This window comes from Olea europaea, chromosome 10, assembly GCF_002742605.1.
Source record: "Olea europaea var. sylvestris chromosome 10, O_europaea_v1, whole genome shotgun sequence".
In the NCBI taxonomy this organism is placed as follows: Eukaryota; Viridiplantae; Streptophyta; class Magnoliopsida; order Lamiales; family Oleaceae; genus Olea; species Olea europaea.
This window is the reverse complement of record NC_036246.1, coordinates 24,792,212-24,853,983: the sequence shown is the minus strand read 5'-3', so window position 1 is coordinate 24,853,983 and position 61,772 is coordinate 24,792,212. Positions and strand designations below refer to the sequence as shown.

At 33.2% G+C, this 61,772-nt stretch overlaps 4 protein-coding genes and 1 non-coding gene across 5 annotated transcripts; 3 read left to right on the top strand and 2 right to left on the bottom strand.

Annotated features, from left to right (window-relative positions):
• Positions 1-387: 387 nt before the first annotated feature.
• On the bottom strand, positions 388-1,287 carry LOC111402691 (expansin-A15-like). Its single transcript, XM_023031049.1, has 2 exons — positions 875-1,287; positions 388-796 (listed from the first exon to the last, which is right to left on the bottom strand). The coding sequence occupies exons 1-2, from the start codon at positions 999-1,001 to the stop codon at positions 450-452; spliced, it is 474 nt and encodes a 157-aa protein (XP_022886817.1). The 5' UTR covers positions 1,002-1,287; the 3' UTR covers positions 388-449.
• A 12,046-nt stretch (positions 1,288-13,333) lies between these two features.
• On the bottom strand, positions 13,334-15,082 carry LOC111400435 (thioredoxin-like 1-2, chloroplastic). Its single transcript, XM_023027855.1, has 4 exons — positions 14,455-15,082; positions 14,141-14,326; positions 13,891-14,055; positions 13,334-13,806 (listed from the first exon to the last, which is right to left on the bottom strand). The coding sequence occupies exons 1-4, from the start codon at positions 14,671-14,673 to the stop codon at positions 13,561-13,563; spliced, it is 816 nt and encodes a 271-aa protein (XP_022883623.1). The 5' UTR covers positions 14,674-15,082; the 3' UTR covers positions 13,334-13,560.
• Positions 15,083-20,679: 5,597 nt separating this feature from the next.
• On the top strand, positions 20,680-20,753 carry TRNAI-AAU. Its single transcript has one exon. It is a non-coding gene; the product is annotated as a tRNA-Ile (tRNA).
• Positions 20,754-21,535: 782 nt separating this feature from the next.
• LOC111401604 (uncharacterized endoplasmic reticulum membrane protein C16E8.02-like) lies at positions 21,536-30,197 on the top strand. The gene is made up of 4 exons (XM_023029413.1): positions 21,536-22,014; positions 29,583-29,645; positions 29,727-29,798; positions 29,881-30,197. The coding sequence occupies exons 1-4, from the start codon at positions 21,676-21,678 to the stop codon at positions 29,983-29,985; spliced, it is 579 nt and encodes a 192-aa protein (XP_022885181.1). The 5' UTR covers positions 21,536-21,675; the 3' UTR covers positions 29,986-30,197.
• A 29,198-nt stretch (positions 30,198-59,395) lies between these two features.
• LOC111400434 (NAC domain-containing protein 100-like) lies at positions 59,396-60,874 on the top strand. The gene is made up of 3 exons (XM_023027854.1): positions 59,396-59,891; positions 59,991-60,268; positions 60,353-60,874. Exons 1-3 carry the CDS (start codon positions 59,705-59,707, stop codon positions 60,872-60,874), a joined length of 987 nt encoding a protein of 328 aa, XP_022883622.1. The 5' UTR covers positions 59,396-59,704.
• Positions 60,875-61,772: the final 898 nt, after the last annotated feature.

Genomic DNA, 61,772 nt, shown 5'->3' with positions numbered 1-61,772 from the left:
ACAAACAAGGATGTCATGGTCATACAAGAATGAAAAGAAATAAGAAAATACGTTAATCTTATAAATGATGGCTAATTATATAAGTGTGTAGTTGTTAAGAATCAAGTTGATTCCAACCTTTCAATAGACATAGTAATGAACCTAACAAAATGGCCAAAAAGTTCGAGTTGTTGAGTTCAAATCTCGATGGTAAGTTGAAATCCATTAGTTTAACCAGTTAATGTAACTATGAAAGAGGCGAATACAGAGGTTAAACGAGCATTCTACACCCAAAAATGCCCCCACATAGGTCTTTCCCGAAATCCCCCAGTAACTAAGGTAAACATCGTAGAAAAAGCACCCGCTTCTGTACGGGTTCCGGAAGAACGAAGAAAAAGGGAATAAGTGAAAAAGTAAAATAGAGTGAGCAAAACGAAACAGAAAAATTCGATAACTAAATAAACCTTGGATTAGTTGAGCAAACATATCTTGAAGTGTATATACCTTCTATAGCTAACAGGAACAATCCCAGCTTGGTATTGAGCAATATTTTGGAAGACAGGCTGAGAGAGATCAAAATGATGGTTAGGTGGGTTGCACCACCCGCCAGCATTATTTGAAAGTGCATAATTTGGAGGGCAAAAATTGGTGGCAGTGACTACAATTGAGCCTTGGAGGCACCACTTTTGGTCATTCACACATTTAATCTCAAAACAAGCCCCACAACTCCGCCCATTGTTGAACAGTACTGTGCTCAACGCCGCCGTGTCAGTCCCGTACCCTTGGCTGTATAAATTTCCATAGCCACAAGCCCCACCTGCAAGATTTCAAGTCGTTAAAAACTGTGAATCGAAGAGGGATTGTATAATAAAACGAGAAAGATAAAGGGTTGTACCCATTGTTCCAGAAGCATCACCACCTCCATAGAAAGTGGCATGAGCATCAATCCATCCCTCTTCATTGCCATAAGCAAGTGAGATTACCAAAGCAAGAATGAAAGACACCCTTATAATTAGTGACATTTTCTTCTGATTAGTAAGTAGTACAACTCAACCTTATAATGTCCAAAACCTAGGAAACTAACCAACCTTAATCTGTGTGTCTGCTAAGTAGGAGCTAGTTTTTTGATGGAAAAATGAGACGTGGTATATATAGATGGTGACACCCCACAACATTTACAGTCTTGGGTAGTGGAATTCAAATTTGACAAGTGCAAGTGACATTTGTGCTTGTGAAGGGAAGGGAGGAAACCACGTGTGCAGAAGAACCTCTCTGCATAGCATTGTGTTTCTGTGTGCTGTGCCGGACTGAAAATTTGAAAATGTAGGCAGTAATCTGGATTGTCTTCTTGCATTCACAAGCAACAGAAATAGGTTGGATTGGGGACCATACTATTAAGTTATAGTCATGCCACACAGTCAGAGTCAATGACAGAAAAGCATTTTCAGATTACACTTGATAGTTTTTCATTGGAGAATAGGAAAAAAGATCATTAACACGCTCAATCATGAAATGCCATATCAGTCTATATTTTTTCTAGTTTTTTCCCCTTTTTGTTCAGCATTATTCATTAAGTTCACTCTTCAAGGCAGATTTTTTGTTTATTTATTTGAATTTTGAAGATGTTACTATGATTATGGTCAATAAAAACAACAATCAAATTGTAAAATTGAACTGAAACCTTTGATTTAGGTCTATGTGATTAGTTGAAAATAATTTGAGTAATATAGGTGGAATATTTTATTCTAGGACACAGGAATATACCAGAAATGCTTTATGAGCCGAAATACGTGGACTTTCAAAATTTCGGTACAATAATAAATTTATATAATCTTCTTCAAGCAGCGAGTATAGAAGTAATCACGAATTAAAAAAGCAGTAAACGTAACGTAAGATAACGAGTAGTATGACTTGAAGCATGAAGTGTATTTCATTTGCTTTTACATTAGCGTACTCTTTGCATCCGGATTGAGTGAATTTATTTAATTTTTGATCTTTTAGTTGAAGGTTTGAGCCCTCCTCCTAAGTCTGCATTTATTTACTACCTAGAGTGATTTATTGAAAAATGTCTGTGTACTCGTCAAGGTAAATATATTGAAGGGTCGGGTAATTTTTTCTTTCTTTTTTTCTTTTTTTTTTTTCAGAGGTTGTCCGTCTAGTTAGTTTGTCACCAAAATTTAATTTGTTTCAATTTAATGAGTATTTTACATTGTTCAACACTCCTTTCATCTCATCTCTCCATTTGATAACTTTATAAATTACACACTCTCTAGATGTTAAGTTCTATTAATAAATAATAATGAACAAATATAGCACAAATTTGTAAAAGAGTAAAACTCGGGTTGGGAAAAACAACGTAAAAGTTAAAAATTACAATTATGAACACCTAGTAATCATTCTTTCCTCCTTCTAGTCATTGAACTATAGAACCTCATCTCAAGTGAATATACAAGAATTTGATGATTTGCACATGAAATACCGAGGCAATTAGGTAAATAAATCGAAAAATTTCTTTTAAATTAAATAGAAATCAATACCTCATAGTATAGTGCAAGAGTTTTAAATTGAAGTCATCAATGACGCTATTTAGCACAAATGGTCTTACACTATTTTACGTGTCAATATGTGCGGACATTCAAATAAGTATTTAAACATCTAGATTAGCGCTAAACACTATTATTGTTAAATAAAAATACTCTAAAATAGTTAAATCTTAAGATGGTTAAACATACTTTTATTAACAAATTTCGTAAAATTCACTACTCACCTATTATTCATGCGCTCTATAAAATCCACCGTTTGTAAGTATTTAGAAAGAACAATGCTGGTTGAGGGTCCGTACAAGCCACACACATTACAGGAGGAGGATAATATTTCTTTTTTTAAAATAATCCCCCACCCTCCACCCCCCTCACACAGCATGTGAGGGGCCTGTAATGAGGCATTTTTCATTTAGAAAATACTATCAAACAAGATAGAATAATGTTATCTATTATGAGTTAGACTTTATTGTCATGTAGACTAATGATTATTTTATTGATAATAGATAGCATTAGTCAAGCAATTTGGTTATTGGAATTTGTACCGACTCACCAAATTGTTAAGTGCGAATTCCAATGAAAATCTCTGTAATTCTCAGTCGAAATCAAGGATTTGAACAAATTTAATACTAAATTTGACCCATTTATTACGTTGGACAAATACAACTCTCGTCTTTAGCCTCCGTTTGGTACTCATTTTTTTTCAAAATGTATTTTTATCTTTTTTCTTTTCAATCACACATTCTTTATTAAAATAATATTACACGTAAATCGAAAATTTTTCCTTATTTTTCAATATACACTTCCCATCAAATTACTATTCTAAAATACATTTTTACATAAAAATCACTCTCAAATACTCCCTAACTTGATTGTCGATGAAAGTTTTCATATATTTAACATTTTATGTCATGCAATGAAAACTCTCACGAGTTAATAATTTTTAATGAAACAAAATATCCAATTTTCCTAGAGGACCTTATGTATCAAAAAACTATTGGATTCACTATTTTACTAAAAACTTGTGAACCTTAACTGTTTAAATACATACTCGTCGCAAACTGATCGACAAATTGAAACTCATTATATTGAATAGTTTGCTATGGGTATACGACTACACAAATGGGAAGATGCTAGCAGTACAATATGGTGTATAATTGCCCCTTCAATAAGGGGCCGCCACTTGGTCATTTTGTCAACCATGCTGTATATGATTTTGTACAAATAGAATAATCCACACAAATGTCATGTACGTCATCTTGATTAACGTGAAATAAATTTATTAAAAGTTATTTTTCTGATATAAGAATTACAAAAACTCTGGTGACATTTACTATGTTGGTTAAATGTTATCTTGAATAATATCTGAGTTTACAATTCCGAAAAGGCTGAAACCTCAAGTTCCAGGACAGGGCATGTAAGAAGTAAGAACTTAAATAATAATCCAGAAGAGGGTATCCATGACTGGTCATATATCCAACTACACTAGTGGCCATTCCTCCAATTGATTTCTCAATTTATTTATTTTTTAAGCTTTTATTGCGAACATCTTTAATTAATTTATTTTTATTTTTATTTTTATTTTTAAGAAAAAAGAACTTGTATAGACAAGAAAAACTATTTATGTCTGAAAATTGCATGATGTTTGCATTGACTTGTGTACGTTTCACGATTTTTAGCTATTACTAGTGCTCCATCCCAAACAAAGTTCACTTCTAATCGCCCCTCATGAACCTAACAAAAATTAATGTTATAAAAATATATTAAGTGGAATCAAACTTTTTTCAACGCCAGGGCATACTTTTTGCTGCAAAAATAATTTTTTTAAAACAACATAGCCGCGGGGAAAAGGTTAGATTTTAGTAGAACTGGCTAAGCCCTAGATATAGGAGTGGATATGGAAATTACTTGTAATTGATAATTTGTGGTGTGAATTTGCACACGGATTTGAATAAAGCCACTTAATCAGGCTTAAAAATAGGAAGTGAAGAGATAGATTAATGTATCAGAAAATAATTGAGTATTTTTGTTTTAATTTTTTAAGCTGTCCAATTATATATCGAGAAGTGTCCTATTTGTAATTGAGTTTGGATGTGTAACATGATTGCACGGATTTTTGCATAGAAAAGGAAAGATTCATGAGCTTCACCTTTGACCAGATTGTTTGATGCCTGATTTGTATGCAAATTATTTGTGTGTTTCTGTGCATAGTTTATAAGATTCAGTGCTTTTATGCTTTAAATTTTGGTTTTTGCAGCCCTTTCAAGATTAATTTTTAACCATTAGATTTGCATCAAATCTCAATTCTGATAATGTGGCTATTTATGGTTTATCGCTCTGAACTTTCTGCCGCTAATATGGTAATATTACCAATTCAGTGACTGCTGGGTTTGAATCAAAATAGCTAAATAAATTAGGAATTAAAGTAGTATTTTAATATTGTTTTAATTGCAATGAGTTTTGAATGAAATGGACTTTACATAAGAAGGACTCACAATGCAATTACGACAAGAAAACTCGCGATATAGTTGAGGGGCTTTTCCTTTAAAATACCATCGCCAATCTTTGATCAATTGTAAAGTGGGCAGTCAAAACGTTAATGTGGAGAGAAGGTGACAGAAACTGGGAAAGGAAAGGTTACCAGGTTTGGAGTTAATTTAATCAATGTTGACTGAATTTTGTTATAGTTACTAATTGTGTTATCCTTGGCTACATCAAACTCAAACCAATTGAGAAGTTTGAAAATTAAACGATTATAATTTTCTCATTTGAGGGAGGGAAAAAGTAGGGATAAAAATGTAAAAGGAAAAGGATTATTCTAATTATACTAAATCATGTACAAAATGGGTTACAAAATCAACAAGTGACGGTAGCCGATTGGAGGGACGGACATTTTGTAACCCATTTTGTACTCATAGCATGGTCCGAAAAGACATCCATTTAACAAATTGACATCTTTTTGAATTATATTATTTAAAAGCGGACGATCTTTATGAACTACTACTTCTAAAAGATCGACCAGAGATAATACTCATGTTACCAAATTTGAACCCGAGGAAAATTAGATGAAGAAAGGATAACACTTGGCCCAATAAGGTTTGGTACCAACAGGTCCAGTCAATTTGAGATAGCTAGTTTTCGATGAAGTGTGGGCTTATTGGTCTATGATTTTTTTATGAGACGGCCCATGTTTGATTTGTATAATGGGCTGCACACTTGTTCTTTTCTAGTGGGCTAATAGCTCAATTTTTAATTGAATCATTGTACTTCAATTTATATCAATCAAGTTATTATGGTCCTGTTTGGGCCTTTTTTTTAAAAAATTCAAAAAATTAAAAAAATTAAAAAAAATTGAACAGTAATTTGACATTATTTCAGCGATACATTCTTTAATAAAATAATATTACATGCAAATTCAAAAAATTTTCTTATTTTTTAACCACACATTTTGTATCAATACGCTATTCAAAAATATATTTTTATAAAAATAATGTGGCTCAAAAAATGACTACTGTTAAATTTTATGAATCGAATCATTATAATTTAATTTTCTCAATCCAGGCCAATTATATTCAATTCTGTCACATTGTCAACAGAAAAAAATTCAAAAAATTAAAAAAATTAAAAAAAATTGAACAGTAATTTGACATTATTTCAGCGATACATTCTTTAATAAAATAATATTACATGCAAATTCAAAAAAATTTCTTATTTTTTAACCACACATTTTGTATCAATACGCTATTCAAAAATATATTTTTATAAAAATAATGTGGCTCAAAAAATGACTATTGTTAAATTTTATGAATCGAATCATTATAATTTAATTTTCTCAATCCAGGCCAATTATATTCAATTCTGTCACATTGTCAACAGATACTGATGTGGCTATCCAACAAATCATCCTTCATGATCGTTAAACGAATAGGTTGAAAGAAGTGATACATATGTAAAACTTACGATTTAATTATTTTCAGTTTGAAATTGTGATGCATTAAATGAATTTTTCTATTATAATAAAATTAAACATTTTCTATTTTATGAAAGTGCCTAGGTTTTCTCTAGCACACTTCATTCGAGCATTTCTCATTTTTTCAAATCAAAGTGAATAATTAATTTTAATAACATATTTTATGGGAATCACAATTTTGCAACCTTACATTTTATCAATTATTATCAAAATCTACTAAAAAATTATTTTTCATCTGAATCGGAGCTAATAATTCATTTGGCAAACTTTTTAAATAATTTATAAATGGTCCAACTTTATTTGCAACCACATATTCTAAGTAATTCACAAATATTATTCATTTATTTACCACTTATTTTTATTTATTTATAAATTATAGTAATGTTGAACAGTGTCTATAATTATTCTACAAGGGCGTTTCCGCAATTTTTTTCGTCTCTATTCTTAAGAGTTATTCCCCATATACAGGGAAAAACTCACAAATTTCTTACACGATGTTGCAGCAGCCTGTCCATCTGTCTTTTATATTTTTTTTCCATCCTTGAATGACGCTTCGACACTATGAACCTGTACTAAATCTTGTACCTCTAGCAAAACTGTTTTTCTCAAACCCAGCAGGCAGCGGCCCAACTACTTAACCTTGAATATTCCAGAAAAAATTTACACACAACATATATATAGGTCCCATTAGAACATCATATTTTTGAAAAAATATATATATTTTTCAATAATGATTTAACATTATTTCAATCACATTTTTCAATAAAATAATATTACACGCAAATTCAAAATTTTTCCTCATTTTATAATTACACATTCTTCATCAATCTACTTTTTCAAAATACGTCATTTCAAAATAATGTGGGTCAAACACGCATAGTTGTACATCCACAAAGTCGCAGCAGCCTTAAAAACTATAATTTTGCATTCTGTACGGACTGCACAGCATTTTTCTCCTCACTGGCTACATGGTAATCTCCTTTAGAGTGGGATGTTTACAATTAACTGTTTGACACGATTACACTTTTCTATATTAATCTTTATTCTTATATTTTTGATATAAAGATTGAACTCCAATCTTGAGAACATCCATGATCCCATCCCTAAAATTTTGTGAGAAAGGTAAATTTCGAGATGTGCTCCAACAGATCAGAGAACAAGAGCTGCTTGTACAATGCACCTAGAAGGAGTTCAATTCCATGTCTCAGGAATCGAACCCCCACACTGTAGTTGCCAATAAGGCGTGAGATAACCTCACTCCTGTCTTTTGAGCTATGCAAATGATTATTTTCAAATTTGTCATACTCCTTTTGGGGGAATGGTCATTCATTAATCAATAGGAAATCAGAATCTATGGTGCATTAGTATTTTGGTGTCTTAATTCAATTTTGTTGGAAAATTGCTCTGCCCGTGATGGTGATAAATATACTGAGTGCTTCACTATGAAAAGAATATAATCTGAGGCTTCAAGGCATCAATATAGCTTTAAGCTTTAATCTTTATATTTATTTTCATTTATTTTTATTTTTTTTAAGACATTGCAGTGATTGAAATATCAAATATAAATGAAAGAAAGCTGGTGATGAGAAAATAGAGAGGGACATCTGAACTCCGTTTGGACTAAGTCTAATGGGCATCTCTCTGGTGATGTAGTTGATTTGAACTTGCATTTGTTTTTATCGTTCCTAAATCTTAGATTACTGCCAAAGGTTGTTAAGATATAAGGTTTTGAATTAGATTGTTTGTTGTTAAACTAGAGAACATAGGCACAAATTGTGTTAAATTTTATGGATTCTAAGGTTTTGTTTGCTGCTGTAATATTTCTTAACATTTATTTTTTGTTTTAAATTCGGTGTGACTCAATTGCATTAAGCAAGAGAAATTTAGTAAAATCTTGTTTAGTCGTACTATCGAGTTTTCTTCTAGAGCGCATAACATACATGATCAACAGGTACTACGTTATGTTATGACGTAAAATCCTTTTTCAAGTAAAAACGGAATTATATTTACAGAAACTTACTTAAAAAGACATTTTTAATCATGTTGGAAAATAGATTTAGATCTTGTTCGGTAGTGATTTAGAAAATTGATTTTTTGATCGTTAGAGAGAAAAGTGAGTCCCACCAATAAAAGAATAAGTAAAAAATGATGGCTTATTTAAAGAAGTAACAATCGAAAGATTAATTTTTTTGAGTGAAAAATCAAAATCAAATATACACTTAAATTGTGATTTAGATTTTTAAAATGTTCGGAATCGTCTTCAATGGGAGATGTAAAAGAAATGTAAATTACATTTCCGGCGAGAGTTGGAAAAAAAAAAAAAAAAAAAAGGGCTTTTATATCCTTTTTCACATCTACCTGTGGAACCCACTTCATCCTTAAAGGGCCCGTTTGGTAGGGATTTTTTGATCGTTATTTTACTATTCAAGCCGTAATTTTTGACTTCTTCTCTCACATGTGGACCCCACTTTTCTTCTAACGATCAAAAAATCAATTCTCAAAATCCCTACCAAACGGGCCCAAAGTTTTTCTGCAAACACACTTCAATGACTTCATCCAACTTCCGCCGACGGTATTCAAAAATAATGTGGGCCTCACTCAAATTCTATCCAATGCCCAGCTTCACCACAATCTGAATATTTTTTATAATTGCTAGGACGGATCTGAGGGTCCATATTTCTTCAACAAAAAACACACGGATTTTTAATAAAGAGCCGTTACATAACGGTTCTTTTATATTGGCAAATATATACATTTCATTTTGAGCATCTCCAATTCAGTCTGCCCTCAAATTTCACAAGAAAATCTTGTTCCATTTATTTCATTGCTCTTTCTGTAAGCATTTGATTATTTAAAATGACAGACGGGGAAGGATCTAAGAAATTCAAATTGCCAAATTCCAACATCGACGAAGATATAGCTTTATGTGAAGCCTATATTTCGAATAGTGAAAATCCAATTTTTCTGTAACTCGCAACATCAAAATTCCTTTTGGGAAAGGGTTGTGTAGCTACGCAAAGTGCAAGAGCGAACGAAATGCTAATAGCGTCAAATGCTGATTTAATCCCATTAGTCCAAGAACAGATTTTGAATACATTTTGTTCAAAGCGTGAAATTGAATTAACGAAGATGACGATGTCCATCAACTAAGAGAATCTTTAGTAAGGCGGTCGCACCCTCGGGGTGTGTGGGCCACCTATCTCCACACAATGTGTGGTGGGCCACCCGCTACCCCACTGAAGATTCTTCCCTATCAACTTGGTTTTCGTCTCGAATCTCATGATGAATGAGTTTGAGGTCATGGTTTTTATTTGAAATTTTGCCCTTGTTTGAGCCCAATTTTTGTTATAATATACATTTTGAATAATATATTGATGTGAAATGTATGGTAAAAAAATTACGAAAAGTTTTGAATTTGCGTCTGATATTATTTTATTGAACAATGTGTGATTGAAACGATGTCATAATACTATTTAAAAATGCATTTTTTTTTCTCAAAGAATGAGGCTCAAACAAGAGCTTTATGAACTTCACACTCGTCTCCACAAGAATTCAAATCAAACCCACTTCAAGAAAAAGAAATTTTGTCCGATTACTTTTTTTTTTTTTTTTTTTTTATTATTCAAGTATCCCAACTTATACCAGACTAAATCCTGAACTTCGAAGACCCATGCCCCTAGAACCTTGGAGGGGGTAAATCGCGGGTTATGCCTCAACTGGATCACAGGTTCCCCCCATTGACTGTACACTTCTGCGCACAAGAGACCCTCCTCCACAGTGATTGCTCCATACCAAATTTTTGGCCGCAAGTTCCCACTAGGAATCGAACTCTTCACCCTACCGCTGGAAGCGAGCCAATGTTGATTGATCCACGAGTTGAGCTGTGCCCCGGGAGGCTTGTCCAATTACTTTATATACACTAGAGGTTGTCGTAGTTGCATAATCATACGTATATGTAATACATTAACGTTTATGCACAACATGTCCTTATCATATATGACATATCTTATATGCATGAGCGTACTGTATATATACACACCAATCTTACCTTATATGCAACACTCACTTTTTAAATCAACACACACATTCCTACCATATATGTCGCTACATTCTTTGCATCATACCTAAAACTTACAATTTTACATACAATAATAATTCACTGATTCCCTTCTATCTTCCACAAGTGACGTGATATCTTCACGAAAACCGTGATGCGAAACCGAGTCTTTTATATTCCTGCAACATTTTAGATACGATTCAAGTGGTTGCGCATTAATGGGTTCAATTCAATGTGACCCTCATCTTCGTAATAAGATTGAATTGCTATATTGAAAAGGCACATCTGATGTGTTTTTTTTTTAAATACTTTGCAACCACTGTGGCATGTTTTGGTTTACTAAGGGGTGTTCTTAATTGAGATTATGATGGATTTTAAAAGTTATTCTAAATTTAGGTGCTTTCAATTGAAATTTTATTGGATTTTAATGAAATCCTTTAAAATTTAGGTATTCTCAATAACTAATGGATTTATAAAGGATTTCATTAATAGAAAGATTTTAAAAGATTCAAATGGATTTCAAGCTTAAAAAATATATCTAAGCAAATTTTTTGAAATTTCATCATTAGATTCTTATGAAATTTATAAAAATCTATTCAAATTCACAAAATTCATTAGAATTTATAATCCTTTAAAATTCATTAAATTCTTAGTTGGAACACCCTCGTAAGAGAAAGATTACATAGGATGTCAGGTTTAAGAGAGATTGAGTTATCTTTGACTACACAAACTCAATGACTAAATGGATGGTTATGGTAAGAACTTGAGAAATAATTATAATAGGCTTTTTTGTGACAATTATAGTAGGCTTATTGATGTCGATTGTCGGTTAATATATTATCAGCATTCCATCTAACCACAAATCTAGATAAAATCAATCTATTAATACAAAATGCTACAATAATTTTTATCATTGGCTTGACCTATTCAACTAAAGTAAAGTAAAATCTTAAAATATATATCCTTTTTGTTTCAAAGAGAAGGTCTTTCAAATAGAATTTACCTTAAAATTACATCACGTGTGAATTCGACTTCTTATTTAGTCAAAATTAGTAAAAACTGAACACAAATTGTTAAAACAAGGCAAGAATCCATCGAAATATCTTAATATGTTGCTTCTATATTTAATCTAAAATATTTCATTATCACTAGTTTGAACTCGATTCAATATTAGTTCTAACCTGGCATATAATATCGAAGATATCAAGGTTTTTTCATTCGATCTTCTTTAACCATACTTATATACATAATTAGTTAAGTATTCCCGTCCTCCGGAACATAGTCCAGTGGTGTAAAGGATAGAAGTGAGGTTATCTCACGCCTTGCTGACAATCGTAGTGCGGGAGTTCGATTCATGAGAAATGAAATTGGACTCCTTATAGGCATAGTGTATAGACAGCTCTTGTTCCCTGACCTATTGGGATATATCCCGCAATTTATCTCCCTCACAAATCTCTATGGACGGGACGATGGGGGCCCTCAAGATTGAAGTTGAATCCTTTTTTTTTTTTTTTTTTTTAGGATCAATTAAAGGATTTGGTAGGTCCTTGTACCACAGGACTTTCTATTTGTCGCGACCTATGGTTGATGGATAATTTGGATATCCTCGTCAGCTCCACGGTAGCTGACGAATTAGAACGCGTTTTCTGTGGGTAAAGTGGGACTGGGAACTGGGACCCTCTATATTTTGAATATCCTGTTGTCAAATTTAACTAGGTGACGTGCTCTTTGGTCGGCCCCTGTTTTGCCAGGGCCAAACAGGTTTTTCCTTTAACTGGAAATGTATCCATATTATGCGCATTCTACCCGTGAGATTCCAGGGAGAAAAACAAGCCATTTTTGTTTTTTATTCCTCCATTTGTTTCATTATTTGGTACAAGTTTTAGCTGATTTGATTGGATAAAAATTGGATTTAGTAAATTTTAATAAGAATTGGTGAAATATGTGATTGAAAAATTTATAAAAATTATGAATTCAATAAAACGTGGGATTAAAAATGAGTTTTAAGAAATGAGGATCAATTTAATATTCAATGTCTTCATGTGCACCCGGGGGCGGACCCAAACAGTTCGAACTATGGGGTCAAAAAGAAGAAATTTTTTTCGAACAACGTATCATGAACAAAAAGGAGAAATCGATTGTTTGCTGTTCATGTTCGGTGTTTGCACTTTGGGAAGAAATCGGTGGATTGCATGATATATCTATGGACTAAATAATGGATATGGATATAGATTTAGTATTTGGACTTTTTGGGGCAAAAAATTAAGTTTTCAGAAAAAAAAAAAAAAAAATTCCAAAAAAACTGTGAGGTCATTTGACCCCATGTGGGTCCGCCCCTGACCGACCACAAAAATTGATTGTGTTTTCATTCATCAATGTCATTTAACTCCTTTTAGTCCCTATTTGATTCCCCAAAAATAAAAATTTTGAATATCTTTTTAGGAGAATGTATGTGGTGAAAAAGTAGAGAAAAATTTTGGGTTCACGTATAAAATATTTTATTGTGTGAATGTGTAATAAAAAATCGTATTATTACTCTTGTTGTTCAAGAAGTATGCCATAATTCAACGATTAAGACTCTGACCAGTAATCGAAAAGTATTACCACAGCAATCTTTGAGCAATTCATACCAAAGAAATATTCAACTCCAGTTATTTTACTAATCCTTGATTATCTGATGACATTTTAGACCGCCCCTGCATCAATTCAAAATTCGAAGCTTCATAGTTCATATTATGGATAATAAAATTATACGATGTTCTATAAACAAATGACAGGAAAAAGATATTACCAAATAGAAATATATTCAGAAAAGGATAATTTTTTCCATTGAATTTCAAACTACAGAACCAAAGACAGATTAACCAAATCTGCAGGCCTTATCCAAAAAATTCAAAGCCCTGCTTTTGGAAATCCCATAAATCAAATATTTACATCTAATCACAAAAAAGAAAAATAAATAAAATTGGAGCTATTTTACTCCATAAAAATAATATTTCAATTTTCCTCTAGGTTTAGGCCATCAATACTGCATTTCCTTCCTTAAATCCCATTTTAGTCTCCTTGCTTGAAAGAATAATCTCTTTCAGCACCGATTCTTCCTTTTCATTATCTCCCTTGGTGAAATTTGGCTGTAACTTTCTTGAAATCTGACCAGTTGAAGCTAAAGCCATTAATTCTGAATCCTCAAGACCTTTGGCAGGACCAAGACAACACCTTTCTGTCCCATATTTTGCTAATGCATCCTTGAATTTCTTGATCTGCATACAAAAATTAAATCTTAAAAAATGATTCCAGAATACAAATCTCAAAAAATTAAATAGAATGTGAATATAATTACTTACAGTTGCATTAGTACAGCTGAAACTACATAATTTGCCCTCTGCACCTCTATAGAACCTAAAGAAGGGAAGGACATGAATGTGCAGACTATGGCACATGGTCTTAAGTTCTTCATAATTAACCTTGAGAAAAATTGCATCCGGGTTTGATTCAGCCAGTTGACAGATCTGTTGAAATTAATTTATCAAACTCGAGTAAATCAAAGGCAAAAAAAAATCAATTATAAGAGTATAAAAAGATAAATATTTGTACCTTAGGATGCAATGCTTTGCAGCCTCCACAACCAGGGGAGTAAAAGTCAATTATAACCAATCTATCACCAGCATTTAACAAAGAACCAACAAGTTCTTGTGCAGAATGGATCTCTATCATGTTGGGCATAAGGGTCTTTTCCCACCATCTTAGGCCTCTGCTAATGCATATTGAAGCCTGTGCATAAAATCACAATAAATAAATAAAGCTTAATTTTTGAAACCTTAACAAAATAATAATAATAATAAAATAAAAATGAAAAAAGAAAAGAATTCTCGTCAGGAAGAAAAAAGAAGCACAAAATAAAAACTTACATGGGTAGGGATATGTCTTGAAGCTTTAGCATTCCGATTGCTAAAGAATTTCTGATCTGAAAATTGTATGGGCTTTCCCATAAACTCTCTTGATTTTGAATGTGCAAACTGAAGGTTCACAATTGAAGGACAAACCCCAAAATACCCTATGGGTCTGTTCTTGATAATCGTCTCATCGGACACAGAAACAGGAAATCCAGCCTTCAAAGAACAAGACATTTCTTCAAGATTCTTCAAATTTTCAACCCTATAGCATCAAATTAAAGAACCCACAAAATTTCTCCTTTTTCTGGAGATCAAGAACCCTAATTCAAAGGACCTCAAAACTGAAATCCAAGAAAGACCGACAAAACAAAATTTCAGGAAATGTGAAATTCAACCTTATAACATCAAACCAAAACAAAACCCACGGATTCCTCCTCTTTGTAGATCAAGAACCCTATTTCTTGCGCTTATTCAAGAAAAACCAAAAGGACAAAGGACCCAGAAACTTAAATCCAAGCAAGACCCACAAAACTTTATTTTCAAGAAAAAAGTGAGAAAATATAAGAAACTGGTGATTGATAAATGGAAAGAGCGGTTTCGGTTTTTTCTTCTTGAAGCTTTGTATGGGAATGAGGAGGATAGAAAAGGTTTTTTGGGGATATATAAAGGCAAAGAGTAGGACAATGGATAAGTCATCATCCAAAACAATTTTTTAAATTTTCCTTTTCAAGAGATTTTAATGAATTCCAAGAATCCTATAATTGTCCTATAATTATGGTATGGATAATAATCGATTAATTTGATAAAATTATCCCCCATTTTTGTCTTGTGAAGCAAAGAGGGTTGGCTTAATAGTAGGATGATTCTTTTCATAATTTATGAGGTGCTTTTACGGTTAATATTAATTTCAGAATGAGGAACCCTATATTACGTACGTACTTTGTTAGGTAAAATTTAGACAATTGGGGGGGTTATGAGACTGTTGTTTCACCGCATACTTGACTACTGACTATGTCTAATCGTTGGATAATAAAATTTATATTTATTTACTATAGCATATTACAATGAAGTCCATTAAAATTTTAATTTATATTTTTTTTTCCTAAGCTTAGGTGTCGTATGCTAATTTATAGAAGAATGGAGAAGTAGAATGCCTCACTAGTCATATAGTCCTCTACAAGGATTGTCTCTATACATTTCAAAACTATTTTTAAGGTTCCATATAAACCTTTAACGTTAAAGTGATTCACAATAATAGCTATTTATTCAAATATTAATGAATTATGGTAATTAAAAAGAAAAAAGAAAAGCAAGTTCAATAATCATATTCATGGAAAAATCAAAATGAAAGGCTTAACCGCTAAAGGCTATTCATTCATGTCCTAACAATTCTCGTGAAAAGGATTTAAAAATAATAGAAATTGAGGTCCAAAATTTGTTTCTATATATAAAGTCGAATAAATGGTACATAAAACACATGCAATGCTATCTTTTACATCTATGGATCAAATTAATTTCCTTTTTGAACACGTGATGTTCATGTTAGGCACACCCAAAAGCATGCCTAGAGTAATTTAGCAAAAGATTTGTTTAAATTGTTGTCAATGATGCTAGATAACATATTCAACTTTCTATGCCTATCGTCTATGCTACATAGTAATTTCGATCTTAAGATGATATTTTCTCTTATTAATAGCGTGCAAACTTGTTCTAGGCAAATCATCTCATGATATGTGTATATTACACTTCTAAAGATAATATTGTCGAATTTATGTTTTATATAATTGAAAGATGGTTGGATAACTAAACCCTGATTTTGGTGCTATACTATTTCATATCCATTATGTTAGCCACATTTTTAATTTAATAATAAAAAATGTGCAAAAATTCATAGTTCTTAACTTTATTACAATCTCCCCTATGAAGAAACAAGTATTCGATAATTTATTTATATAAAATGGACTAAAAGCAAGGACATTTATATCGGGTATAGGCCATCAATGAAACTCAATTTATCTTATGCTACAATCTTGTGAATATAAAGAAATTGCATTACTAATTATTACAACAACCGACACCATCACTGTCTGGAATTCGATTTACAAGTCCATAATTGGACTAAAAGCCCTTTTTGTGTAGGTAGCTGGTTATGTTGGAATATAGATCAAAACTTAAATAAGACATACAAAGAGTTTAATGTCCTTAAAGGACCAAAAAGACTCAATGCTCCAAATATAAAATAAAGTAGACAAATTAATAACTGAAGATTTAAGAGATTAAATACTTATTTGCCTATCGTATCATTAAATTAGCAAATTAAATGATAAATACTAAATTGCGACAAAATATTTTCTCCACATTAACAGAATATTTGCATAAAAATCGTCACAAAAGACAAGGTGTGCTAATTAATTGAAGGCTAGAGATAAAGTCTAATAAAAAAAAAAAAAAAAGTGGGAGACATAAGTGCAAATATTAAAGACCTTCATTGCAGTTAAAATATAGTATAATTAACAAAAAGGGTTGTTATATTGACACCATAGTTTTTATTTGTTATACTACATTTTAATTGTAGTTAAACCTCTCAATCTTTACTCATCGTAACAATTATTTCTCTAATTTTTTAGTTGAATTTTTACTTCAACCTCCATTAATTAGTACATTTCATCCTTGATAATGCTTTATATCAAAATATTCTATATTTTCATACTTTGAAATAATGGAAATTTATCTTTTCATTTTTTTTTAAAATGATGAAAAAATAAGTTATATTTACGTTATTTCAATAGACTTTTTGGACATAAACTATTATCAAATATAAAATATGTTAATTAATGGAAAGTTTGAGGAAATGAATGACATTATAAATCATTAAATACATAAGATTATAATGAGCAAAGATTAAAAATCCTAACTGCAGTTAAAATGTGTGCAAGAAACAAAAATTATTTTGTGAATATAATTGTCTTTAAAAAAATTCTGGTACGAATATAATTAAACTCAAATGAGTGCCATTCTTTTATTGAAGTTAACAATAATTTCAAATCCCAATTTCATCCATTTTCTATAATTAACTCATCAGTACATTTTTTGATAGTTTATTTTTGTTCAATATAAAAAAATTAAAAATTTAAATATTCAAGTACCACCTAAAATTTTTATAGGAAAATTTTTAAAAATTATAAACCAGATCCTTTTATTTTTAACTTATCGGTACTTTTTTGATAGTTTATTTTTGTTAAATATAAAAAAAAAATCAAGAATTTAAATATTCAAGTACCACCTAAAATATTTATAAGAACTTTTTTTTTTAATTATAAACCAGACAATAGGCTAGTTTGCCCTGCGCTCCTCCCCATCCCCATATAACAGCTACTAGTTGACAATTACCAATAGCATTTTCTAAACATTTTATATACATGTCAAACCCTAGTTAGACGAGTAATTAGCCGCAATAAGTCATAGCACTTGTATAGTTCTCATTATTTTCAAAATATATTTTGGACAGAAAAATTGGACTTGAAGAGGATAATAATGTCATTGAATACTAGTCATGAAATTTGGTAGAATTAGAATTCTGATAGCTAGTATCTACCTCGTGTGGCACATTTCATATTAAAAATCGCATTACCCAACTAGCTTGTGAAATCTTACAATTGGTCAACGATTTTCAAAACAATTTGTCAATGATTTTCATATAAAAGTTGAATGTAATTATAGACATTATATTCAAATAGTATGTATTGGATTCAGGGTCGCCTCGAGATTTGGGATGCACTGTGTGTAATTTTAAAATGGTGCCCATTTCCTATTAAAGAAAACAAAAATGAAAAAACAAAACCTTATCGGCACCAATAAAAAAATAAATAAATTCAAATGGTGCACCTTTTCATCTAACAAAAACTTTACCGTCACAAAAATAACAATTAACAAGTGGACAATTAGCTCCAATAAAATGATGATGTTATGATATAAATTGTACTATTATAGAGCAAGTAACCAAGATTGATGGTGGAGTTTCTTCTCTTCTATGCTCAAGTGTTCTTCATGGCTTAAAAGGGCGAGAGTGAGGGAAATGAAGAATGGGGAATTTGGGATTATCTTTTCATTTTTTACTTTAATAATTTGAATTTTGAACTAGTAAAATAGATAGTTTGAATTTTATTTTATTTTTTTTGAAAACAAAATAGTTTAAATTTACGAAGAATTATTTATATATATTTTTCAATAATATGTTAAATTAAAAGAATACTAATGTAATATAAAATTTTTCATAAATATTGTGCTCTTTAACTTAATATAATAATAAAAATTTAAAAATAATAAAATATTTGAAATATCTAATTATACATATATGAACACCAATACCCCTACTACAATGCTAAGGTCACGTACGATCGTTCAACTTGCTCACTCTCACTCTCACTCTCAGGACTAGGGTTGGGCAAATCTCCCGAATCGAACCGAACCAAACTCGAATCGAACCGAACCTAACGATTCTTGTCAAATTAAATACCCGAACGGATATCTGAATTGAGAACCGACGGGTACGGTTCGGTTCTCGATTCTAGACCAAGAACCAAATCTTTCTAATTTTTTTTTTATATTGAGTAAATCAAATTATTTTAATTTTAATTTTTTCTAAACAAATTAACGATTTCTAAATCCAAATTTTTGACCCAATAATTTGTTTCATTTCTAATTTTTTAATTTTTGACTCAATTACCCATTTTATTATTTCATTTCTTAGCCAAACAAGATCAAATCCACTAAATAACTCTAAACACCTACACTAAAGTGCATAACATTGTCTCGACTCTCGCACTCACTCTCGCAGCCTCGCTAATATTCCAAAACCTATACAATCGTCGGCCGACATTGTGACCTCCGCCGACCGAAACTTTGATTGTAGCGATCATTTGAACAATGTAGTTTACTAGTCTCTGACATTCCAAAACTATTGAATGTATCATTAGTTGTATTTATATAATGTTGTTATAAATGTTAAAAAATTTAATTATAGTACAGAACCGAACGGAACCGAACTGAATCGAACCCGAACGGTTCCATAATTATATTTGAACCCGACAGTTGCATTTACTAGATACCAGAAAATTTTGGTTCGGTTAGAACCGAACCGACCCGCACCCACCCCTCCTTAGGGCGTTTGATTGGATTGATGGATTTTATCTTATTTAAATTACATGTGATTGATTATGTATTAATTAACTAACTATTGTAACGGCCGTTAGGATGAATAGTAGAATAATAATGACTGAATTAATTGAAATAAAACTAAAGATTATTTCACATGAAGCCTGGAGATCAGATCATGAACAAATCAAAACTCAAAAGCTACTTGCTCACTGTCTAACTAACCCTCATCAGCTACTTGCTCACTGTCTAACTAACCCTCATCATCATCATTTTAAAACACCTTTTCTTTGCTAATCTTTGTACCAAAAAGCATTCTTCAAACCGGAAAGAAGCAATAAAATTTCCAAAATTTCCTCCCCAATCCTCGAGTTAATTTATACCTTCTGCATTGGTTAAAACGACACGTTATAAATGCAAGGTAGATCTCTATCGCAAGTAAGTTAGAGAAGGTGATGACAATTTGACGATGAAGTTTGGAAATATTTGGTACTATAATTATTTTCAAGTAATCATTAGAATTTATCCTTCAGTAAAAGGTTTGTGGAAATTAAATTTATTAAAAGAGAATAAGCATGTTGAAAAATATTTGATAACTATATGGTACACTGAAATGAGTTAAGATCAATATTATTTGTTTGTTTGGGATAACTTAAAAGTTTTGATGTCAAAGTTGATAATTAATTTCGACTACACATTTCATGAGATCTATAATTTTTTTTTAAACTTTTCAAAGACACATTTCATCAATTTTTATATTAAAATCAGTTAAAGTTTTATTAAGGGATTGTTTGACAAATCTTCTGATAAAAATTGATAAATATTCGGTTGAAATTTTGATAGAGGTTTTGTGTCCACATAATGTTTGACTATCCGTAAAATCGATAAAAATTTTATTAAAAACTTTGTCAACTAACCCTAAAAATATTATCATAATGGTAATCCGTAATTATAAATGTTAAATTTGAAATTCTCCGTTGACATCATTACTCGATCACTTTATGAAGTATGAAACAATAAAAATAAAAAGGATAAAGAAGATACTTTTATACTATAATAATATGGTTTAGCATCAAGTCAACAACTGGCCTATTAGCTCAGTTGGTTAGAGCGTCGTGCTAATAACGCGAAGGTCGCAGGTTCGAGACCTGCATAGGCCATGTATCTTTTTGAAGAAATACTTTTATTCATTTTCTTTTTGGTCATCTGGCAGACATACAGCGGGCTTGCACATTAATTGGGCCATGCCCTTTATGTCCTCGCAGACTTTCAAACTTGGGCTTGCACAAAAATGAATTATTATTTTGATTAGGACTTACAAATTGATACCTACCTACTCATAGTAACAAGAACCACAAAATAATTAGTATTTATTTAATGTTGATTTTGATATCATACTTTTGAGTTGACATTGTATGTTATTTTTCAATTAATTTGCAAATTTAATACTACACAAAGGTGTGTTCTTAATATTTATATATTCAAAATTCTAATTCTTTGCTTGTTATTGATTTTGATTTTAAAGAACTAAATAGTAATTTTAACGAGTTAGAGATATATTAATAGAACAGCCCATTCGTTTATCTTAGACTAAGCCAAGTAAGAATTTGGATGTTACTATACCCCATTAGGAAAAAAATTATAAGCGTATTATCTCTAGAATAATCATATTTGGTGTACATCATAGTGTATACCATCTTTTACATTTTGTCACGTGACATTATACTGTTGGATAGTTTAAAAAGATAATACTTTTTCATTCAATTATTTGTGGACAACAATAAAAATATCAACCAAGGTGTCAAAAAAATAAAAAATGTACAAATAATATTGATTAAAGACTAATCAAAACAAATGAAAAAAGCCAAAGAATTTTATTTAAAAAAATGCAAAAAAGTGAAGGAACGCGCAGGTTAATGCGTGTTACGCTGTAGCGCACGTTAGCATATTCACACGCATAGAAACAACATCGTCAAGAAACAGCAACCAAGCATCCAAAGTTTCACCCGTCTTGTTTGGCAATCAATCTTCAAACCCTAAAATCAAAATTCAGCAAAAATTTGCAAATATATCCATTATCAGATGGGTTTATTGGATTTGGAAAAACACTTTGCTTTCTACGGAGCATATCACAGCAACCCAATAAATATTTTTATTCATATGTTGTTTGTTTGGCCAATCCTTTTCACAGCTCTTCTTCTTTTATATTTTACACCTCCTTTATTCAGTGATTCCCCAATTGTTTTGTGCGATCATAGTGTATTAGTCTTGAATTCTGGGTTCTTGTTCACTGTAATTTATGCCCTGTTCTATGTATGTTTGGATAAGAAAGCCGGCTCTTTGGCTGCTTTATTGTGCTTTTTCTGTTGGGTTGCAAGCAGTTCTGTTGCGAATCGCCTGGGATATTCTTTGGCTTGGAAGGTAATTTATTGGTTTTTATTTTTGTCTTAAATTTTGTTGTTGAATTATAAGTAATAACTAGTTTTACTTATTGAAATTGATTTATTTCTGTTTAACCCGCGAAAATAAATTCATGCTGATTCGAATTAGATTACAAATAAGTTATCCATTGAAACTAGAATTAGAAAACGAAAAGGAAAGGATCAAGGCTGTTGACAATGGATAAACAATGGGCTCCAAATGATAATCAAATAGCAGAATTCAATACAACTTATTTTGTGGCTTAATTTTATTTTAGGCGGTCGAATATAGACTTCATTCTTTCTTAAAATTGATTAGACGTGCGTATATTTGAGTTCTGGTAATGGCTTGATTTGAAAACATGGTGATTTTTGTTAATTTGAGCCTTTTAATAGTCTGTTTCATGCTTATGTGGTTTGTTGCTGTAGGAACGCCCAAGTTTGTTTGCACTTTGAGCCTATTGCACCATTTTCAGTTTTTTCCTGTCTACGCACATTGCAAAACGCTTCACCGGAATTTCTTATGGCATGGCTTTTCTGATTAAGCAAAGTAGTTGCCATTTCACAAATATATATGTTGGAATAATAACTAGTTGCAGTAATGTTCAGAACAATAAAATGCAGAAATATAAGTCTTATCGTCCGATCGAGTTTCATGATAGCACGATGTCCTAAAGTGAAATTGTCCGTTGATAATTGCCGCGACCTCCGTGGACAATCACTCCCAGGATACAACGATCGTAAACTACTTGTGCAGCAATCACAAATGGTTTTTCCAGAACAAACAATTGTACTCCAAAATATATGTAAAAACTCGAGTATAAGAAAATCAGAATATGAAAATGAAGGATTGATACAAGAGGATTTTTCTATTTTCTTTTTTGTGTGTACTTTTCCCAAAACGAGATATGAGTTTATATAGGCAAGATGGAAGTAACAGTCTCCACCATGATCAGAGATTAATTCAGAATTTTAATGATTGAGTATTGGGTATTTTAATGACTGTTAATGAGTTGTTACAAAAATAAACAGTCAGAAAATACTGGTTAGTTTTACCCATTAAATAATAAAAAAAACATTTATTTTATTCAAGGAAGCCCAAGAGCCCAAGGCCCCAAGACCTCAATCAAGACATTTTAATATCTGCGTGGGGAGTGACTCAAATCCCTGACGTCCCACACAAATGCCACATTTTCCTCCATTTTGGCACTTTATCTAATTTGATTATTTCTTTCACATTTTATATTTATACCATAAATATATAACAATCCACCACATGAAAGAAATAAGATAAATGAAAATATTACTCTGGATTACGGTAGAAATCATGCAGGCTTAGGTGTTTATCGACTTGAACCTTGGTTTTGTATATTATCGAGCTTACTAATTGTAGAGTGAACTATGTCTTGAACTCTACAATTATAGTTGCAAACTGAAACAATAGAACACACACATGATTTCTAGAACAGTAATTAAGTTCTCACGGTTGTGTTCATTTCGGCCGTGAACTTTCCCAATTTCTTTGAGTGCTCTAGAGAATTCGCCTCAATTCTCATAGGAAGCGGCCCCACCTCCACACTTAAATAGGTGCTTCTATCAAGAGTGCACTGTATCTAAACACTCCACTGAATATCAGCTATAGTAAGCATTAAGAGTATTAGCTCATCCTCTAATCAATACAGTTGGTACTACGCATCATAGGGAGGTGTTTGGAATAAATCCAATGTAGTACCCCCACAGACCACTCCAATAACTTTGTTGTCCCATTGAACCTTGACCATGGGATCTCCAATTGCAAGGTTGGGTTTCCATTATAGGTGATCTAATAAGTAATAGGCTTTAGCCCCATCCCCCTCGATGTTTGTTAAATTAGCTCTCTAGCCAATCCTTTGGTTAATGGGTCAGCAATGTTATCATTTGACTTCACATAGTCAATAGCTATAATCTCATCCTTAAGCAGCTGACGCACAGTATTGTGCCTCCTACGAATATGTCTAGACTTTCCATTGTAGGATGAATTTTGAGCTCTTGAAATAGCTGCTTGACTGTCACAATGTATTGAAATAATTGGAAATGGTTTGGACCACAAAGGAACATCCATAAGAAAATTCCTTAACCATTCAGCCTCCTCACCTGCCTTATCTAAAGCTATGAACTCAGATTCCATAGTAGATCTAGCAATGCATGTTTGCTTAGTGGATTTTCAGGAGACAGCACCGCCTGCTAATGTAAATATATATCCACTTGTAGATTTACTTTCATTGGTATCGGAAATCCAATTAGCATCACAATATCCCTATAGCAGGGAATTTGGTATAATATATTTCTCAGTCTAGAGTGTATCTGAAATACCTCAAGACTTGAATGAGAGCATCCCAATGTTCACTGTTAGGATTACTAGTATACCTGCTAAGTCTACCGACATCATATGCTATATCAGGTCTTGTACAGTTCATGAGATACATGAGACTGCCAATTACTTTAGCATATTCTAAAGCGGAAACACTAGGACTTAAATGTTTTCTCAAATGACGGCTTGCATCATAAGGTGTTTTAGTAGGAATACAGTTGTATTGATTAACCTTCTTAAGCACCTTTTCTACATAATGTGATTGGATCAAAATAATTCCTTCAGAATGTTTTACTATTTTGATTCCTAGAATAACATTAGCAACACCCAAATCTTTCATTTCGAAGTGCTTGTTCAGAAACTGTTTAGTTTTATTAACCACATCTAAACTAGTTCCCATAATCAGCATATCATCAACATATAAGTAAATTATCACACCACAATTATTTTCAAATTTGCTATATATATATTTCTCTGCTTCATTTATTACATAACCACTTGATGTCAAAACTGTATCAAATTTTTCGTGTCATTGCTTAGAAGTTTGTTTAAAGCCATAAAGGGATTTTTTAAGTCTACATACTTTATCCTCAAGGCCTTCTACAACAAATCCTTCAGGCTGATCCATATAAATCTCCTCTTCTAAGTATTCATTTAAAAATACAGTCTTGACATCTATTTGATGTATAATAAGATCATACAGTGAGACAATTGCAATTAAAATCTTAATAGAAGTAATCCTAGTAACGGGTGAATAAGTATCAAAGAAGTCAACTCCTTCTTTATGTTTATAGCATTTAGCTACAAGTCTTGCTTTATACTTATCAATTGAATCATCAGGTTTAAGTTTTTTCTTAAACAACCATCTACACCCAATTGTCTTACATCCTTGAGGTAAGTCCACTAACTCCCAAGTATTATTAGATACAATTGAATCATATTCACTATTTACAGCTTCCTTTCAAAATATAGAAGCTGGTGAAAACATAGTTTCACCAAAAGTACTAGGATCATCCTCTACTAAGTAGGTTATAAAGTCAGGACCGAAAGAAGTAGTGGTCCTAGGTCTTTTGCTTCTCCTAATTTCAGCTTCTTCTAATTCAGATGACTCCTCTCTAACACTAGGAGGAATACTAAAAGAACTGTTTGGTCCTTCAGACTTTTCTTTGAACGAAAATCTATTTTCAAAAAATTCAACATCTTTAGTTCAAATATTGTGTTCTTTTCAATCAAATTATTTTTAGAGTCAATAACTAAAAATCTATAGGCATTACTATGAAAAACATAACCTATAAAAACACAATCAACAGTTTTCGGACCAAATTTAGTTCTTTTAGGTGCTAGAATAGAAGCTTTAGCTAAATACCCCCACACTTTAAGGTATTTATATGAAGGTGTTCTGCCATTCCACTTTTCTTAAGGAAATTTATTATTTTTCTTACTAGGAATTCTGTTAAGAATATAACATGTAATAAGAAGTGCTTCTTCCCACATGTTAAAAAGTAATCCATAAGAGTTTAGCATTGATATGACCATATCCTTAAGGGTTCGATTTTTCCTTTCAGCTACATCATTAGATTGGGGAGAATAAGGTGGAGTAGTCTCATGATACCATTCTCAACACAAAATTTATCAAAATCTCCTATATATTCTCCTCCCCTATCATATCTTAAAACTTTAATATTTTTGTCTAGCTGATTTTCTATTTCAGTTTTATAGGAAATAAATTTTGAATAACTTTCATCCTTGCTCTTAAGTAGATAAATATAACAATACCGAGAATAATCATCAATGAAAGTTAAGAAATATTTATTTCCACCACGAGTAACATATCCTTTTAAGTCACATAAATCAGAATGTATCAAACTTAAAACCGAAGTAGTCCTATCAACACGAGGAAATGGTTTTCTAGAATATTTAGATTCAACACATGTTTCACACTTTGAATTTGGACAATTATCGATTTTGGGAATGTTTCCCAAAGTCATTAATTTTTTAATGGAAGTTTTATTAACGTGTCCAAGTCTAGCATGCCACAAATCATAAGTATCCAATAAGTAAACGGAAGAGCTAGATGCTTTGTTGTTAATTACAGAGACATTGAGTTTAAACGAACTCTCATCTGCATACCCTTTCCCAACAAAGGAACCACCCTTAGACAGTACAACTTGACCACTTTCTAACACAATCTTAAAATCCTTTTTGACTAAGATAGATCCAGACACTAGATTTTTCCTAATATCAGGTATATAAAGGACATCCTTCAAATTGAGGATATTTCCAGAAGTAAATCTAAGCGTTACTGTTCCTTTCCCCTCGATTTTAGAGGAGGAAGCATTCCCCATGAACATACATTCTCCATCACTAGCGGGAGTGAATGAAGAAAATGCACCTCTCGTGCAGCAAAATGTTTGGTAGCTTCAGAATCTACCCACCAGTCTGTCATGTTGCTTACTTGATTCACTTCTATCACCATAGCAGAGAAATTTCCATCCTCTACCACATGTGCCTGATGCTTCACATCTTTTCCTTTCCTATTTCTGCAATCCTTTGCAAGGTGACCTGATTTACCACAAACAAAACAGTCACCAACAATTTTATTCTTAAACTGGGGCTTAGACCGATTGTTCTTTCCTACAAATTGTTTTCCCTTGTTTCTGCCTTTGAAATTCTGACCCCTTATAAAATTTCCAACTGGTTTCTCACTTCCAGAACTTCCTTCAATAAGATTAGCCTTGGTATCAAAGTCTGGCCTTTCTTTATGTTCTGTCATTCTATTGTTCTCCTCAATTCTAATCCTGATAATCAGATCCTCTAAGAACATTTCTCTTACGCTTCAAACCATTTTTATACTCTTTCCAAGTAGGTGACAATTTTTCAATAATAGCTGACACTTGAAAGCCCTCACAGATTTTATATCCTTCAGCAATAATTTCATGAATTATAATCTGCAATTCTTCAACTTGATTGACCACAGTTCTAATATCATTCATTTTAAAATCTAAAAATTTTTCCACAACAAATTTCTTAGTTCCAGCATGTTCTGTAGTATATTTCTTTTCTAATGAATTCCATAATTCTTTTGCAGATTTACACGACAAGTAAACATCATATAGATCTAACGTCAAACAATTCAGAATATAATTCCTGCACATATAATCTTTATGTTCCCAATTAGTTAAATCCTCTATTTCCTTATCAGTAGGATTATCAACAATTGCAACAACGGGTTTATCTGATTCAATAACATCAACGACTTTAAGTGTTGTCAAATAAAATCGCAGTTTCCTTTGCCATCTCTTAAAATTCTTTCCATCAAATAACTCAGGTTTTTCAGAATACTTAGGAACAGATATCTCTACAGCAGACATGACAACTAATTATAAAGAAAATTTCACTTTAGATTGTTGGAATAATAACTAGTTGCAGTAATGTTCAGAACAATAAAATGCAGAAATATAAGACTTATCGTCTGATCGAGTCTCGTGACAGCACGATGTCCTAAAGTGAAATTGCCCATCGATAATCGCTGCGACCTCCGTGGACAATTACTCTCAGGATACAACGATCGTAAACCACTTGTGCAGCAATCATGAATAGTTTTTCCAGAACTCTCAATTGTAATCCAAAATATATGTAAAAATCCGAGTATAAGAAAATCAGAATATGAAAATGAAGGATTGATACAAGAGGATTTTTCTATTTTCTTTTTTTGTGTGTATTTTTCCCAAAACGAGATATGGGTTTATATAGGCAGGATGGAAGTAACGGTCTCCACCATGATCAGAGATTAATTCAGAATTTTAATGATTGTTAATGGGTTGTTACAAAAACAAACAGTTAGAAAATATTGGCTAGTTTTACCCATTAAATAATAAAAAAAACATTTATTTTATTCAAGAAAGCCCAAAGCCCCAAAGCCCCAATCAAGACATTTTAATATCTGCGTGGGGAGTGACTCGAACCCCTGATGTCCCACAACAAATGCCACATTTTCCACCACTTTGGCACTTTATCTAATTTGATTATTTCTTTCACATTTTATATTTATACCATAAATATATAACAATATAATCGAACAAAATTTTTCTCTCTCTATCTAGGCTGCAGGAATGGAATCTAAATGCAAACATGTCTTGAATTTTTGCAGGGAAAATACTGCCTTAAACATTTGTAGTTGACCATTACAAATAAATACAACACCAGAATATGTAGCAAGGGCCTTGGTTTACACATTGCATTCCTGAACTTATTAGAACGTTTACCAGTAGTTTAGCGCGCATAGCTTCTACATCATTTTGGCATCATTTTGGATGCTATAAGCATTTTCCTTTATCGAAATTTTTAGTCCTGTTGGTTGATGGCTTTTCGTAGGTATTCTTCTGGGAGAGTGGAACTGAATAACAATTAGTTCAATCATTTTCTAATTACGATCTAATACACAGTAAATTTACATGTGAAAAGGGCTGTATCGCACCTTAATGGCCTTTTAATAGGACCCCCACTTATTTCTTCATTGTACTGTAATCGTCAAATCCATTTCATTTGAACTGTTGAATTTGGATATTGCTTGTTAATTTTCCTGAACTTTGATGAAAATAGATAGTATCGATATCATCAAGATTGTATTAGTTGTTTGTGGCGTAAAATATTCTCTGCAAATCTGTCCATGTTGAGACTTGAGAGTAATTGAGTATAAACTGCGTATTACATTTGAGAATGGATGCTCCACATGATGACCTTAACTTCATCATATTCATTCAGCTTTTGAAAACTTTAATCTACACTTGCAAGAATTGAAGTCCATGCTTATGGTTTCAACTTCATAAACATCGTATATGGTAGTATCTTAGCTCTTGGGTTCTGTTCTTTTCTCTTACAGCTGTAATGTTGACTTGTGTGCTTTCAAACTTCAAATTGAAATTTAGCCACTTGCATTTTTTTCATGTGTGTTCTGCAACGATGTTGTTAGATGGAATTTGTTGTGTTATATGACTTAACAGGAGTTATTTGGAAATAACATGGGTTATCTGGAATATAATTTAAAGTAAACTGATGGTTACTAATGCTTGGTTTCAAACTTTGGAATGAATATTTGCAGTCGGCAAGAAAAAAAAATATATAAAAATATTTGTTACATGATCAGTGAAAGATGCTTAGTCGCAAATTCATTTTCATTGTGTGTAGTTTGATACTGATAATGACAGTAATTTTCTCAGGTTGTCCTGGCATCTCAGTTATTCTGCTGGACAGGACAGTTTATAGGCCATGGTGTATTTGAGGTAATTACTCGCCTAAGGTACTCTGCCTTGTTTGCTCTTTCATTTTCTCTCCTTTATTACATATAGCTTTTTGATTTGTAGAAACGAGCACCTGCTCTTTTAGACAACCTGGTTCAAGCATTCCTGATGGCACCTTTCTTTGTATTGCTGGAGGTAAATTTATCAGTTCTCTCAGACATGAAATGTTCTTGCTGGTTTGTATGTATTATTACTAAGAGCTCTCTGTTCCTTACAGGCTCTATCATTCTTTGGTTATGAACCATACCCAGGGTTTAACACTCGGGTTAAAGCAAAAATTGATGCTGAAATCAAAGAATGGAAGGAGAAGAAAATTTCGTAAATTGAACAATTTCATATCGAAACAATACACTTCTTTCTTCCCTCATCTTACACTTCTGTTGTAACTTGACTCCCTGAATGTCTATATATTGAACTGTGTAACAAACACCATCGTGTGGTTTATGCTCAAAGTGTCCTCTCCCAACTTATGGATGCACAATGACAAGCAGCTTGGTCTGATGGTTGTTGCATTGTCTGGTCAATTCAATTCTATATCGTACTTGTCCAGAGTCATACTAGAATAATTGTCCTGAAGTTCCTCTCCCCCATTTTCATACACGGGGGATGTGCACGGTATGTTGATAGGGTTCCTGAAAGTATGCCCGCCGAGGGTCAATTTCTATTTTCAGGTCTTGGAATAAGGTCTTGCCCGTGGTTTTATTCTTGGAGTAGCACAACAAACCTGTTCCCAGGCTTGATTACTAAATGCCCCTGTTCTGCATCAAATTCCTCCGTTCCATCATAGCATCCCACTGGCCTGTTCCGTTGTGCATGGTAGCAAGAAGAACACAATCACTGCTATGATACCCGTTCTCCATACAATCGCATTGCATTCCTTTCCATTGTCATACTCATTATATCTTGATAAGCCTCCTCGACTATTCCAGCTCTACAGAGAATATCCACCATGCTTCCATAGTGCTTTAGCCTTTATGGTTGGTCGGATATGGTATTCGTCATCCACACAACAAAAAATCTCCTTCCCTTGTCGACCATGCTGCGTGAATGGCATTTTGAGCTTCTCATATACTAATGTCGAGGAGAGCTCCAATGCTTCATGAGCAACCGTAATATTATAGTGTTCCATATTTACTGAATTCCTGTCAAGCACATTCTCAAACACCTTGTAGGCTTCCTCTATTGCTCTACACCCTGCATACATATCAATCAATGAATTTCAAACAGAAACAATCCCAGTAAAGCTATCAGCATGTGAACGCACTCATCGACCAAAATCTAACCCGGCCAATGAAGAACTTGTAAGGAATTGTTAAACAATCGTGTGGGCTATGTGTAAATTGTTGTGTATTAAATTAAAGGCTATCGAATTCGGTTGAACTCAATTAAAGTGATCTAATAAGACTTCGATTTTGGGTTTTAATGTACCCAAATAAAGTATGGATTTACATATGTGCAGAGACTCGGTTCAAGTCCTAATTCTATGATGGGCCGAATTAGGTCAAAGAGCGTCGCTATATAAATATGGTTATGGTCTGCAGATCAAACGTACGTATTATTCATTCTCTTCTGCATTCCATCACAGAGAGAAAAATGAGATTGCGTGTAGATTTGGAAGATTATACCGCGTGATTCAATTATTGCAAATAACCATGTCTAATTCAGGTAAAATCTCTCTACAATTCTTCAATTTCTTGATGATTAAACATGAAAGATTTAGTGATTTAAAGCATTAAATTATCTTACAAGTGGTATCAAAGCCTTTTCATGTTGAATCATTGAGAATCGAATAATTTATTTGATTCTTGCAATATTCTTTTGAAGTTTTCAGATTTAACAATTTTAGATCTTTATTTTGTTGAATTTGAAAACTTTTACGATATATTTTTCGTTATTATTTTTCATATTTGGATTAAAGACTTTGGAATTTAGGTTTTGAATTTTCTTGAGGAATTACAGATTTTTGGATTTAAAATTTCAGATTTTGGGTTCAAAAAAAAAAAGGCTGTACTGGCCAGCAGCCGGCGTCATTGCTTCGGGCGGCGCCAACAGGCACCACGAAGGGAGGAGAAAAGAAATTATTTTTTTTGGTTTTTAGTTTTTTTTTGGATTTGGGGGCGGGGGCTTCTTTGGTAAATTAGGAAATTTGAGGCTTCTAGTTGCAATTAGGGTTAGGGTTATAAAATTAAGGTTTCAGTCTCTAACATATAAGGTATATTCAAGTTTGGACCTTTAGGTTTTGGATTTAATTATTCAGTCTCTATGGTTTAAAAATTAATTAATTCGGGCCATTAAAGTTCTGAATTAATTCAAATTGGCCCCCAAAGTTTATAGTTAATTTAAATTGGCCTCCAAAGTTTATAATTGATTCAAATTTACCCCTAAAGTTTAAAATTTTCAAAATTGATCCCTAAAGTTTTGGATTGGTTAATTTTTGGCCCCCTAAAGTTTTAAATTTTTCTAATTGATCTTCTAAAGTTTTGAATTAATTGATTATCATCCATAAAGTTTCAAATTTATTAATTTCAACCTCTAAAGTTTGGAATTAATTAATTTTGCTCCCTTAGAGTTTTGAATTATTAATCCTAAGGCTTCTAAAGTTTAAAACTAAACAAAATATGCAAAATTGGTGATTCTATTTCTCAAATTTTGGTACTAAGGACTCTTTTAAGATATATAATATTCGAAAGTTGATTGAAGCAACATGTTGCCGAAGCAACATGTTGCCAAAGCAACATCTCTTGTGGAAATTGATTAACTTAGAATATTAAAAGGTGTTTGTGCATGTGTTATTCATGGGAATATTGGTCGGCTCAAAGGAAGGAAGGTTAATATTTAGCAGAATACACGTGCACTTGTGGTGATAAACGTGTGATAATTATTTGATTTAATGTGTAATCAATAAATCGGTCCAAAGAAAGGTTTATTGATTGACACGTTGTTTTATCATCAATGTTTGATCACTACGCCAAGAGTACCGCTTACAAGTCAATATCTCTGTCCAAATACTAGATATTGATGTTGTGCTTGGTATCTTGTGATGGGCTCTACCATTATTTGAGAATATTATTATTTGCATATTAAAGATATTCATGCGAGCTATTCATAATAATCATTCTCTGATTCAGTTTCAGGTTTTGCTGTTAATATCTCTGCTAGCATCAATTCAATTCCAATGCTAAATGGCACAAACTTCAAGGAGTGACAAGAGAACGTGAGGATTGTTCTCGGAGTCATGGACCTGGACCTTACTTTACGGGTCAATCAACCTGCTGCACTAATTGATAAGAGTACCTCTAATGACAAGAGGGAGATGGAGAAGTGGGAACGATCGAACCGTATAAGCTTAATGGTCATGAAGCGTGCTATTCTAGAAGCATTCCGGGGCACTATGTCCGATAAAGTGACTACGACTAAGGGTTTCCTTAAGGACCGTGAGAAGAGGTTTGTCAAGAATGAAAAGGCTGAAACAAGTACAATTTTGGCAAACCTTATCTCAATGAGGTATAAAGGGAAATGAAACATTTGGGAGTATATTATGGAAATGTCTTAAATTGCTTCAAAACTAAAGGCACTCAAGTTGGATTTATCTGAAGACTTGTTGGTGCACTTGGTTCGATATCCCTTTCGGCACTTTCAGTCAATTCAAGGTGAGCTACAACTGTCAAAAGGACTCATGGTCCCTTAATGAACTCATCTCACACAGTGTCCAGGAAGATGAAAGATTGAAGCATGAGAAGATAAAAAGTACTCATTTAACCAGCACCTCTAAGGACAAAAGGAACAAGAAAATGAAGATTAATAAGGAAGCTGTGGACACAGCACCACAAAAGAAACAACATAAGGAACCAACTGAAGGTGGATGTTTCTTCTGTAGAACTGTAGGTTATAAAAAGAAGAATTGCACCAATTACCATGCATGACGTGTAAAGAAAGGTATTCTTTTTCATTTGCTTTGTTCTGAGATTAATTTAACTTCAGTACCTAGATATACATGGTGGATTGATTCTGGTGCAACAACTCACATCAATATGTCTATGTAGAGTTGCCTGAGTTGTCGAAAACCAAGTGATAGTGAAAGATACATCTATGCTGGCGACGGCAAGAAGGTGGAAGTAGAGGCAATAGGGAAATTTAGATTATTGTTAAAGACTGAATTTTATTTGGATTTTGTTGAGACATTTATTGTACCGTCTTTTAGACAAAATTTGATTTCTATTTCTGTTTTGGACAAATTTGGTTATTCTTGTTCATTTGGAAATGAAAATTTTAGTTTGTTTCATGATTCAAAATTGGTTGGTTCCGATTCTTTATCAAGTTACAATAATCTTTATTCAATTGATACAACTGCTTTTTATAATGAAACTTTGCATGTGAGTACTCGAGGTGTAAAGTGAAAAATAATCGGCGAGAATTCTGCCTCGTTGTGGCATAGATTAGGTTACATCTCCAAAAGGAGAATTGAGAGACTTGTGTCTGACGGGATTTTCGACCCTCTTGACTTCACAGATTATGATTTGTGTGTCAACTGTATAAAGAAAAAACAAACCAATAAAAGGAGATTTCAAGCCAATAGGACTTCAGACATCTTAGAACTTATACATACGGATATTTGTGGACCATTCCCTATGAGTTCTTGAAATGGTCAACAATATTTTATAATGTTCATAGATGACTTTTCAAGATATGGCTACATATACCTCATTCATGAAAAACCACAGTCACTGGATGTGTTCAAAAACTATAAAGCTAAAGTTGAGAACCAACTCGGCAAAAGGATTAAAAGCGTTAGATCTGACCGTGGAGGTGAATACTATGGAAGATATGACGGTTCAGGTGAACAACATCCAGGACCATTTGCTAAATTCCTAGAAGAATGCGGCATCGTCCCACAGTACACTATGCTAGGTTAGCCCACTATGAATGATGTTGTTGAGAGACGAAACAGAACGCTTAATGACATGGTGAGGATTATGATTAGTCATTCTACCTTACTAGAATCTCTCTGGGGTGAAGCATTAAAGGCCGCAACTTATATACTCAGCAGAGTCCCAACTAAGGCCACTGATAAAACCCCATATAGGCTTTGGACGGGCAAGAGGCTTAGTTTAAAGTATATACATATTTGGGGGTGTCCAGCTGAGGCAAGATACTATAAGCCAAATGAAAAGAAACTAGATGCAAGAACCATCACCTGCTATTTTATTGGATATTCTAAAAGATATAGGAGTTACAAGTTTTATGATCCCACAACTAAAGCAATTTTCGAGACAGGAAATGCTTGGTTTTTTGAGAATGTTGAGTTTGCGGGGGGATAAGATGTTACAGGCTTTGTCTTTGAGGAGGAATATGTTGAAATTTCTCCAATTGTCATTGACAATGATCAGGTTTCTATCCCTGATATTGTTCAAGAAGCAACTCTGGATCAAGACCTCTCTCTCAAGATCAACAAATTGTTCCAGAAGAACAACTCTACAGCCTCAAGAACTAATGTTATTAAGAAGATCAACTAGAGAGAGGAGAAGTGTGGTTTCAAATGATTACATCATATTTCTCTAAGAACATGACGTTGACATTGGAATGGTGGGAGATGATCCGATCAACTTTCATCAAGCTATGGAAAGTTCTAACTCTTGAAAGTGGCTCGATGCCATAAATGAAGAGATAAAGTCCATGAAGGACAATGCCGTATGGGACCTCGTTCCATTGCCTGAAGGTTCGAAACCCATTCGTCGCAAATGGATATTTAAGACCAAGAGGGATTCAAAAGGTGATATAGAGAGGTATAAGGCTCGTCTTGTCGCAAATGGCTTTACACAGAAAGAAGACATCGATTCTAAAGAGACTTACTTTCCAATTTCTTCGAAAGACTCTTTCAGGACTATAATGGTATAGGTAGCGCATTTCGATCTTGAGCTACATCAGATGGATGTTAAGATAGTGTTGAAACAATTTATATGGTACAACCAAAAAATTTTGTACTGGACGATGCAAAGCAAATGATTTGTAAATTAAAGAAATCCATCTATGGATTTAAACAGGCGTCTCGTCAATGGTATTACAAGTTTCATCAGGTGATCATCTCATTTGGTTTTGAGATGAATTTGGTCGATGATTGTATATACAAAAAGTTCAGTGGGAGTAAGTATATTTTTCTAGTTTTATATGTCGATGACATATTGCTTGCCAGCAACGATATAGGTTTATTGCACGAAACCAAGAGATTTCTAGCAAAGAATTTTGAGATGAAAGATCTTGGTGACGCCTCTTTTGTATTAGGAATTCAGATACACCGAGATCGTTCTCGGGATATTCTTGGATTATCACAAAAGAGTTATATCGAAAATGTTCTTAAAAGATATGGCATGTAAGATTGTAAATCAGGTGACACCCCCGTGGCCAAAGGAGACAAGTTCAGCTTAAATCAGTGTCCTAAAAATGACTTAGAAATTAAGGAAATGCAGAAAATTCCTTATTCTTCAGCTACAGGGAGTCTAATGTATATTCAGGTTTGTACGCGTCCGGATATAGCGTACATTGTTGGGATGTTAGGGAGATATTTAAGTAACTGGGGAATAGATCATTGGAAAGTAGCCAAACGGGCCATGCGGTATTTACAAAGAACAAAAGACTACATGCTCACATACAGGAGATCGGATTAGTTGGAGATCATCGGTTATTTTGATTTCGATTTCACAGGATGCCAAGATAGTAGGAGATCCACTTTAGGCTATATTTACTTGCTTCCTGGATGTGCTATTTCCTGGAAGAGTGCTAAGCAAACACTCATAGCTACTCCACCATGGCAGCGGAGTTTATAGCGTGTTATGAGGCATCAAATCATGAAATATGGCTGCGTAATTTTGTCACTGGGCTGCGCATTGTGGACAATATAGAAAGAGCACTTAAAATATTTTGTGACAATAAATAGCAGTACTGTATTCTAATAACAACATGAGCTCGATGAAATCAAAATATATAAAGATCAAGTTCCTGGTTGTTAAAGAAAGAGTTCAGAGTAGACAGGTGCCAATAGAGCATATTGGGACAAACTCCATGGTAGCGGATCCGCTTAATAAGGTATTGATACCCAAGGTCTTTCATGAGCACACTGCTCATATGGGTGTAATGTCTCTTGAAAATATCTAGTTTCAGTGGGGTTTGTATTTTTGTTTTTCATATTGGACACATGTACTGTTATTTTAGATACGGTTTAAGGTTAAAGTTATTTTTGGTTATAAAGTTATTTATTTTATTATCTCTGAACTTGTTTAAAATGATCTCACTAAGGCATTAAGGTGGACCAGCTGGAAATAGGCATGTTGCAGATCACATCACATGTAATTTCCATGCTACACATCCATGTTTGATCCATGTCATTCGGTTATATCGATATATGTGACCATTGATGGGTTTAGCTATACGAAAGTAGCGAAAGCTGCTTTGATCCTATGTTGATATGATTGATGGACGTGATTGTTTGGGGATGCATTCGGTAATGATAGCAAAATTTTAAGTATTCATAAGGTTATATTTAATGCACAATCACATATAATCCAAGTGGGAGATTGTAAGAAATTTTTAAACAATCGTGTGGACTTATATGTGTAAATTGTTGTGTATTAAATTAAAGGCTATCGAATTCGGTTGAGCCCAATTAAAGTGATCTAATAAGGCTTTGATTTTTGGGCTTTAATGTATCCAATTAAAGCATGGGTTTGCATATGTGTAGAGACCGGGCCCAAATCCTAATTCTATAATGGGTCGAATTAGGTCAAAGGGCGTCGCTATATAAATATGGTTATGGTCCCCAGATCACACGTATGTACTATTCATTCTCTTCTACATCTCATCACAGAGAGAAAAATGAGACTGCGTGTAGATTTGGAAGACTATACCGCATGATTCAATTATTGTAAATAACCATATCTGATTCAGGTACGCTTCTGCTACAGTTCTTCAATTTCTTAATGATTTATCATGAAAGATCCGGTAATTTAAAGCATTAAATTATCTTACAGAACTTGCTGATAAAATACCACCAATGTCGCCTCATCAAATGTTATGCCACTTCCATGCATTTTCAAGAACCATTCAAGCGCTTCTTTGCATTTCCATGACAATCAATGATGGTATTTCAGGCTACTAGTCCGAGTTCAAGTATTTCGTTGAACAATTTGGCCATCTCAATTACCCTCAACATACCATACATATGAATCAAAGTATTATTTATATGCTATGATGTACTGATATGGACACGAGTGTTTGACATGATACGTGCTGGCTATTTTTTTAAAAAGTACTAACACTACACATTACCAAAATGTTGATTAAATTTTTTAAAATTCTTCACTTATATAGTACAAATTTAATTTTCTACATGTTATTAAATTTTCTTGTTAAAATCTTTTAAATATAAGTATCTATTTGTTATTTATTGACAATTTTGAGTATAATGTTGATGTAGGATCAAATTCAAGCACTCAATCTAGAATTAAATCATAGACAAGAAATAGCAGCGGAAGAGTTCCAACAAGCATAAGAACAGAGGAGGCAGAAAACAGCAAAAGAAGAAGAGAAGAGGAAGAGAAGAAGAAGGCAGCTGCAGGGAGAAAGAAATCCGGAGAAGAATGAGAAGTTAGGGAAAAAGGGGAGGGAAAACTAGAGGAACAAACATATCATTCATTTTCATCGTTCATCAACTGTCTTTTGAAAAGCAATACAAGCATATAAATAACAAAAGTAAACCTAATGGTTATGGGGCTTGGGCCGAACCATTAATACAAGCCCAATGAAATAAAACATAAATAGTAGTCCAAAACATAGATAAGAGTCCAAATAAGTGATGTCTTCATCAACTCTCCCGGGGTGGGTGAAAAACTCGACTCTGTCGAGTGGTTGAACTACCATGGGGGACGATCTTTCTGATGAACCAAATATTGGAACTCAACAAATGATGAGAATGCCATTTGCAAATTATCCCCAAGCATATGATCTGACCAAGATGACCTGGACAAAAGAAGATTTTTCTGATTTCTATAAAGTTCCAATGAATCTGGATCACGCTGTTGAAGTCTCTTTCTAGGGGTTCATGTACCATCAGAATCAAGTCTATCCACCCAACGAACAAGAAAGCACCGAATCTCTCTATCATTGGTCAAAACAATCTGATCATCTAGAATAATATCAATTTCATCTTTGTGTGCTGTTATAGGTGATAGTGGAGTAGACATAGCAAAAGATATAATGTAGGAATTCCCATGTGGAGGTAGAAAATGATTAAAGGGGTTAAAATAGCCTTTGTAAGCAATGAAGTCCTTAACAGATAAAATAAAATGGTGGCCAAAATGTGAGGAAAGATCAATGACACATGTATTTGAACCAGCATGTTTTAAAATTTTATAAGGACCAACATTACGGGCTTGTAGTATAACATAATCCCCCAATGTTAAATTCAAAATGTTGTTTATGATAATATACTCGAAGTTTGTATAATGCATTACTTGTGTCAAGTTGTTTATTGATCTCAGTATGCAAGTCATGAAGATGATATACAAATGCTTTAGCTGACAGCGACACATTAGCATGCAGAGACATGGGAATAAGATCTAACGGCCGCCTAGACTTATAACTATGAACAACTTCAAATGGATTTAAACCTGGAGACCAATTCATAGAATTGTTATATGCAATGTAAACAGTTAGGGGGGATCAAGTCCCAATTCCCAATATTTTCTGGACTAGAGATTTGAATAAATTGCTAGGACTTTGGTTAACGACTTCATTTTGACCATTAGTCTGATTTTGGTTTGTAGTCAAGAATTTCGATTTAGTGCTAATCATAGGCGACTGAGTTCTACAAAATTGACTAGTGAAATCATGGGATATAGTATCCAAAGTCTCAGAAAGAGTCTGGATGACACTTAAGGAGGTGTCCTCACTTTCATCATCCAAATCTTCAAGTTTAGGTTTATACCCAGGTCGTCTAACGACTCTTCTATTACATCCTTTCGTTCTTCTATGACTAAGGCTCGGTTAAGATATTTGGAGGAGATGTGGCCACAACCCTTACAGCTAAGGCATAGCAAGTAAGAAGAAGTCCTTGGAGTTTCAAAAATTTTACCCTTATTTTCCAAGATTGGAGGAATATTAGGCGGTGGAGGTCCTAGAAGAGACTTAACGACAGAAAGTGGAGCCAATGAAACAGAAGAATTGTTGTCAATATGCCTTCTATATGGAGAATGGAGCCTTGGACTATCACGACCTTTACACTTATTTTTCCAAATGGGAGGGACACTAAACGGGGAATGCTCTATGACAGACTCATGTTGAGGTGGTGCTAATGACGTGAGTGAACGATGGTGATCACGCTTTTCATATGGAGTATTAATAGTCAACTTATAATCTCGGGCTAAAGAATAAGCATGATCAAGAGTAGTGGCACCTCGAAGGAAAAACTCACGTCTAAGATCATCTCTTAGACTTTGACTAAACCTATTTAAAGTCGTGGTCTCATCCTCGATGACATGACATTTGGTTCGGGATTCCTCAGATTGTGCAATATACTCATTCACTAACCGATTCCCTTGTTTAAGAGCAGTCCATTGAGTAAAAACTTCAAAATCTAAGCAACCATCAAAAGTAGGAGTATCTAATTTAATGTCTCTAAAGAAATTCTCCTTATAACGAGAAAGTGAATGAGTACTGTGACGATTACAATCTCATTCTCGCTCACGAACCTGATTCCTATCACTACGATCGTGTCGGAAGCATTTTTTATCATTCTGTCGATGATGATATTGTCTATTATGGATCATTTTAGATTTATGAACGTCAGTCGAACGAGGGGTTTGCTTAAAATGGCTCATTTTAGTAGTTAGGTTCTTTCTCTCCCCCACGAGTAGTAGCTATATCAGATTGGACAGTCGCTAATTGAGTCTGAAACTGTTGTTGATTAGTGACAAGTGGGGCTAATTGTCATGATATTGCATCAAATTGGGAAGGATCAATGATCAAAGTATTAACACTAGGGATGACAAGATGACCACCCGTAATTGCATGCAATGTAGTAATGACTAAATGCAATGTATGAGGAGATCAACGAACAACAATTGCACATAAAAATAATATAGACTTGAGCAGTTATGAATTTTTTATTTTATTTTATTTTATTTTTTTGTTGGATTATGTAGATTCTATAAGGCAATCTAATACTGTTGATCTATGTAAAATAACAAAGCACGGGTCAAATACTAGTCAACAACGTAATGACGTAAAATGTTAAAAGTGAAAAGTGAACAAGACAAGAGTTTGAATAGGTCTAGGGTGTCGGTTATGTGAATATTAGATAAAAGTGAAGAATACCACAACACAAATAAATTAATCAATGCAATTTCAAAATGAACAGTAATATAAACCAAATATAGATAAAATAGTAACTTTCCTCGTTCGTGGAGACGCTGTGTTGATTCATTGAGATGTAAAGACAAAAAAATTCCCGTGTTTGTTGAGACACGGTACTGATTAATCAAATTAAAATATACCTGCAAACAATGCTAGGAAATTCTCTTTTTTTTTCGTTTCTTTTCTTTTCTCTCTCTCTCCTTTTTTTTTTTCACTTTCAAAATTTTTTTTATTTAATTTTTTTTAATTTGTTGTTTTTGTTTTTGTTTTTTTTTTTAACACAAATCAAAACAACTATTAATTCTTACATAAACGAAATAGGGGACAAATTGAGGCCCAAAACATACACTACCCACACATTAACAAGTGGCCCAACATTAATACGTTGCCCACTACAATTGAGGCCAAAAAATCAAACGGGAAAGAAGGGACTAAATTCTGGAAAAGACTTTGTGATTTTACTGTGGAAATTACAGCGTCAAAAACTCAGCAATTGGCGTCCTTGGGCGTTACAAGTGGAGGGGTTGCAGGGTGGGTATCCCGGGGTGTTGCAAGTGGGTCGAAATCGGAGAAGGCGATGGCTTGACTTCTAGGTTACTATGATGGCTGTACTAGTGGTGGGTTTGTATATATAGATTGTGAGAATGTAAGATATTGAAGTGGATTATGGGCCAGTTTGTGGCGGTTGATTGTGTAGGCAGTTTACTAAAATATTTGGCAGGGTTATAGTTGGTGGTTCACGCTGGCGGAGTTCTCGGAGATGGAGGATAGTGGGGTGGTTTTCAACACATCTTTTGTTGAAGCTGTGGATGACATTGGTGCTGGACGAATATCGGATGTAATCGGCTTGGTTGGCCAGCATTTAATGAAGGAGATCAGGCTTTTGGGAAGATGACAGGAGTGGGTTTTGGTAGCAACGTATTTGATTTGGTGGTAATATTATTGATATGTAGATTCCAGTAATATGTAGAGAATTTAGAGTGCAAAGCGAACTTCCTTTGACAGACTTGTTTAAGCAGGAGAGTAAAGTATTCCCAAGTTTCGGCTCTGATACCATTTTGATGTAGGATCAAATTCAAGCACTCAATCTAGAATTAAATCATAGACAAGAAATAGTAGCGGAAGAGTTCCAGCAAGCATAAGAGCAGAGGAGGCAGAAAATAGCAAAAGAATAAGAGAAGCGGAAGAGAAGAAGAAGGCAGCATCTGTAACGCCCCGACCCGCAAGGACCGGAACGTCATTAGATTAATTGTACTTTTAGCCGTAAACTTAAAAAAAAAAAAAGCTAAACTTTTAGAGGAAATTATAAAGATTTAATTTAAGAATATTTTTTTAAAAGGACAATAAATGACAATTTAACTCAATACAAAAGAAATTAATTCCTAATGTCTTCAGGTGACATCCATGCATAAATACATTTTTGTTGCATGAAATTCTAAGCAAGAATTAAAAATAAATGTTGTTGTTTGACTTCCCATTTTCGCGCAGTAAGTTTTAAAGTAAACTCGATTACATAGTAATCTAGGTCGAAACTTCACGAAACTTTAAGAGAAAGTAGGGAACTTCTCATAATATAACATATCCAAAATTCAACTTTCGTTGGCAACATATGAGATGTTAAAATAAGTTTTCAAAATCTCGCAGCGACTCGATTTGAGAAGTAACCCAGCGCAGCATACTTAAGGTGGCATATAAAATTACATAGATATTGGATTGACATGATTTTGAGTTTATTCAGTAGCTAATCCATGAGGCTATTAAATCCCACTGGTTTTGTCCAAAAATCCCAAGTAACGATTGAGTTACGAATTTTTAAATTCAATGGCAGAAATTGAAATTTTCAGAAAAATAGGAACACTATGTTTACTTAAAGTGACATATAAAATTTTACCGACATTGGATTAAGATGATTCTAAGTTTATTCAGTAGCTAACTTATGAGGCTATCAAACACCATTAGCTTTGTTCAAAAATTCTAAGTAACCAATTAGTTATGAATTTTTAAATTTTGAGCAGAAATTGAAATTTCTAAGAAAACGGTAACATTAACTAGTTGACATTTTTTTTTTTTTTGAAGACGATGTTTCATAAGTAAATTCTAGATCACACACACACACACACATATATATAAACATATCCTATTCACAAGAAAATGTTTGTAGAAATAGTTTCGTATATGATGTCCATAGAAAAGTAATTAATAGGAAACGTAAATATTTTATAATCAATTTAAAGTTGTTAATTCACCGGCTTTTCCATGTCAAATTGCATATTTAACCACTATCATCCGCGTCTGCAACAAAAGAACAAAATCAACATGTAAGAAGGGATTTAACCCATGAGTTTGAAACTCAATAGATATCATCGGTGCATTTCGTAATCAAATTAGAAAATTCGAACCATGGATTCATACCGTCGCACGTAGATGGATTTTCGACAAAATCCGATATCTATAGCATCATCATAACACGTAGAGCCGAAGAATGATCATTCCCGGAGGTACCATTTCATTCAACTTTTAACGAAAAATCAAATTTGAAAATGAAATAACACTTGTACCTCAATCTACCTTGAATTTTCTTGGATATCAAAGAACAAATATGTAGAAAGGCTTTCTTCTTCTCACCCTTATTATTACCTTAGTTTAAATTGACATAAAATATATTTTTTTGAGAGAAAATAAGATGAAATTCGGATTTAAGGAAGGATGTAGTGAAAAAGTAACCTTCCACTTCTTGTAACCTTTCTTTTTAATGAAAAACTAAATGGAGGGAGTTGTATTATCATAAAGTTTGTTACATTGAATCTTTAATTAAGAATTTGAAGAGTTTTTAAGCCTAAAAAAAATCAAAAAAAAGTTTTATAAAAACATCTACATGGTGATTCGAACCTGGGTTGCCTATATGAAATACCATGTAGATGACCATTGTGGCAACCCAGTTATTCATTAAATCTTTATAATCAAATTTATTTAAATTTTATCTCTTAAATTGTTAGGCGTTTAATTAATTTATGGCTTGGGCTTTCAAAATCTTAAATGGTTTGAGTTTCCACAACTTGTTTCTTGAATGAAATAGGCTCGTGGTGCTAAATCATCACAACATAATAGCCTAATTTCATTTTATTTCTCGGGCTTCTACATCCCTTACACCTTAAACAAAATTTCGTCCTTGAAATTTACCTTATGGATTGGCAAAGAGTGTCGGGTATTTGTCTTTAACTACTTTTTCTTCTTCTCAAGTAGCTTCTTCGACTCCATGATTATTCCATTGCACCTTGACCAGTTGAATCTCCTTGTTTCATAATTTATGTATCCTTCGATCCAGTATTCTAATCGATAATTCCTCATAAGATAAATCTTTACGTACATCTAGTGATTGATAATTGACCACGTGATCAGGATCATGTATATACTTCTTGATCTTGTGAACTGCTGATAGTTTGGGCAGCAAAGCTAATCGATAAGCCACACTTCCGACCCTGTCAAGTATTTCAAAAGGTCTGATATAACAAGGTCATTGCTTACCTTTCTTGCCAAACCTAAGTACACCCTTTATTGGTGCCATTTTTATAAAGACTTTATCTCCAACTTGAAACTCCAAGTCCTTTCGTCTGATATCTGCATAGCTCTTTTGTCTATCTTGCATTGCCTTTATCCTAGTGCGGATCTTATCAATGGCTTCGACTGTCCTTTCAATGATCTCTGGTCTCAAAACTCTCTTTTCTCCGATTTTATCCCAATGAACAGATGATCTACATCTTCTACCATAGAGAGCTTCATACAGTGTCATTTCAATAGTTGGTTGGAAACTGTTATTATATGCAAATTCCACCAAAGGTAAATACGATTCCCAATTGCCTCCTAGATCTAAAACACAGGCTCTTAACATATCTTCCAAAGTTTGAATGGTTCTTTTAGATTGACCATCAGATCAGGGTGATATGCCGTACTGAAATTCAATTTCGTTCCCATAGCCACTTGCAAGCTCTTCAAAAACTTAGATGTAAATCTCGAATCTCTGTCAGACACAATGGATACGGGGGTACCATGCAATCTTACGATCTCTTTAATGTACAACCGTGCTAACTGATCTAGACTTAATGTCATTTTCATCGGAAGAAAATGAGCGGACTTCGTTAGACTGTCCACTATCACCCATATAGCATTTTACCCTCCTGCTGAGCTCGAAAACCTACCACAATGTGCATTGCGATATTCTCTCACTTCCATTCTAGTATGTCCAATGGATTTAACAACCTTGTCGGTCTTTGATGTTCTGCTTTAACTTGTTGACACACAATGCATTTTGTCACAAATAGACTATACTTCTTTTCATATTCCTCCATCAAAATGTATCTCGAAGGTCTCGATACATTTTCATACCGCCAGGATGTGCAGTGTATAGAGTGATATAAGCCTCCTCCAATATCTTATTTCTTAAAATTTCATCATTAGGCACACAAATCCTTCCTTTAAACATCAGAGCCCTATCCGAAGCTATTCTAAAGTCCTTTATCTTATCAGTACCAATCTCGTTCTTGATCTTTTGCAAGAATGGGTCCTTACCTTGTGCCTCAATGATCTGATCTCTAAGAGTAGGTCGAACCACCAAAGTTGCTAAACGGGTGGTGACTTGCTCTGGTGTGGCAACCATTTTGATTCGTAAATTCTCCAAGTCCTTGATCAACTCCAACTGAGTAATAGGTAATGACGCCAATCGTCCCACTGACTTTCTACTTAGCGCATCAACAACAACATTAGCCTTACTAGGATGGTAATGGATAGTACAATCATAATCATTTACAAGTTCCAACCATCGTCTCTGTCTCATATTTAATTCCTTCTGTGTGAAGAAATATTTGAGACTTTTATGATCTGTGTAAATGTCGTATTTCCCTCCTTATAAGTAATGACGCCATATCTTTAAAGCATGCACTACTGCTGCAAGTTCTAGATCATGCGTCAGGTAGTTCAGCTCATGTTGCTTCAATTGCCTTGATGCATGGGCAATCACTTTTTCGTGCTGCATCAGTACACATCCTAATCCTTGTTTGGATGCATCACTATATATAACAAATCCTTCCGAACCTTCGGAAATAGCTAACAATCAATCGTCGTTTTAGCTCCTGATAGCTCTACGCACACTTATCTGTCCATTGAAACTTTACTCCTTTCCTTGTCAATTGTATCATTGGTCCAGCTATTTTGGAGAATCCTTCTATAAATCTCCGATAGTACCCAGCCAATCCCAGAAAACTTCGAACTTCACCCACATTAGTTGGTGTATTCCAATTAGTTACTGCTTCCACTTTTACTGGATCCACCTCAATTCCTTGGGCAGTAACTACGTGACGAGGAATCTAACTTGTTCAAGCCAAAATTCACACTTTTTAAATTTGGCGTATAACCTTTCCTTACGCAATGTTTCTAACGCCATTCTAAGATGCGCTTCATGTTGATCTTTACTCTTGGAGTATATCAAGATGTCATCAATGAAGACTATGATAAATTGATCCAAATACTGATGAAATACACGATTCATTAAATCCATGAATACTGCCGGAGCATTTGTCAACCCGAACGGCATAACTGTGAACTAGTAATGTCCATAACGAGTTCGAAAAGCTGTCTTGGGTATATCACTTGCCTTGACCTTCAATTGATGGTATCCTATCGTAAGGGAAATACCTTAGCCCCTTTCAATTGGTCAAATAAATCCTCAATTCTCGGGAGAGGATATTTATTCTTGATGGTCAAACGGTTCAACTCCCGATAGTCAATACACATCCTCATACTTCCATCTTTTTTCTTTATGAACAATACTGGTGCGCCCCAAGGAGACACACTTGGTCGAATAAAGCCACAATCTAATAATTCTTGTAATTGAAATTTTAACTTCTGAAGTTCCTTTGAAACCATTCTGTATGGAGTTTTAGATACTGGTGCCGCTTCGGGAACCAGATCTATTGTGAACTCCACCTATCTATCTGGTGAAATACTAGGTAGTTCTTCTGAAAACACATCTATAAACTCTTGTACCACTGGTACGTCCTCAATCTTTATTGTCGTCTGTTTTTCTTCTGAGATGTTAACTAGAAGCCCTTGGTACATTTCTTTTCTCATCATTTTCTCAGCTTGCAAGGCCGATACTAGTTGGAGATAGGGTTTGGTCTTTATTCCGAGGAAAGAGAATTGCTCTTCTCCTGGTTTCTGAAAAGACATTTCCCTCTCTCTACAACGAATGGTTGTATAATTACATCCCAACCAATCCATGCCCAAAATCACATCGAAGTCTTTCAACTCTATCAGATACAAATTAGCTTCTAATATTTTTCCTTCGATTTCAAGATTTATCGACCTAGCTAACTGATCTGTATTTAATGTTCTACCTGAGGGGACGCTAACTTCTAATGTACTTTCTGACTTCTCACAAGTAATACTTGATTTAGCAATGAAAGACGTTGATACAAAAGAGTGAGTAGTTCCCGAATCAAACAGTACTAAGAAGGTGTATTAAATATCAGTAAAATACCTGTTATTACGTTTGAGTTTTCCTCTGTATCCTTCTGAGTCAGTGTAAAGACTCGTGCTTTTCCCTTTTTGTTCTTATCACTGTTATCATCCTTCTTTTGAGTGAACATAGAACAATCCTTCGCAAAATGTCCTGGCTTACCGCATCGAAAATAGGCATTCTTCCCATACAAGCTTTCACCAGGATGAGGTTTACCACACTTCAGACAAGGCGCAACTGTAGCTACTATGGCCTTGCTGGCACTAGATCCGATGTTAGCCTTTTTATTTTGCCATTTGCCCTTTCCTTTGTCTTGACCATTCCATGCCCTCTTTTCAATATGCCCTCTATCTTGCTGGTTGTACAATTTACGGTGTTGCTCCGCATTAGCCTTCTGATACCAAATAGCATGAGCTCATTCCAATATCTCACGATATGATGTGAAACGATGTGACATAAAGATCATGCATAGGTCTAGGTTTAACCCTCGTTTGAACCTTTTAGTCTTCTTAATTTCCTTGTCAACCATGTGTGGAGCATATCTTGAGAGTTGATCGAACTTTCGTTCGTAATCAGTTAGGGACATATTACCCTATTTAAGCTGAAGGAATTCGCTTTCCTTGAAATCTCTTAGAGACTGAGGAAAATACTTGTCCATTACTTCCTCTTTAAATTGTTCCCATGTTAACGCCAATTGCTACTCCGGGGTTCTAGTCCAAGACATTGAATCCCACCAGTAACTTGCATCACCAATAAACATAAACTCCGCACACTGAACTTTTTGGGCGTCGGTGCAGTCTATGAGTTGAAAAATTTGTTCTAGCTTACGAAGTCATTCCTCAACTACTAGTGACCAGATGCTCCATCGAAGGTAGGGGGCTTACGCCTTCAAAATAACTCAACCACTGAGGCATGAGTCGGGAGAGTAATAGAAGTTGGCAGTGTAGGTGGAGCTGGGTTCTAATTCAGCCTGCCAAGATCTTGAACCGCTTGTCGGAGATCCCTTAACAAATTGTTCTAGTTTGCACGAGACATATCCCTAGAAATAAGATATAATATCTCACATTAACTTCTTTTTCCAAAATAGGATTAAAATAGGGAAATATTTTCAGTTCGAACCAGAATTGATTTTATTTTTTGTATTATTAAAAGTACTCCTTGAAATCAGGATATACAATAGTTCGACGACCTTTACTTCCATAACATTAAGGAAAAGATAACACAAGGAAAAGGAATCTAATTTCTAATCCCTATGAATCTTGCGAATCTTCTTTGGTGGAGCTTCTTATTCGGAGGAGTCTTCTACCTCTGGCCCCGACTCTAGGTCCATCTCAACATGTGGCTCATGCTCATGTTCATTCTCTAATTCCAACCCAAAGTCATTCTTATGCTCCCATTCGGGATCTTCCTCTGGGTTCGTTTCAAACTGAGGTTCTGGCTCGGGCTCGAGCTCAATTACTATCTTCGGTTGAGGTTTAAGCTCTCACTCTACCTGTCTAGAAGGATCTGACAATATATACCGAATTCAATTGCATTTGGGTGCTCTAGAGGGTTACCTTCTAGCATCTCATCCCTAACCATGAATCTCATGTTTCCCCAATGAGGTGGAAGTGAGTGTATAAGGTTATTTACAGTCTCGATATGCGTGATCTCTAGTCCTATATCTACCGTCGCCATACATCTCTCGTAAATGTCATGTATGTGTTCAACAAGCGGACGGGATGGGCCAGTCACGTAGTTTTCATAGATTGAATGATAGACATAGGGTTCAACGCTGTTCTACAAGCCGTGTCCTTTCTAGCGATCTGATAAATTCTAATCATGTCTGTCATATAAGTGTCCAATTATGTATTATCTCTATTAGTGATATCAAATTATACATTATGCCTTTGGGGTTTCAATAAAATAGCTAATCATCATTTCTTCATGTATATATAAACAAAATATAATTTACATAACATATTTTATCCTAAATATCATTAGCATTTTAATAGATTCAAGCTTAAATGATTTATAAATCATGCTCGAGAAATAAAGTGGAACATAATATTTTATTTCATACCTTGGATTCGTCGGATGAGGTCAATTGATGGATGCAAGATGCTATGGAATGCCTTAAATGTTTCACTTTCTCATCTTTTAATTAGTATTTTTTTTTTATAAAAAAAACGCTAAGTCTACAGAATCGACTAAACTCGTGCTCTGATACCACGCTGTAACACCCCGACCCGCAAGGATCGAAACGTCACTAGATTAATTGTACTTTTCGCCGAAAACTTTAAAAAAAATAGCTAAACTTTTAGAGGAAATTATAAAGATTTAATTTAAGAATATATTTTTTAAAGGGACAATAAATGACAACATAACTCAATACAAAAGAAACTAATTCCTAATGTCTTCAGGTGACATCCATGTATAAATACATTTTTGTTGCGTGAAATTCTAGGTAAGAATTAAAAATAAATGTTGTTGTATGACTTCCCATTTTTGCGCAGTAAATTTTAAAGTAAACTCGTTTACATAGTAATCTAGGTCGAAACTTCACGAAACTTTAAGAGAAAGTAGGAAACTTCTCATAATATAACATATCCAAAATTCATCTTTCGTTGGCGACATATGAGATGTTAAAATAAGTTTTCAGAACCTCGCAGCGATTAGATTTGGGAAGTAACTGACTGTAGCATACTTAAGGTGGCATATAAAATTCCAAAGATATTGGATTGACATGATTTTGAGTTTATTCAGTAACTAATCCATGAGGCTATTAAATCCCATATTGAAAAAGTGCCTTCCCCCTTTTCCAAAATCCATGAATTTCGAAAGTTATAGGAACTTCCCATTGGTTTTGTCCAAAAATCCCAAGTAACGATTGAGTTACGAATTTTTAAGTTCAATGGCAGAAACTGAAATTTTCAGAAAAACAGCAATACTATGTTTACTTAAAGTAACATATAAAATTTTACCGACATTGGATCGACATGATTCTAAGTTTATTTAGTAGCTCACTTATGAGGCTATCAAACACCATTAGCTTTGTTCAAAAATTCGAAGTAACCCATTAGTTATGAATTTTTAAAGTCTGAGCAGAAACTGAAATTTCTAAAAAAACAGTAACATTAGCTAGTTGACATTTTTTTTTGAAGACGGTGTTTCGTAAGTAAATTTTAGATCACACATATATATTTTTAAACATAACCTATTCATAAGAAAATGTTCGTAGAAATAGTTTCATAAATGATGTCCATAGAAAAGTAATTAATAGGAAACACAAATATTTCATAATCAATTTAAAGTTGTTAATTCACCGACTTTTTCATGTCAAATTGCATCTTTAACCACCATCATCCGCGTCCACAACAAAAGAACAAAATTAACCTGTAAGAAGGGATTTAACCCATGATTTTGAAATTCAATAAATATTATCGGTGCATTTCGTAATCAAATTAGAAAATTCGAACCATGGATTCATACCGTCGCACGTAGATAGATTTTCGACAAAATCCGATATCTATAGTATTATCATAACACGTAGAACCGGAGAATGATCATTCAAACTATAGTAGTGCCGAAGCATCGTACCCGGAGGTACAATTTCATTCAACTTTTAACGAAAAATCAAATTTGAAAATGAAATAACACTTACATCTCAACCTATCTTGAAATTTCTTGGATATCAAAGAACAAATATGTAGAAATCCTTTCTTCTTCTCACCTTGTTATTCCTTAGCTTAAATTGACATAAAATATATTTTTTTGAGAGAAAATAAGATGAAATTCGAATTTAAGGAAGGATGTAGTGAAAAAGTGACATTCCACTCCTTGTAACCATTCTTTTTAATGAAAAACTAAATGGGGGGAGTTGTATTATCATAAAACTTGTTAAATTGGATCTTTAACTAAGAATTTGAAGAGTTTTTAAGCCTAAAAAAAATTCATAAAAAAGTTTTATAAAAACATCTACATGGTTATTCGAACCTGGATTGCCTATATGAAATACCATGTAGATGATCATTGGGAGAACTCAATTATTCATTAAATTTTTGTAATCAAATTTACTTAAAGTTAATCTCTTAAATTGTTGGGATTTTAATTAATTTATGGTTTGGGCTTTCAAAATCTTAAATGGTTTAAGCTTCCACAACTCGTTTCTTGAATGAGATAGGCTCATGGTGTTAGATCATCACAACATAATAGCCTAATTTCATTTTATTTCTCGGGCTTCTACAGCAGCAGGGGGAAAGAAACCCAGAGAAGAAGGAGAAGTTAGGAAGAAAGGGGAAGGAAAACTAGAGAAACAAACATAACATTCATTTTCATCGTTCATCAACTGTCTTTTGAAAAGCAATACAAACATATAAATAAAAAAAGTAAACCTAATGGTTATGAGGTTTGGGCCGACCCATTAATACAAGCCCAATGAAATAAAATAGAAATAGTAGTCCAAAACATAGATAAGAGTCCAAATAAGTGATGTCCTCATCAAATGTTTTTAACAAAAAATGAAAAATGTTAATGATAGAGTGTTACGTGTCGAACACAAACACATTATTCTCGTTGAAGTGTCTCTACTACTGACCTCAGATGGACGTGATTCTCCAACCCATGTTTAACAATGCCGCAATGCATTTGCTTTCCTAATTTTACAAAACCCAATTGCCCACAAATTTTCAGAAAACAAAGAGAAGGTGAAATTATCTGGCACCCTACCATTTTCTTGTAGTATTAAAAGGTTTCATCAACTTGGTTTGTCCTCACAAACCTCCTAATAACTGTGTTCCAAAGGAACCCATCTGGGTTCTCAGTTTTGTCAAAAACAGTGATAGCATAATCCATTGCAGTGAAACTGCACAAAATCCACTGATCTAGTAAAGCTTTTGAGAAAGCCATTTCAATCATGTTATAGTAACATAATGTCACATGACTTTTCATTATTGGATTGTTTTAAACACGGTCAATTTTTTCTTCCAGTCATATCTTGCTAACACCCATTACATCGCTCTATCTATCTTGTTAGTGGGCGATTCATGTAATGAGAAAAAATGAGAAATTTTTAGGTCTAGGAATGAACTAGAATCATAGAAAATTAAGGCCATGTTCAACCTATGGCACTAAAATGGTGCAATTTTTCCCATGAAATTGGTGACTTTTCACACTGTCTTGCGAAGTTATTCTCAAATCATTTCATTAAATGAACTGTCTCCTTTATTTTTCATATTTTTTAGTTTTAAACAATTTTTTTAAAATTAATTATAAATATTTAAGTACATTTAATTAACTAAAATATTGTAGTATTAATAAATTAAAAAAATTAAAGTTAATATCACAATTAAAAAAATATTATATTCAATGGACTGAAGCAGTTTCCGTTTGTTTTTTGCCTTTCTCGTGGACGTTGTAATTTCTTTTCTATTAAATTGATTGTGAAAAAAATAAAAAGAAAAATACATATAATAAAAGGATGCAATGAAAAATAAAATTTTTCGTAGTATAAAATGAAGTGTTATAAGGGAAATATGAAAAACCGTAAAAACACCAACTCGGTGTGATGATTTGCAGTTAGGTTGGAAGGGATTTTTTTTTTCTTTTTACTTTTCCTTTTCCCTCCAGTATAAGAGTCTTTTTTGTTTAAACGACAAAGTGAATTCCGTTTTAGCTATTTCAAAAAATATTTTATTTTTCAAAATGAACTTCATTTATTTATTTATTTATTATTTTTTTTATAAGGTGTCCAATTCTTGACTAATCCTTGGGTCTGTGATCCGGCCCCTCTTCACACAGTCCAGTTAACCGCGGGATGTGCCTCCAACTAGCCAGGGTCCGAGCCCTCCCCAACTGATCTGCCAAAGTGCGTAACAAGCCTATCCAAGTTACACATTGCCTTCCAAAAATAATCCTTGCCTTCCAAGATTTCTCTTGTCTTCCAAAAATAAATCATTGCCTTCCAAGAGCCCCATGAATCGAATTCACGACCTCTGATCTGTCAGCATTGAAAGAGCCCGTCCTTTGCCAGTGGAGAAGTGCCCCGGGGGGCAAATGAACTTCATTTATTGATTAGAACTGCAGTTAGTTACTTGACAATATCCATCAATCCATGAGCACTTTCCAAGTTAGAAGGTGCTCGAACATTTCCAATTTAAAAGGTGCCCTAATTGAAAAAAAAAAATTATATTTGCTAATTTTCAGGAACTTGTAACTATCATTGATCAACTCCAAATTCTTCATCCATTGTCCACTACTGCCCTCTAAGGTTCAAATGAGAAGCAGCAAATTTGCCCATGAAAAAAAAAATAGGGATGAAGATGTCATAGCAATTACATCATCGCAAGACCATCATGAATAGGAAGTCGAAGAAGATATGGATGCTGATCCCTTTATCTAACAAAGATGAATTAGATGCCTTTACTCATACGTATTTCTCTTTTTCACCTTTAAAATCACATCCATGTTATAGCTCATAAAATACTTCGAGGTATACAGTTTGAGATTAAGACAATCGGAAAGAAACAAGCTACCCTAAATAGATGATTTTGCTAATTATTAAATAACAAAAATACTAAATTATGTCTACAGAATATGGTCGACTTCATGAAATTTTATAAAATATCAAGGTTACTAATTTAGAAATGTCAAACTCTAATTTTGAAGGCTAAAATTAAATATCGAAATGGGTGTGCTCTCAAATAGTTTGAAAGTTTTAGAACGAATAGGTCAACAGAGATGGATATTGGATAGTTTGATCTAAGTATTTTCAAAAAACGAACTAAAACTATTCAATTCTTAATATTGAGACCCAAAACCGAATCCAACCGCTTGGTTCAATCCAGTTCTCACATGGGTCAGTGCATTTTATCCCTTAACACAATATCATATCAAGCAAAGACATTAATGTTGGAGTCTTACCACCAATGATAGATAAATACATGTTAGATTCTTGATAAAAATGAATAAAAACTTAGTGTCCACACAAGGAACAGAGTGAATTTAAATAAATAAGCGTGTTTGATTCTAAACGGCTAAGTAGAATGACGCAACATTAAAATTTATTAAACGAACTTCTATAATGTTTTAATGAAAATATTTAAAAAATAATAATAAAAAAGAATTCCTCTGTGCTATGAGAATAGTTTAGGTTGAGTATCACTTTCAAATACCTGTATTCTTGTCTAGCCTATGTAGCAGTTACAGAACATTGGTTTAATTATTACTTCTATACTGTTAAGGAATGATATTTAAGGGATTAACTGATAATTTATGGCAAAAGCATTTGGTTTGCTGGGAGAAACACAGAGTTTCAAACACTAGTGACATCAACATTTAGATTAGTTGAACCAAACTAGTATAATTATGAATTATTATTTGGGTTTCATTTAATAATAAGAGAATTAATTAAATACTTAGAGAGGGTGTTTGGAGGACATTTTTTAGGTCAAAAAATTCATTTTTCTACTGTTAGCATGATTTGCAGCCCTTTTTTTACCAGTACACTCTTATGTGGGGCTCAGGTGGCCAAAAAATGTCCTCGAAACATGGGCTTAAGCATGCATACTCATAAAGCTAGTTTCATTTTGGTTACAAATGGCTATCATTGAGCCATTGAGAGTTTTTTTTTTTTTTTTATTTTAATTTTTAAGAGCCTGTTTGGGAGTGATTTTGAGAATTGATTTTTTGACCTTAAAAAGAAAAGTGGGGTCCACCTATGAGAAAAGAAGTCAAATATGATGGTTGAAATATTGAAATAACGGTCAAAAAATTAATTTTTTGGAGCAAAAAATTGCTCCCAAACAAGCTGGTAGTCTTTCTTTGCGTGTCGAAAAAGGCTAAAATTATATCAGTTATATTATTTTTGATATATTATAGCAACACATTGACTTGGCATAAGAAGGAAAAAATTTTATAACTTACGTCTATTATTTAGTTATGTAAAATTTTATTTGATCTGATTCGTTGACGTGTTGTGTAACTTTATACTCATTTCCATGAAATGTCTGAATATAACTGAAGAATTTCAATTGATATGCAAACAATATTAGTTCAATGACTTAAACTGTATTATTTAATGAATATAATAAATAATTCCTCTGAAGGAAAATAAAAATAAAAATACTATTTTGGGCTTGACTTAAGGCGAGTGTATGCACCTCTAAAATTGGAAATTTTTAATTGTATCTATCACTTTAATATGTTATATTATTTCCTCTTTTAAGAGGTCCTTTTTGGTACAACAACGGAAATTTGGGCACACGTAATTGTTGAGTTAATAACCTAAATGGTCTCTAAACTTTGCAAAAAAAATTTATCGGGTCACTGAACTTTGCAAAAGATTTCCATGAGGTCAACGAACTTTAAAAATTATCTCATTCATCATTGAACTCGAAGACCCCTTCGGAAAGTTTTTGCAAAGTTCAGTAACCCTGTGGAAATCTTTTGACAAGTTTATTAATGAATGAAGTGGTTTCTGAAATTCAGTGATCTAGTGTAAACTTTTTGCAAAGTTTAGTGATAACTTTGATTATTTTTAAAGTTCAGTGATCCGATGAAAACTTTTTGCAAAGTTCAGTGACCATTTGGATTCTTAACCCCGCACTTGTTTTTGAATTTACAATAATAGTTTATCAATAGGTCATTGATTATAATCAAGAATTTAATTGATTCTTATCTCTGAGAGTTCGGGAAGTAGAATTGCTCATAAGAAAAATGCATACAAGTTACGTTTTCCTTCTTGATGCAAAGTACATTTTCTTTTATTTATTTTAAAACAATAGTTAACATTAAACTCAACTTTAACGACAAATGATGTATAACATTTCCAAAATGAGAAAAAAAATAATCAAATTAAACTTGGGAAATAAATAGAAAGGATCCTCTTTCCGTCCATGAATAAAAGCATACTTGTAATTGTTGAAGTATAATAAGCAATGTAGATTGTGAATGATGAAAAGTTCAATCCTTTGGATTGATCATAGGCTTTATGTTACGAAGTAAAATGCAAAGAGAATGTAGTTTTAGCGCTACTACAAAGCTTATGTAAGCAATTATTACATGAATTCCTATTGTTTAGAAGATGTATCGGCCCTCTTTTAACTTTAATATTCTCAAAATAATTTTGAACTTCAAAGGGGAGAACACCTAACTAATCAAGAATATAATTCGATCGACAGAGTAATCACATTGACACTAACTAAAGATAAAAGAGACCATCCCATATTGATACCTCAAGTTAGGCAATGCATGAAATATGCAATAATTTTCCATTTAAAATCAACTTTTGAAGATTTTGAAGTCTTAAAGCAAAATCACATCCCATAGTTTCCATTGCCCAATGCTGGCACTAAATAGCCAACCACATCACGCCACGTGTGCATGCTCCTTTCCATGTTACATGTCCTAACAAAAGAAACAGGGCCCACTTTGCCAGCACAACGTAATATTAAATTATTTGTCAACCCTTGGGTTAATTAACCTAACCATAGTTTAAATTTTTTGTTATATTTGATCAATCGGAATGTGCCACGTTGATTTTTAAAGATTTGTGATTCTATCAGTTTCAATTTCTGAGATAATAACTTAAATCGTCGCTGAAATTTGTAAAAAGTTTTCAGTGAATCACTAACTATAAAAATCATTCAAGTAATCATTAAGCTTTATAAAAGATTTTCACGAGGTCAATGAACTTTAAAATCACTTCATTTATCACTAAACTTTGCAAAAAAATTTCTAGGGATCACTAACTCAGTGATCTCCTAGAAAACTTTTTTCAAAATTTAGTGATTCCGTGAAAACTTTTGCAAAATTTTGTGATGAATAGAATGATTTTTAAAGTTCAGTAATCTCGTGGAAACATTCTGCAAAGTTCAGTAATGACTTGAATGATTTTTAAAATTTAGTGACCCCTTAAAAACTTTTCGCTAAGTTCAATGACCATTTGTATTATTATCTTGTCATTTTGTTCATATGCCAAGTTTTTTGGGTGGCAGATTCGCACGTTGACTACATAACTTAACCTGAAAAATAATTAATAAAAGATTATATTTCAAGTTGCTTAATATGAGTACATTATATGATACGCGTCCCAACCATAATTATCAAAGTATGGAAAGGAGAATTGTTAAGAGTGCAATTTTTTCTAGAAGGATCGATTGCATAGAAAATGGAAAATGAACAGTTTTAGGTATTTTTAAAACTTGAAATCATTGCAGCATTCCGATGTCGAATGAGATTTTCATGGAATTGAGAGTTAACCGGTGGACAATAGTTAGATGTTGATATAAGAAACATCCATAAAAAAATGATTACAACAATCTTATCTCGTAATATCACAAGAATTTCTTGTCAATTTTTAATAATTCAACCTACTCGACTATTCTGTCTCAATGATACCAATCACTGAGCTCACCCAACTTGACCAAAATGTCTAATGTTTGAGTATAAATTTGACCAGCTAGATAAATCGGTCGAGTTAACCAGATTCAACACGTATCAACGGAGGAAAACTAATATGTTTTAGTATTAAAATGTAGGAAAACATTTATCACTTCAAAAACGAAGTATACTTTTTACTATTCCTAAAAGGGTATGCTTTAAAGAAAAGCAAGCATGCTAGATAAAATAAGTTATTCAAAAGTAACTTTAGATGATTCAAATTGGAATTTTATTTATAAATGATTTAATTTTATCCATAGAAAAAGTGAGTGAAGGATAAATAAATAATACTCTTACAGTAAAAAAATTATTTGACCAATTATAAACCATTTATAAACATTAGCCAACCATGGACTAATCTTGAAAGTTACTTTTTTAAAGAAAAAGAAAGTAATTTAAAGATAAAAATCAATCAGTTTTTCGAAATTGGAACAAAAAAAATATTAATTTGGTAAACAAACCTTCTTCAATGTTTAACGTCATAGACTATAGAGGTATTCGAGCCTTGACATTTTGACTCCTGTTGAATGGTCATGTTTCAGAGTTCAAATGCATTTAGAGTCCCGATATGTGACATTCAATTCACGAACTAAAAACTTACCTCGACACCAAACTTCTTAATTTAACTTGATCGTTGAGGCACGATTGCCATTTGATCGACAAAATCTCATCACCTTTGCTTTAATATTGCTAAAGTCTTGTTATATTGTTATCTGTGGATAAGTGTTAAAAGAGGGCTGCTTTTGTGATGTGGTACGCGTATTGCCCCCAACAGATCGAATTACAAGTGCCCATAATTTTTTTTTATATCCTAATTATTGACAAATTCCTGCCAATTTACATGCATTATGTAACGGTTTTCAGATTAAATGGATTTGGTCGAATATAAAAGAAAAATAGATTTTTTCAACAACAATAAAAAGTGGCCAAGAACAACTCCCTAGATATCACGTCCTTAAATATTTGGTACATGCTACTCGATCATACTGTATGATATATAGACAAAATTTCAATAATGATAATATCTCGACTATTTATCAATTTATTCAACAAGTAGACAATATTAAAGAAGATTTTATTTTTGGATAAGTATTAAAGAAGATTTTATTTTGTTCATGTTCTTTGTTTTTGTCTAGTAATCACTCAAGTGATTCACTCCATGTCTAAAGTTATATCATGAATTGAGCTTTTAGGGTTCGAGATGTTCTAACTTGAATAGATGATTATATCATGTGTGCATATAAAATTGTTACAATGAATTATTTCTCGAATGCAGTATAACAATTGGGCCGCATTTATTCAAAAAAACCTCCCACGTTTCTTACACATCACGTTTCTTTCAACACAAATACACCAAGTATTTATATCCTTATTCTGTATTTTTTTTTAAAAACTTTCTCTCAGCTTTAAGGTTAGTTCCCGTGGCTTGTATCTCTTTTTTCTCCATATTTCCCATTTCCTTCATTCTTTCCCATAGCTTTTTCTTCTAGATCAGAATCAACCCACTTATAAGTGGATTATTTTCTGGATTTGGGATTCTTTTTTTTTTCTTTTTCTTTTTTATATAGTGGTCTTTAGAAAGTAGGAATTGTTTGGCTAGAATCCACTGAACTATAAAGGGTTTTAGGAGCCAGAAAAAGTTGAAGCTTATATATAGAAAACGAAGATTTCTGAATCAGAAATTTGTTAAGAATCGAATACTTCTGAAATGGAGAACAATCTCGGAGTTGTCAAAGACGCTGATCAATTGGATATGCCAGCTGGATTTCGATTTCATCCTACAGACGAAGAATTAATTACTCATTATTTATCGAACAAAGCTGTTGATAGTAATTTCTCTGCTATAGCTATTGGAGAGGTGGATATGAACAAAATTGAGCCATGGGAATTGCCATGTAATTTTTTAAAACTTGATCTTGGACCTTCATCTGTTCTAATATTATTTTTCTCTATTTATTATTATTGTGTTTCTTGATTTTGTTTGTTGAATGAAGGGAAAGCGAAAATCGGAGAAAAAGAATGGTACTTTTTCTGTATGAGGGACAAGAAATATCCGACTGGTTTGAGGACAAACCGAGCTACTTCTGCAGGATACTGGAAAGCCACGGGAAAGGATAGAGAAATTTTCCGAGGAAAAACTCTAGTTGGGATGAAGAAAACATTGGTTTTTTACAAGGGAAGAGCCCCCAAAGGTGAAAAATCAAATTGGGTTGCCCATGAATACAGATTGGAAGGAAAATACTCTGTTCATAACCTGCCAAAATCAACTAAGGTTATTCCCGTTTTTTGGACTTGAATTATTTATATTTTTGTTGTGAAAATGAATTGACTTTGATTTCTTTCTGTTTTTGGCCAGAATGATTGGGTTATTTGTAGGGTATTTCACAAGACAACCGGTGGAAATAAAGTACACATTTCTGGCCTAATGAGAACGAATTCTGTTGAAAACGAGTTTTCGCCCTCAACATTGCCACCACTAATGGATTCTTCGACGTATAATTGTACAATGAATCCCGAAGAAGTAAAATCCAGTCACGTGCACTGCTTCTCCAATTCGAGACAAGAAGAACAGCTGAATTCTTTCCGCAACTCCATTTTCCATTCGACTTCAAATCCCCTCGAAACTTTTCCTCCTACTTCACTTCCTAACGAATTTCTGTGGAAACAATTTTCTCCAATCCAATTCGCAGATTCATTTCCATTGCAAGATTCCTCATTTCTTCGAACAGTTCTGGGAAATTCTGGTCCAAACATGAATCAAATCTTCTCAAAAGACAAGGAAATGGTGCCTATCTCCGAAGCAACTGCTTTAAGCACTGATGCGAACACTGAAAACTCCTCTATAGGACCTGAGTACCTGAATCCCTTTTGGAGTTAGCGAAATTTCTTGAAGCAGAAAAAAAAAATGAAAAAGGAAATTATTAGAGCTTAATGTACTATTAACTGTAATCTGAAAATGAATGTGTGTGTATAAAATTTCTAAGTTTTTTACTTATGTAAGTGAATTGAAGATCATTATGTAATAAAATGTATTAAAGTGAACTTAATTTTGTTGTATTTCTTTCAGTTTTTGTTTAATTTACCTCTGATTTTTTAATCACATTTAGTGAGATTGATTATGCTGCTGATATCACTGAAGATATGAGTTTGATTATTAACGTTTTTTATTCTTATTTTAAATATTTTTGCTATTTCATTAATATGTTGTAGGGACCAGTATGTTGTAGGGACCAGAAGTAGGGTGGGGACCAAAATTAGGGTCGATTACGTGTTTATCAATATCGGGATCAATAATTAGAATGCTTTATGATTGTCTGATTTGATTTTGAGTAATACGATATCAATTTAGGTGATGGTAACAGAGCATTAAGTGGAATGTATAATTAAATTAATTATTTAATTCTGCCTTTCATTGAGCTTATTACTTAATGCAACTTAAATTAGTTTTGTAGCACAATTGATGTTAGATAGACCTATTCTTTGATTTTATAATAGAAGGATCCGTCCAAAATTGGGAATGATCAGGTGAACGATTTTGAATTATGCTACTTGTACATAAAAATGGTACATAAAGGATGACATAAAACGGTGTGAAGAGAAAAGATTAGATAAAAATGTTGTTAGTATTTTAAACTGACAAATGATATAGTAACATGTGACATTATGTAAAACTTGATGTATATATAACAATGTCTAATGATTTTTTCTTGTTTGGATAAATTGTCAATTGCATTGTAGCCTAATGCGACCCCTAATAGAAAAGAGAATGGAGAATG

Bases quoted from the DNA above. Each gene is read 5' to 3' on its own strand.
- LOC111402691 (XM_023031049.1), bottom strand. From the start codon at position 1,001: ATGTCACTAATTATAAGGGTGTCTTTCATTCTTGCTTTGGTAATCTCA. The intron at 797-874 runs GTACAACCCTTT...GAAATCTTGCAG, and splicing joins TGATGCTTCTGGAACAATGG to GTGGGGCTTGTGGCTATGGA.
- LOC111400435 (XM_023027855.1), bottom strand. From the start codon at position 14,673: ATGTCTTGTTCTTTGAAGGCTGGATTTCCTGTTTCTGTGTCCGATGAG. The intron at 14,056-14,140 runs GTACAAATATTT...TAATTTCAACAG, and splicing joins GCAAAGCATTGCATCCTAAG to ATCTGTCAACTGGCTGAATC. The intron at 13,807-13,890 runs GTAAGTAATTAT...TTTTGTATGCAG, and splicing joins TCAGCTGTACTAATGCAACT to ATCAAGAAATTCAAGGATGC.
- LOC111401604 (XM_023029413.1), top strand. From the start codon at position 21,676: ATGGGTTTATTGGATTTGGAAAAACACTTTGCTTTCTACGGAGCATAT. The intron at 29,646-29,726 runs GTAATTACTCGC...TTTGATTTGTAG, and splicing joins TAGGCCATGGTGTATTTGAG to AAACGAGCACCTGCTCTTTT. The intron at 29,799-29,880 runs GTAAATTTATCA...TGTTCCTTACAG, and splicing joins CTTTCTTTGTATTGCTGGAG to GCTCTATCATTCTTTGGTTA.
- LOC111400434 (XM_023027854.1), top strand. From the start codon at position 59,705: ATGGAGAACAATCTCGGAGTTGTCAAAGACGCTGATCAATTGGATATG. The intron at 59,892-59,990 runs GTAATTTTTTAA...TGTTGAATGAAG, and splicing joins TGAGCCATGGGAATTGCCAT to GGAAAGCGAAAATCGGAGAA. The intron at 60,269-60,352 runs GTTATTCCCGTT...GTTTTTGGCCAG, and splicing joins ACCTGCCAAAATCAACTAAG to AATGATTGGGTTATTTGTAG.